This window comes from Lolium rigidum, chromosome 6 (genome assembly GCF_022539505.1).
Source record: "Lolium rigidum isolate FL_2022 chromosome 6, APGP_CSIRO_Lrig_0.1, whole genome shotgun sequence".
Taxonomy (NCBI): Eukaryota; Viridiplantae; Streptophyta; class Magnoliopsida; order Poales; family Poaceae; genus Lolium; species Lolium rigidum.
Genome location: NC_061513.1, coordinates 26,770,191 through 26,842,279, shown reverse-complemented (window position 1 = coordinate 26,842,279; position 72,089 = coordinate 26,770,191). Strand labels below are relative to the sequence as shown.

At 44.0% G+C, this 72,089-nt stretch overlaps 3 protein-coding genes across 3 annotated transcripts; all 3 read left to right on the top strand.

The window, feature by feature from the left end:
- The first annotated feature begins 31,604 nt into the window (after positions 1 to 31,604).
- LOC124662340 (glutathione S-transferase U8-like) lies at positions 31,605 to 32,390 on the top strand. Its single transcript, XM_047200190.1, has 2 exons — positions 31,605 to 31,922; positions 32,016 to 32,390. Exons 1-2 carry the CDS (start codon positions 31,605 to 31,607, stop codon positions 32,388 to 32,390), a joined length of 693 nt encoding a protein of 230 aa, XP_047056146.1.
- Positions 32,391 to 41,997: 9,607 nt separating this feature from the next.
- On the top strand, positions 41,998 to 42,779 carry LOC124662339 (glutathione transferase GST 23-like). The gene is made up of 2 exons (XM_047200188.1): positions 41,998 to 42,312; positions 42,402 to 42,779. The coding sequence occupies exons 1-2, from the start codon at positions 41,998 to 42,000 to the stop codon at positions 42,777 to 42,779; spliced, it is 693 nt and encodes a 230-aa protein (XP_047056144.1).
- A 3,742-nt stretch (positions 42,780 to 46,521) lies between these two features.
- Positions 46,522 to 47,384, top strand: LOC124667203 (probable glutathione S-transferase). Its single transcript, XM_047204517.1, has one exon. The coding sequence runs from the start codon at positions 46,542 to 46,544 to the stop codon at positions 47,238 to 47,240; it is 699 nt and encodes a 232-aa protein (XP_047060473.1). The 5' UTR covers positions 46,522 to 46,541; the 3' UTR covers positions 47,241 to 47,384.
- Positions 47,385 to 72,089: the final 24,705 nt, after the last annotated feature.

The window sequence follows — 72,089 nt, the reverse complement described above, 5'->3', positions numbered from 1 at the left end:
AAATTGAAATTATTTCCTTTCTCCTTAAGAGGAAGAGCTAAAGATTGGTTGCTATCTTTGCCTAAGAATAGTATTGATTCATGGACTAAATGTAAAGATGCTTTCATTGGTAGATATTATCCTCCTGCTAAAATTATATCTTTGAGAAGTAGCATAATGAATTTTAAGCAATTTGATAATGAACATGTTGCCCAAGCATGGGAAAGAATGAAATCTTTGGTAAAGAATTGCCCTACCCATGGACTAACTACTTGGATGATCATCCAAACCTTTTATGCAGGACTGAATTTTTCTTCGCGGAACCTATTGGATTCAGCTGCTGGAGGTACTTTTATGTCCATTACTTTGGGGGCGGCAACAAAGCTTATTGATGATATGATGATTAATTACTCTGAATGGCACACGGAAAGGGCTCCACAAGGTAAGAAGGTAAATTCTATTGAAGAAACCTCCTCCTTGAGTGATAAGATTGATGCTATTATGTCTATGCTTGTGAATGGTAGATCGAATGTTGATCATAATAATGTTCCTTTAGCTTCATTGGTTGCTCAAGAAGAGAATGTTGATGTGAACTTCATTAAAAGTAATAATTTCAACAACAATGCTTATAGGAATAATTCTGGTAACAACTATAGGCCATATCCTTCTAATAATGGTAATGGTTATGGTAATTCTTATGGTAATTCTTATGGTAATTCTTACAACAATAATAGGAGTACACCCTCTGGTCTTGAAGCCATGCTTAAAGAATTTATTAGTACACAAACTGCTTTTAACAAATCTGTTGAAGAAAAGCTTGGTAAAATTGATATTCTTGCTTCTAAGGTTGATAGTCTTGCTGCTGATGTTGATCTTTTAAAATTGAAAGTTATGCCTAATGAAGGTAAAGATATTAAGTCATTTGCTACAGCAAACGCCATCCAAGTTCGAATTAATGAAAATATTAGATTAATGGCTGAATTGCATGCTAGGTGGGAAAGAGAAGAAAAAGAAGAAAAACTAGCTAAAGAGAATAATGTAGCTAAAGTTCGGACTATTACCACCACTAGTAATGATGATGATTCACATGTTGCTAAACCTCCTACTATCAATGGTAAAATAATTGGTGTTGGTAATATTTCTACTCCTAGTGCAAAGCGTGCAAAGCTGCTCGAAACTGACTAAAACTACTTGAAACTGCTTGTGATAAAACTGCTGAAATTTTTCAAAATATTGGGGACAATGATCCCATTGCTGTAGATCATAATGGTTTAGATTTTGATGATTGTCATATCTCTGAAGTTATAAATTTCTTACAAAAACTTGCTAGAAGTCCTAATGCTAGTGCTATAAATTTAGCCTTTACAAAACATATTACACATGCTCTCATTAAAGCTAGAGAGGAGAAATTAAAACTTGAAACTTCTATTCCTTGGAAGTTGGAAGATGGTTGGGAGCCCATCATTAAGATGAAGGTCAATTATTTTGATTGTAATGCTTTATGTGATCTTGGTGCAAGTATTTCTGTTATGCCTAAGAAAATCTATAATATGCTTGACTTGCCACCATTGAAAAATTCTTATTTGGATGTTAATCTTGCTGATAATTCTACAAGGAAACCTTTGGGGAGGATTGATAATGTTCGCATTACGGTTAACAATAACCTTGTCCCCGTTGATTTTGTTGTTTTGGATATTGAATGCAATGCATCTTGTCCCATTATTTTGGGAAGACCTTTTCTTCGAACTGTTGGTGCTATTATTGATATGAAGGAAGGGAATATTAAGTATCAATTTACTCTTAAGAAAGGTATGGAACACTTCCCTAGAAAGAGAATGAAGTTACCTTTTGATTCTATTATTAGAACAAATTATGATGTTGATGCTTCATCTCTCGATAATACTTGATTCACACTTTCCGCGCCTAGCTGAAAGGCGTTAAAGAAAAGCGCTTATGGGAGACAACCCATTATTTTACTTCTGCACTTTTGTTTTATATTTGAGTCTTGGAAGTTGTTACTACTGTAGCAACATCTCCTTATCTTTATTTTATTGCATTGTTGTGCCAAGTAAAGTTTTTGATAGTAGGGTTGATACTAGATTTGGATTACTGCGCAGAAATAGATTTCTTACTGTCACGAAATTGAGCAGCCCCGTCTGTACGTAACTCATAAAAATCTGCCAATTTACGTGCGTGATCCTCAGATATGTACGCAACTTTCATTCAATTTGAGATTTTTCATCTGAGCAAGTTAAGTGCCCCAGAAAAATTCGTCTTTACGGACTGTTCTGTTTTGATAGATTCTGCCTTTTATTTCGCATTGCCTGTTTTGCTATGTTTAATGGATTTCTTTGTTCCATTAACTTTCAGTAGCTTTGTGCAATGTCCAGAAGTGTTAAGAATGATTATGTCACCTCTGAACATGTGAATTTTTGATTATGCACTAACCCTCTAATGAGTTTGTTCTGAGTTTAGTGTGGAGGAAGTTTTCAAGGATCAAGAGAGGAGGATGATACAATATGATCAAGAAGAGTGAAAAGTCTAAGCTTGGGGATGCCCCCGTGGTTCATCCCTGCATATTTCAAGAAGACTCAAGCATCTAAGCTTGGGGATGCCCAAGGCATCCCCTTCTTCATCGACAACTTATCAGGTCACCTCTAGTGAAACTATATTTTTATTCAGTCACATCTTATGTGCTTTACTTGGAGCGTCTGTTTGCTTTTATTTTTGTTTTTGTTTGAATAAATTCGGATCCCAACAATCCTTGTATTGGAGAGAGACATGCTCTGCTGTTTCATATGAACACTGTTGTTCTTAGCATTATTTTTAATGTTCATGGCGAAGGTTGAAACTGCTTCGTTCATTGTTATTTGGTTGGAAACAGAAAATGCTTCATGTGGTAATTGGTATATTGTCTTGAATAATTTGGTACTTGGCAATTGTTGTGCTCAAATAGATCATGTTTAAGCTCTTGCATCATGTACTTTGCACCTATTAATTAAGAACTACCATAGAGCTTGTTGAAGTTTGGTTTGCATGATTGGTCTCTCTAGAGTCTAGATATTTTATGGTGAAGTGTTTGAACAACAAGGAAGACAGTGTAGAGTCTTATAATACTTGCAATATGTTCTTATGTAAGTTTTGCTGTACCGGTTCATACTTGTGTTTGCTTCAAACAACCTTGCTAGCCAAAGCCTTGTACTGAGAGGAAATACTTCTCGTGCATCCAAATCCTTGAGCCAAAACCTATGCCATTTGTGTCCACCATACCTACCTACTATGTGGTATTTCTCTGCCATTCCAAAGTAAATTACTTGAGTGCTACCTTTAAAATTTCATTCCTTGTCTTTGCAATACATAGCTCATGGGAAAATAGCCTTAAAAACTATTGTGGTATTGAATATGTTGCTATGTATCTTATTTCTTAAAAGTTGCTTGTTGAGCGGTAACCATGTTTCTGGGGACGCCATCAAGTATTACACCTTTGTTGAATATCATGTGAGTTGCTATGCATGTTCGTCTTGTCTGAAGTAAGGGTGATTTATCATGATCAAATGGTTTGAGTATGCATATTGTTAGAGAAGAACATTGGGCCGCTAACTAAAGCCATGAATCATGGTGGAAGTTTCTGTTTGGACACTAATCCTCAATCTCTTATGAGAATATTATCTGTTGTTGAATGCTTATGCATTAAAGAGGAGTCCATTATCTGTTTTCTATGTTGTCCCGGTATGGATGTCTAAGTTGAGAATAATCAAAAGCGAGAAATCCAATGCGAACTTTCTCCTTAGACCTTTGTACAGGCGGCATAGAGGTACCCCTTTGTGACACTTGGTTGAAACATATGTTATGCAATGATAATCCATGTAAATCCAAGCTAATTAGGACAAGGTGCGAGCACTATTGGTATTCTATGCATGAGGCTTGCAACTTATAAGATGTCTTATACATAACGCATATGAATTATTACTACCGTTGACAAAATTGTTTCTATGTTTTCAAAATAAAAGCTCTAGCACAAAAATAGTAATCCATGCTTCCTCTGCGAAGGGCCATTCTTTTACTTTATGTTGAGTCGGTTTACCTACTTCTTTCTATCTAGAAGCAAACACTTGTGTCAATCGTGTGCATTGATTCCTACATACTTGCTTATTTGCATTCATCATATTACTTTGTGTTGACAATTATCCATGAGATATACATGTTGAAGTTGAAAGCAACTGCTGAAACTTATATCTTCCTTTGTGTTGCTTCAAAACTTTCTACTAAGAATCTATTGCTTTATGAGTTAACTCCTATGCAAGTCTTATTGATGCTTGTCTTGAAAGGGTACTATTCATGAAAAGTCTTTGTTATATATATGATTCAGTTGTTTAATCATTGTCTTTACCATTGCTTCGAATCACTTCATTCATCTCATATGCTTTACAATAGTATTGATCAAGATTATGATAGCATGTCACTTCAGAAATTATCATTGTTATCGTTTACCTACTCGAGGGCGAGTAGGAACTAAGCTTGGGGATGCTTGATATGTCTCAAACGTATCTATAATTTCTTATGTTCCATGCTACTTTTATGACAATACTCACATGTTTTATACATACTTTACATCATTATTATGCATTTTTCGGCACTAACCTATTAACGATATGCCGAAGAGCTAGTTGTTGTTTTCTGCTGTTTTTGGTTTCAGAAATCCTACAAAGGAAATATTCTCGGAATTGGACGAATTCAACGCCCAGGGTCTTATTTTTCCACGGAGCTTCCAGAAGACCGAAGAGCATACGAGGTGGGGCGACGAGGCGCCCAAACCATAGGGCGGCGCGGCTGCAGGTGGGGCCCGCGCCGCCCTATGGTGTGGGGCCCTCGTGCCTCCACCGACTCTGCCCTTCCGCCTACTTAAACTCTCCGTCGCGAAAACCCTATTACCGAGAGCCACGATACGAAAATACTTCCGAGAGACGCGCCGCCGCCAATCCCATCTCGGGGGATTCGGGAGATCGCCTTCGGCACCTGCCGGAGAGGGAATCATCATCGGAGGGCTCTACATCACCATGCCCGCCTCCGGATTGATGCGTGAGTAGTTCATCCTTGGACTATGGGTCCATAGCAGTAGCTAGATGGTTGTCTTCTCCTCTTGTGCTATCATATTAGATCTTGTGAGCTGCCTATCATGATCAAGATCATCTATTTGTAATGCTACATGTTGTGTTTGTTGGGATCCGATGTATATTGAATACTATGTCAAGTTGATTATCAATCTATCATATATATGTTGTTTATGTTCTTGCATGCTCTCCGTTGCTAGTAGAGGCTCTGGCCAAGTTGATACTTGTGACTCCAAGAGGGGGTATTTATGCTCGATAGTGGGTTCATGCCTCCATTGAATGCGGGACGAGTGACGGAAGGTTCTAAGGTTGTGGATGTCGTTGTTGCCACTAGGGATAAAACATCAATGCTTTGTCTAAGGATATTTGTGTTGATTACATTACGCACCATACTTAATGTAATTGTCGTTGTTTGAAACTTAATGCTTGGAAGGGTGCGGATGCTAACCCGAAGGTGGACTTTTAGGCATACATGCATGCTTGGATAGCGATCTATGTACTTTGTCGTAATGCCACTGATTCAATCTCATAGTAATCATCATGATATGTATGCATCTCTATTTGTCAATTGCCCAACTGTAATTTGTTCACCCAACATGCTATTTATCTTATGGGAGAGACACCACTAGTGAGCTGTGGACCCGGTCCATTCTTTTACATCTGAATACAATCTACGCAATCATTGTTCTCTATCGTTCTTCGCAAACAAACATCATCTTCCACACTATACATTTAATCCTTTGTTTACAGCAAGCCGGTGAGATTGACAACCTCACTGTTACGTTGGGGCAAAGTATTTTGATTCTGTTGTGCAGGTTCCACGTTGGCGCCGGAATCCCTAGTGTTGCGCCGCACTACACTCCGTCACCAACGACCTTCATGTGGCCCTTGACTCCTACTGGTTCGATAAACCTTGGTTTCTTACTGAGGAAAACTTGCTGCTGTACGCATCACACCTTCCACTTGGGGTTCCCAACGGGCGTGTGCTTTACGCGTCATCAGAACCCCAAGAGGAAGGTGTGATGCGTACAACAGCAAGTTTTCCGTCAGTAAGAAACCAAGGTTATCGAACCAGTAGGAGATGAAGGCCACGTGAAGGTTGTTGGTAAAGGAGTGTAGTGCGGCGCAACAACAGGGATTCCGGCGCCAACGTGGAACCTGCACAACACAATCAAAATACTTTGCCCCAACTTAACGAGTGAGGTTGTCAATCTCACCGGCTTGCTGTAAACAAAGGATTAAACGTATGGTGTGGAGAATGATGTTTGCTTGTAGAAAACAACAGAGAACGAGATTGCAGTAGATTGTATTTCAGTATGTAAAAGAATGGACCGGGGTCCACAGTTCACTAGTGGTGTCTCTCCAATAAGAAATCGCATGTTGGGTGAACAAATTACAGTTGGGCAATTTACAAATAGAGAGGGCATAACAATGCACATACATATCATGATGACTACTATGAGATTTAATCAGGGCATTACGACAAAGTACATAGACCGCTATCCAGCATGCATCTATGCCTAAAAAGTCCACCTTCGGGCTAGCATCCGCACCCCTTCCAGTATTAAGTTACAAACAACAGACAATTGCATTAAGTATGGTGCGTAATGTAATCAACACAAATATCCTTAGACAAAGCATTGATGTTTTATCCCTAGTGGCAACAGCACATCCACAACCATAGAACCTTCTGTCATTGTCCCAGATTCAATGGAGGCATGAACCCACTATCGAGCATAAATACTCCCTCTTGGAGTCACAAGTATCAACTCCTCTACTAGCAACGGAGAGCATGCAAGAACATAAACAACACATGTATGATAGATTGATAATCAACTTGACATAGTATTCAATATTCATCGGATCCCAACAAACACAACATGTAGCATTACAAATAGATGATCTTGATCATGATAGGCAGCTCACAAGATCTAACATGATAGCACAATGAGGAGAAGACAACCATCTAGCTACTGCTATGGACCCATAGTCCAAGGATGAACTACTCACGCATCAATCCGGAGGCGGGCATGGTGATGTAGAGCCCTCCGGTGATGATTCCCCTCTCCGGCAGGGTGCCGGAGGCGATCTCCTGAATCCCCCGAGATGGGATTGGCGGTGGCGGCGTCTCTGGAACTTTTTCCGTATCGTGTCTCTCCGTAATAGGGTTTTCGCGACGGAGAGTTTAAGTAGGCGGAAGGGCAGAGTCGGTGGAGGCACGGGGGCCCCACACCATAGGGCGGCGCGGGCCCCTCCTTGGCCGCGCCGCCTTGTGGTGTCGCCACCTCGTGGCCCCACTTCGTATCTCCTTCGGTATTCTGGAAGCTCCGTGGAAAAATAAGACCCTGGGCGTTCGTTTCGTCCAATTCCGAGAATATTTCCTGTGTAGGATTTCTGAAACCAAAAACAGCACAAAACAGGAACTGGCGCTTCGGCATCTCGTTAATAGGTTAGTGCCGGAAAATGCATATAAATGATGTAAAGTGTGTATAAAACATGTGAGTATTGCCATAAAACTAGCATGGAACATAGGAAATTATAGATACGTTTGAGACGTATCAAGCATCCCCAAGCTTAGTTCCTACTCGCCCTCAAGTAGGTAAACGATAACAAGGATAATTTCTGAAGTGACATGCTGCTATCATAATCTTGATCAATACTATTGTAAAGCATATGAGATGAATGAAGTGATTCGAAGCAATGGTAAAGACAATGACTAAACAACTGATCATATAGCAAAGACTTTTCATGAATAGTACTTTCAAGACAAGCATCAATAAAACTTGCATAGGAGTTAACTCATAAAGCAATAAATTCTTAGTAGAAAGTTTTGAAGCAACACAAAGGAAGATATAAGTTTCAGCGGTTGCTTTCAACTTCAACATGTATATCTCATGGATAATTGTCAACACAAAGTAATATGATGAATGCAAATAAGCAAGTATGTAGGAATCAATGCACACGATTGACACAAGTGTTTGCTTCTAAGATAGAAAGAAGTAGGTAAACCGACTCAACATAAAGTAAAAGAATGGGCCCTTCGCGAGGGAAGCATGGATTACTATTTTTGTGCTAGAGCTTTTATTTTGAAAACATAGAAACAATTTTGTCAATGGTAGTAATAATTCATATGTGTTATGCATAAGACATCCTATAAGTTGCAAGCCTCATGCATAGAATACCAATAGTGCTCGCACCTTGTCCTAATTAGCTTGGATTTACATGGATTATCATTGCATAACATATGTTTCAACCAAGTGATGGCGTGTAATACACACGTTCGTTGGGAACCCCAAGAGGAAGGTATGATGCGCACAGCAGCAAGTTTTCCCTCAGTAAGAAACCAAGGTTTATCAAACCAGTAGGAGTCAAGAAGCACGTCGAAGGTTGATGGCGGCGGGATGTAGTGTGGCGCAACACCAGGGATTCCGGCGCCAACGTGGAACCTGCACAACACAACCAAAGTACTTTGCCCCAACGAAACAGTGAGGTTGTCAATCTCACCGGTTTGCTGTAACAAAGGATTAGATGTATAGTGTGGATGATGATTGTTTGCGAAGAACAGTAAAGAACAAGTATTGCAGTAGATTGTATTTCAGATGTAAAGAATAGGACTGGGGTCCACAGTTCACTAGTGGTGTCTCTCCCATAAGATAAATAGCATGTTGGGTGAACAAATTACAGTTGGGCAATTGACAAATAGAGAGGGCATGACCATGCACATACATGATATGATAAGTATAGTGAGATTTAGTTGGGCATTACGACAAAGTACATAGACCGCTATCCAAAGATGCATCTATGCCTAAAAAGTCCACCTTCAGTGTTATCATCCGAACCCCTTCCAGCATTAAGTTGTAAACAACAGACAATTGCATTAAGTATGGTGCGTAATGTAATCAATAACTACATCCTCGGACATAGCATCAATGTTTTATCCCTAGTGGCAACAAGACATCCACAACCTTAGAACTTTCCGTCACTCGTCCCGCATTTAATGGAGGCATGAACCCACTATCGAGCATAAATACTCCCTCTTGGAGTTAAGAGTAAAAACTTGGCCAAAGCCTCTACTAATAACGGAGAGCATGCAAGATCATAAACAACACATAGGTAATAGATTGATAATCAACATAACATAGTATTCTCTATCCATCGGATCCCGACAAACACAACATATAGCATTACGTATAGATGATCTTGATCATGTTAGGCAGCTCACAAGATCCGACAATGAAGCACATAAGGAGAAGACGACCATCTAGCTACTGCTATGGACCCATAGTCCAGGGGTGAACTACTCACTCATCACTCCGGAGGCGACCATGGCGGTGAAGAGTCCTCCGGGAGATGATTCCCCTCTCCGGCAGGGTGCCGGAGGCGATCTCCTGAATCCCCCGAGATGGGATTGGCGGCGGCGGCGTCTCAGTAAGGTTTTCCGTATCGTGGCTCTCGGTACTGGGGTTTCGTGATGAAAGCTATTTGTAGGCGGAAGGGCAGGTAAAGGGGCGTCACGAGGGGCCCACACACCAGGCCGGCGCGGCCAGGGCCTGGGCCGCGCCGTCCTGGCGTCTGGCCACCTCGTGGCCCCACTTCGTCTATCCCTCGGTCTTCTGGAAGCTTCGTGCAAAAATAGGACCCTGGGCGTTGATTTCGTCCAATTCCGAGAATATTTCCTTACTAGGATTTCTAAACCAAAAACAGCAGAAAACAAGAATCGGCTCTTCGGCATCTCGTTAATAGGTTAGTGCCGGAAAATGCATAAATACGACATATAATGTGTATAAAACATGTAGATATCATCAATAATGTGGCATGGAACATAAGAAATTATCGATACGTCGGAGATGTATCAGCATCCCCAAGCTTAGTTCTCGCTCGTCCCGAGCAGGTAAACGATAACAAAGATAATTTCTGGAGTGACATGCCATCATAACCTTGATCATACTATTGTAAGCATATGTAATGAATGCAGCGATCAAAACAATGGTAATGACATGAGTAAACAAATGAATCATAAAGCAAAGACTTTTCATGAATAGTACTTCAAGACAAGCATCAATAAGTCTTGCATAAGAGTTAACTCATAAAGCAATAAATCAAAGTAAAGGTATTGAAGCAACACAAAAGAAGATTAAGTTTCAGCGGTTGCTTTCAACTTATAACATGTATATCTCATGGATAGTGTCAATGTAAAGTAATATAACAAGTGCAATATGCAAGTATGTAGGAATCAATGCACAGTTCACACAAGTGTTTGCTTCTTGAGGTGGAGAGAGATAGGTGAACTGACTCAACATAAAAGTAAAAGAATGGTCCTTCAAAGAGGAAAGCATCGATTGCTATATTTGTGCTAGAGCTTTGGTTTTGAAAACATGAAACAATTTTGTCAACGGTAGTAATAAAGCATATGTATCATGTAAATTATATCTTACAAGTTGCAAGCCTCATGCATAGTATACTAATAGTGCCCGCACCTTGTCCTAATTAGCTTGGATCACCAGGATTATCATTGCAATACACATGTTTTAACCAAGTGTCACAAAGGGGTACCTCTATGCCGCATGTACAAAGGTCTAAGGAGAAAGCTCGCATTTGGATTTCTCGCTTTTGATTATTCTCAACTTTGACATCCATACCAGGACAACATAGACAACAGATAATGGACTCCTCTTTTATGCATAAGCATGTAGCAACAATTAATGTTCTCATATGAGATTGAGGATATATGTCCAAAACTGAAACTTCCACCATGATTCATGGCTTTAGTTAGCGGCCCAATGTTCTTCTCTAACAATATGCATGCTCTAACCATTAAATGAGTAGTAAATCTCCCTTACTTCAGACAAGACGGACATGCATAGCAACTCACATGATATTCAACAAAGAGTTGATGGCGTCCCCAGAAACATGGTTATCGCACAACAAGCAACTTAATAAGAGATAAAGTGCATAAGTACATATTCAATACCACAATAGTTTTTAAGGCTATTTTGTCCCATGAGCTATATATTGCAAAGGCGGATGATGGAAATTTTAAAGATAGCACTCAAGCAATTTACTTTGGAATGGCGGAGAAATACCATGTAGTAGGTATGTATGGTGGACACAAATGGCATAGTGGTTGGCTCAAGGATTTTGGATGCATGAGAAGTATTCCCTCTCGATACAAGGTTTAGGCTAGCAAGGTTATTTGAAAGAAACACAAGGATGAACGGTGCAGCAAAACTCACATAAAAGACATATTATAAACATTATAAGACTCTACACCGTCTTCCTTGTTGTTCAAAACTCAATACTAGAAATTATCTAGACTTTAGAGAGACCAAATATGCAAACCAAATTTTAGCAAGCTCTATGTATTTCTTCATTAATGGGTGCAAAGTATATGATGCAAGAGCTTAAACATGAGCACAACAATTGCGAAGTATCAAATTATTCAAGACATTTTAGAATTACTACATGTAGCATTTCCCGATTCCAACCATATAACAATTTAACGAAGAAGATTCAACCTTCGCCATGAATACTATGAGTAAAGCCTAAGGACATATTTGTCCATATGCAACAGCGGAGCGTGTCTCTCTCCCGCACAATGAACGCTAGGATCCATTTTATTCAAACAAAAACAAAAACAAAAACAAACCGACGCTCCAAGCAAAGTACATAAGATGTGATGGAATAAAAATATAGTTTCAGGGGAGGAACCTGATAATGTTGTCGATGAAGAAGGGGATGCCTTGGGCATCCCCAAGCTTAGACGCTTGAGTCTTCTTAAAATATGCAGGGGTGAACCACCGGGGCATCCCCAAGCTTAGAGCTTTCACTCTCCTTGATCATATTGCATCATTTCCCTCTCTTGATCCTTGAAAACTTCCTCCACACCAAACTCGAAACAACTCATTAGAGGGTTAGTGCACAATAAAAATTTATATGTTGAGAGGTGACATAATCATTCTTAACACTTCTGGACATTTCATAAAGCTACTGGACATTAATGGATCAAAGAAATTCATCCAACATAGCAAAAGAGGCAATGCGAAATAAAAGGTAGAATCTGTCAAAACAGAACAGTTCGTAAAGACGAATTTTAAAGTGGCACCAGACTTGCTCAAATGAAAATGCCCAAATTGAATGAAAGTTGCGTACATATCTGAGGATCACGCACGTAAATTGGCATATTTTTCTGAGCTACCTACAGAGAGGCAGGTCGAAATTCGTGACAGCAAAGAAATCTATTACTGCGCAGTAATCCAAATCTAGTATGAACCTTACTATCAAAGACTTTACTTGGCACAAGAATGCACAAAACTAAGATAAGGAGAGGTTGCTACAGTAGTAAACAACTTCCAAGACTCAAATATAAAATAAATTACTGTAGTAAAAACATGGGTTGTCTCCCATAAGCGCTTTCTTAACGCCTTTCAGCTAGGCGCAGAAAGTGTGTATCAAGTATTATCAAAAGATGAAACATCAACATCATAACCAGGGGTGTTGGGAGTTTTCTCAACTATGCATTGTATCTTATCTATGTAAGTTTCAGAGGCTCCCTTTTCATTAGTCTTAGGCTTGCTATTCTCATCAAACAAATTTTCAGGAACAAGCCAAGCATAATTATTTTCTAGTGCCTCGCACATTCCTAAGAGTTTGCACGGTATTGAGGTTTTAATATCCCCCTCATAATTAACTTGATTAGTATACTTTTGTCTATCTTTTTCCATTTTTTCAAGGGTACTGGCAAAATTGGTATAAGAGCCTAGCATATTATATTTAGTGAAGACTTTTCTAGCTTCTCTTGCTACTCCCCCAAATTCTTTAAGAAGGGTTTCTAATACAAAATCTTTCCTTTCCCCTTCTTCCATATCACCAAGTGTGAGAAACATGTGTTGGATTATAGGATTAAGATTAACAAATTTAGTTTCCAACATGTGAACTAAAGAAGCAACAGCAATTTCATAAGTAGGAGCAAGTTCTACCAAGTGTCTATCTTCAAAATCTTCAGTGGTACTAACATGAGTGAAAAAATCTTCTATATTATTTTTCCCAATTATAGACCCACGTCCTACCGGTATGTCTTTTAGAGTGTACTTAAGAGGAAACATGATGAAATAAACAGAAAGTAAATAAAGTAAATGCAAGTAACTAATTTTTTTGTGTGTTTTTGATATAGAGTGGAAGACAGTAAATAAAGTAAAGCTAGCAACTAATTTTTTTGTGTTTTGATATAATGCAGCAAACAAAGTAGTAAATAGAATAAAGCAAGACAAAAACAAAGTAAAGAGATTGGATTGTGGAGACTCCCCTTGCAGTGTGTCTTGATCTCCCCGGCAACGGCGCCAGAAAAAGAGCTTGATGGCGTTTAATACACACGTTCGTTGGGAACCCCAAGAGGAAGGTATGATGCGCACAGCAGCAAGTTTTCCCTCAGTAAGAAACCAAGGTTTATCGAACCAGTAGGAGTCAAGAAGCACGTCGAAGGTTGATGGCGGCGGGATGTAGTGCGGCGCAACACCAGGGATTCCGGCGCCAACGTGGAACCCGCACAACACAACCAAAGTACTTTGCCCCAACGAAATAGTGAGGTTGTCAATCTCACCGGCTTGCTGTAACAAAGGATTAGATGTATAGTGTGGATGATGATTGTTTGCGAAGAACAGTAAAGAACAAGTATTGCAGTAGATTGTATTTCAGATGTAAAGAATAGAACCGGGGTCCACAGTTCACTAGTGGTGTCTCTCCCATAAGATAAATAGCATGTTGGGTGAACAAATTACAGTTGGGCAATTGACAAATAGAGAGGGCATGACCATGCACATACATGATATGATAAGTATAGTGAGATTTAGTTGGGCATTACGACAAAGTACATAGACCGCTATCCAGCATGCATCTATGCCTAAAAAGTCCACCTTCAGGTTATCATCCGAACCCCTTCCAGTATTAAGTTGTAAACAACGTACAATTGCATTAAGTATGGTGCGTAATGTAATCAATAACTACATCCTCGGACATAGCATCAATGTTTTATCCCTAGTGGCAACAACACATCCACAACCTTAGAACTTTCCGTCACCGTCCCGCATTTAATGGAGGCATGAACCCACTATCGAGCATAAATACTCCCTCTTGGAGTTAAGAGTAAAAACTTGGCCAAAGCCTCTACTAATAACGGAGAGCATGAAAGATCATAAACAACACATAGGTAATAGATTGATAATCAACATAACATAGTATTCTCTATCCATCGGATCCCGACAAACACAACATATAGCATTACATATAGATGATCTTGATCATGTTAGGCAGCTCACAAGATCCGACAATGAAGCACATAAGGAGAAGACGACCATCTAGCTACTGCTATGGACCCATAGTCCAGGGGTGAACTACTCACTCATCACTCCGGAGGCGACCATGGCGGTGAAGAGTCCTCCGGAGATGATTCCCCTCTCCGGCAGGGTGCCGGAGGCGATCTCCTGAATCCCCCGAGATGGGATTGGCGGCGGCGTCTCAGTAAGGTTTTCCGTATCGTGGCTCTCGGTACTGGGGGTTTCGCGACGAAGGCTATTTGTAGGCGGAAGGGCAGGTAAAGGGGCGTCACGAGGGGCCCACACACCAGGCCGGCGCGGCCAGGGCCTCGGGCCGCGCCGCCCGGCGTCTGGCCACCTCGTGGCCCCACTTCGTCTATCCCTCGGTCTTCTGGAAGCTTCGTGCAAAAATAGGACCCCGGGCGTTGATTTCGTCCAATTCCGAGAATATTTTCTTACTAGGATTTCTGAAACCAAAAATAGCGTGAAAACAAGCAATCGGCTCTTCGGCATCTCGTTAATAGGTTTGTGCCGGAAAATGCATAAATACGACATATAATGTGTATAAAACATGTAGATATCATCAATAATGTGGCATGGAACATAAGAAATTATCGATACGTCGGAGACGTATCACCAAGTGTCACAAAGGGGTACCTCTATGCCGCCTGTACAAAGGTCCAAGGAGATAAATCGCATTTGATTTCTCGTTTTTGATAGATCTAAACTAAGGACATCCATACCGGGACAACATAGAAAACAGATAATGGAATCCTCTTTAATGCATAAGCATTCAACAACAAATAATATTCTCATAAGAGATTGAGGATTAGTGTCCAAACTGAAACTTCCACCATGATTCATGGCTTTAGTTAGCGGCCCAATGTTCTTCTCTAACAATATGCATACTCAAACCATTTAATCATGGTAAATCGCCCTTACTTCAGACAAGACAAACATGCATAGCAACTCACATGATATTCAACAAAGATGTAATAGTTGATGGCGTCCACAGAAACATGGTTACCGCTGAACAAGCAACTTATAAGAAATAAGATACATAAGCTACATATTCTTTAGCACAATAGTTTTTAAGGCTATTTTCCCATGAGCTATATATTGCAAAGACAAAGAATGAAATTTTAAAGGTAGCACTCAAGTAATTTACTTTGGAATGGCAGAGAAATACCACATAGTAGGTAGGTATGGTGGACACAAATGGCATGGGTTTTGGCTCAAGGTTTTGGATGCACGAGAAGTATTCCCTCTCAGTACAAGGCTTTGGCTAGCAAGGTTATTTGAAGCAAACACAAGTATGAACCGGTACAAGCAAAACTTACATAAGAACATATTGCAAGCATTATAAGACTCTACACTCGTCTTCCTTGTTGTTCAAACACTTCACCAGAAAATATCTAGACTTTAGAGAAACCAATCATGCAAACCAAATTTCAACAAGCTCTATGGTAGTTCTTCATTAATAGGTGCAAAGTACATGATGCAAGAGCTTAAACATGATCTATTTGAGCACAACAATTGCCAAGTATCAAATTATTCAAGACAATATACCAATTACCACATGAAGCATTTTCTGTTTCCAACCAAATAGCAATCAACGAAGCAGTTTCAACCTTCGCCATGAACATTAAAAGTAAAGCTAAGAACACCAGTGTTCATATGAAACAGCGGAGCGTGTCTTTCTCCAATACAAGGAATGCTAGGATCTGAATTTATTCAAACAAAAACAAAAATAAAAGAAAACAGACGCTCCAAGTAAAGCACATAAGATGTGACTGAATAAAAATATAGTTTCACTAGAGGTGACCTGATAAGTTGTCGATGAAGAAGGGGATGCCTTGGGCATCCCCAAGCTTAGATGCTTGAGTCTTCTTGAAATATGCAGGGATGAACCACGGGGGCATCCCCAAGCTTAGATTTTTCACTCTTCTTGATCATATTGTATCATCCTCCTCTCTTGATCCTTGAAAACTTCCTCCACACCAAACTCAAAACAAACTCATTAGAGGGTTAGTGCATAATCAAAAATTCACATATTCAAAGGTGACATAATCATTCTTAACACTTCTGGACATTGCCCAAAGCTATTGAAAGTTAATGGAACAAAGAAATCCATTCAACATAGCAAAAGAGGCAATGCGAAATAAAAGGCAGAATCTGTCAAAACAGAACAGTCCGCAAAGACGAATTTTTTAGAGGCACGTAACAGGCTCAGATCAAAAAGCTCAAAACTAATGAAAGTTGCGTACATATCTGAGGATCAGGCATGTAAATTGGCAGATTTTTTTGATTCTTCTACAGAGATATCTACTCAAATTCGTAACAGGTAGAAATCTGTTTCTGCGCAGCAATCCAAATCTAGTATCAACTTTACTATTAGAGACTTTACTTGGCACAACAATGCAATAAAGTAAAGATAAGGAGAGGTTGCTACAGTAGTAACAACTTCCAAGACTCAAATATAAAACAAAAGTGCAGAAGTAAAAAAATGGGTTGTCTCCCATAAGCGCTTTTCTTTAACGCCTTTCAGCTAGGCGCAGAAAGTGTGAATCAAGTATTATCAAGAGATGAAGCATCAATATTATTACCAGGGGAGTTGGGAGTTTTCTCAACAATGCATTGTATCTTGTCTATGTAAGTAACTCCTCTTTCGTTGCTCTTAGGCTTACTGTCATCATCAAACAAATTTTCAGGAACAAACCAAGCATAGTTATTTTCTAGAGCTTCATGCATCCCTAGGAGCTTACTAGGTATCGGTACTTTAATCTCCCCCTCATAATTGGTTTTATTAGTATATCTTAGCCTATCTTTTTCCCTCTTTTCAAGGATATTTCCAAAATTGGTACAAAAGCCTAGCATGTTATGTCGAATAAAAACTTTCCTAGCTTCTCTAGCTACATCACCAAATTCTCTAAGAAGGGTTTCTAAAACAAAATTTTCTTCTCTCCTTCTTCCATATCACCGAGTGTAAGAAATATACGTTGCATTATTGGATTAAGATTAACAAATCTAGCTTCCAACATGTGTACTAAAGAGGCAGTAGCAATTTTATAATTAGGAGCAAGTTCTACCAAGGATCTATCTTCAAAATCTTCAACCATACTAACATGAGTGAAAAATTCTTCTATATTATCTCTTCCAATGATAGACCCTTGCCCTACCGGTATATCTTTCAGAGTGAACTTAGGATGAAGCATGATGAAATAAACAAAAGGTAATAAAGTAAATGCAAGTAACTAATTTTTTTGGTGTTTTTAATATAGAGAACGCAAACAAGACAGTAAATAAAGTAATGCAAGTAACTAATTTTTGTATTTTTGATATAAAGAAAGCAAACAAAGCAGTAAAATAAAATAAAGTAAAGCAAGACAAAAACAAAGTAAAGAGATTGGATGTGAGAGACTCCCCTTGCAGCGTGTCTTGATCTCCCCGGCAACGGCGCCAGAAAAAGAGCTTGATAACGCGTGAAGCACACGTCCGTTGGGAACCCCAAGAGGAAGGTGTGATGCGTACATCAGCAAGGTTTCCCTTAGTAAGAAACCAAGGTTATCGAACTAGTAGGAGATGAAGGCCACGTGAAGGTTGTTGGTGAAGGAGTGTAGTACGGCGCAACACCAGGGATTCCGGCGCCAACGTGGAACCTGCACAACACAATCAAAATACTTTGCCCCAACTTAACAAGTGAGGTTGTCAATCTCACCGGCTTGCTGTAAACAAAGGATTAAACGTATGGTGTGGAGAATGATGTTTGCTTGTAGAAAACAACGAGAGAACAGAGATTGCGATAGATTGTATTTCAGATGTAAAAGAATGGACCGGGGTCCACAGTTCACTAGTGGTGTCTCTCCAATAAGAAATAGCATGTTGGGTGAACAAATTACAGTTGGGCAATTGACAAATAGAGAGGGCATAACAATGCACATACATATCATGATGGCTACTATGAGATTTAATCAGGGCATTACGACAAAGTACATAGACCGCTATCCAGCATGCATCTATGCCTAAAAAGTCCACCTTCAGGTTATCATCCGAACCCCTTCCAGTATTAAGTTGTAAACAATAGACAATTGCATTAAGTATGGTGCGTAATGTAATCAATAACTACATCCTCGGACATAGCATCAATGTTTTATCCCTAGTGGCAACAACACATCCACAACCTTAGAACTTTCTGATCACTCGTCCTGCATTCAATGGAGGCATGAACCCACTATCGAGCATAAATACTCCCTCTTGGAGTCACAAGTATCAACTTAGTCAGAGCCTCTACTAGCAACGGAGAGCATGCAAGAACATAAACAACACATATATGATAAATTGATAATCAACTTGACATAGTATTCAATATTCATCGGATCCCAACAAACACAACATGTAGCATTACAAATAGATGATCTTGATCATGATAGGCAGCTCACAAGATCTAACATGATAGCACAATGAGGAGAAGACAACCATCTAGCTACTGCTATGGACCCATAGTCCAAGGATGAACTACTCACGCATCAATCCGGAGGCGGGCATGGTGATGTAGAGCCCTCCGGTGATGATTCCCCTCTCCGGCGAGGTGCCGGAGGCGATCTCCCGAATCCCCCGAGATGGGATTGGCGGCGGCGGCGTCTCTGGAACTTTTTCCGTATCGTGGCTCTCCGTAATAGGGTTTTCGCGACGGAGAGTTTAAGTAGGCGGAAGGGCAGAGTCGGTGGAGGCACGGGGGCCCCACACCATAGGGCGGCGCGGGCCCTCCTTGGCCGCGCCGCCTTGTGGTGTCGCCACCTCGTGGCCCCACTTCGTATCTCCTTCGGTCTTCTGGAAGCTCCGTGGAAAAATAAGACCCTGGGCGTTCGTTTCGTCCAATTCCGAGAATATTTCCTGTGTAGGATTTCCGAAACCAAAAACAGACACAAAACAGAACCGGCGCTTCGGCATCTCGTTAATAGGTTAGTGCCGGAAAATGCATATAAATGATGTAAAGTGTGTATAAAACATGTGAGTATTGTCATAAAACTAGCATGGAACATAAGAAATTATAGGTACGTTTGAGACGTATCAAGCATCCCCAAGCTTAGTTCCTACTCGCCCTCAAGTAGGTAAACGATAACAAGGATAATTTCTGAAGTGACATGCTGCTATCATAATCTTGATCAATACTATTGTAAAGCATATGAGATGAATGAAGTGATTCGAAGCAATGGTAAAGACAATGACTAAACAACTGATCATATAGCAAAGACTTTTCATGAATAGTACTTTCAAGACAAGCATCAATAAAACTTGCATAGGAGTTAACTCATAAAGCAATAAATTCTTAGTAGAAAGTTTTGAAGCAACACAAAGGAAGATATAAGTTTCAGCGGTTGCTTTCAACTTCAACATGTATATCTCATGGATAATTGTCAACACAAAGTAATATGATGAATGCAAATAAGCAAGTATGTAGGAATCAAGGCACACAGTTGACACAAGTGTTTGCTTCTAAGATAGAAAGAAGTAGGTAAACTTACTCAACATAAAGTAAAAGAATGGGCCCTTCGCAGAGGGAAGCATGGATTACTATTTTTGTGCTAGAGCTTTTATTTTGAAAACATAGAAACAATTTTGTCAACGGTAGTAATAATTCATATGTGTTATGCATAAGACATCCTATAAGTTGCAAGCCTCATGCATAGAATACCAATAGTGCTCGCACCTTGTCCTAATTAGCTTGGATTTACATGGATTATCATTGCATAACATATGTTTCAACCAAGTGTCACAAAGGGGTACCTCTATGCCGCCTCGTACAAAGGTCCAAGGAGATAAATCGCATTTGATTTCTCGTTTTTGATAGATCTCAACTAAGGACATCCATACCGGGACAACATAGAAAACAGATAATGGACTCCTCTTTAATGCATAAGCATTCAACAACAAATAATATTCTCATAAGAGATTGAGGATTAGTGTCCAAACTGAAACTTCCACCATGATTCATGGCTTTAGTTAGCGGCCCAATGTTCTTCTCTAACAATATGCATACTCAAACCATTTAATCATGATAAATCGCCCTTACTTCAGACAAGACGAACATGCATAGCAACTCACATGATATTCAACAAAGATGTAATAGTTGATGGTGTCCCCAGAAACATGGTTACCGCTCAACAAGCAACTTATAAGAAATAAGATACATAAGCTACATATTCTTTACCACAATAGTTTTTAAGGCTATTTTCCCATGAGCTATATATTGCAAAGACAAAGAATGAAATTTTAAAGGTAGCACTCAAGTAATTTACTTTGGAATGGCAGAGAAATACCACATAGTAGGTAGGTATGGTGGACACAAATGGCATGGGTTTTGGCTCAAGGTTTTGGATGCACGAGAAGTATTCCCTCTCAGTACAAGGCTTTGGCTAGCAAGGTTGTTTGAAGCAAACACAAGTATGAACCGGTACAGACAAAACTTACATAAGAACATATTGCAAGCATTATAAGACTCTACACTGTCTTCCTTGTTGTTCAAACACTTCACCAGAAAATATCTAGACTTTAGAGAGACCAATCATGCAAACCAAATTTCAACAAGCTGGTAGTTCTTCATTAATAGGAGCAAAGTACATGATGCAAGAGCTTAAACATGATCTATTTGAGCACAACAATTGCCAAGTATCAAATTATTCTAGACAATATACCAATTACCACATGAAGCACTTTCTGTTTCCAACCAAATAGCAATCAACGAAGCAGTTTCAACCTTCGCCATGAACATTAAAAGTAAAGCTAAGAACACCAGTGTTCATATGAAACAACGGAGCGTGTCTTTCTCCAATACAAGGAATGCTAGGATCCGAGTTTATTCAAACAAAAACAAAAACAAAAGCAAACAGTCGCTCCAAGTAAAGCACATAAGATGTGACTGAATAAAAATATAGTTTCACTAGAGGTGACCTGATAAGTTGTCGTTGAAGAAGGGGATGCCTTGGGCATCCCCAAGCTTAGATGCTTGAGTCTTCTTGAAATATGCAGGGATGACCCACGGGGGCATCCCCAAGCTTAGACTTTTCACTCTTCTTGATCATATTGTATCATCCTCCTCTCTTGATCCTTGAAAACTTCCTCCACGCCAAAATCAAAACAAACTCATTAGAGGGTTAGTGCATATTCAAAAATTCACATATTCAGAGGTGACATAATCATTCTTAACACTTCTGGACATTTCCCAAAGCTATTGAAAGTTAATGGAACAAATAAATCCATTCAACATAGCAAAAGAGGCAATGCGAAATAAAAGGCAGAATCTGTCAAAACAGAATAGTCCGTAAAGATGAATTTTTTAGAGGCACTTAACAGGCTCAGATGAAAAAGCTCAAAACTAATGAAAGTTGCGTACATATCTGAGGATCACGCATGTAAATTGGAAGATTTGTTTGATTCTTCTACAGAGAGATCTACTCAAATTCGTGACAGGTAGAAATCTGTTTCTGCGCAGCAATCCAAATCTAGTATCAACTTTACTATTAGAGACTTTACTTGGCACAACAATGCAATAAAGTAAAGATAAGGAGAGGTTGCTACAGTAGTAACAACTTCCAAGACTCAAATATAAAACAAAAGTGCAGAAGTAAAATAATGGGTTGTCTCCCATAAGCGCTTTTCTTAACGCCTTCACCTAGGCGCAGAAAGTGTGAATCAAGTATTATCAAGAGATGAAGCATCAATATTATTACCAGGGGAGTTGGGAGTTTTCTCAACAATGCATTGTATCTTGTGTATGTAAGTAACTCCTCTTTCGTTTCTCTTAGGCTTACTATCCTCATCAAACAAATTTTCAGGAACAAGCCAAGCATAGTTATTTTCTAGAGCTTCATGCATCCCTAGGAGCTTACTAGGTATCGGTACTTTAATCTCCCCCTCATAATTGGTTTTATTAGTATATCTTAGCCTATCTTTTTCCCTCTTTTCAAGGATATTTGCAAAATTGGTACAAAAGCCTAGCATCTTATGTCGAATAAAAACTTTCCTAGCTTCTCTAGCTACATCACCAAATTCTCTAAGAAGGGTTTCTAAAACAAAAAAATTCTTCTCTCCTTCTTCCATATCACCGAGTGTAAGAAACATATGTTGCATTATTGGATTAAGATTAACAAATCTAGCTTCCAACATGTGTACTAAAGAGGCAGTAGCAATTTTATAATTAGGAGCAAGTTCTACCAAGGATCTATCTTCAAAATCTTCAACCATACTAACATGAGTGAAAAATTCTTCTATATTATCTCTTCCAATGATAGACCCTTGCCCTACCAGTATATATTTCAGAGTGAACTTAGGATGAAGCATGATGAAATAAACAAAAGGTAATAAAGTAAATGCAAGTAACTAATTTTTTTGGTGTTTTTAATATAGAGAACGCAAACAAGACAGTAAATAAAGTAATGCAAGTAACTAATTTTTTTATTTTTGATATAGAGAAAGCAAACAAAGCAGAAAATAAAATAAAGTAAAGCAAGACAATAACAAAGTAAAGAGATTGGATGTGAGAGACTCCCTTTGCAGCGTGTCTGGATCTCCCCGGCAACGGCGCCAGAAAAAGAGCTTGATAACGCATGAAGCACACGTCCGTTGGGAACCCCAAGAGGAAGGTGTGATGCGTACAGCAGCAAGATTTCCCTCAGTAAGAAACCAAGGTTATCGAACCAGTAGGAGATGAAGGCATGTGAAGGTTGTTGGTGAAGGAGTGTAGTGCGGCGCAACACCAGGGATTCCGGCGCCAACGTGGAACCTGCACAACACAATCAAAATACTTTGCCCCAACTTAACAGTGAGGTTGTCAATCTCACCGGCTTGCTGTAAACAAAGGATTAAACGTATGGTGTGGAGAATGATGTTTGCTTGTAGAAAACAACAGAGAACAGAGATTGCAGTAGATTGTATTTCAGATGTAAAAGAATGGACCGGGGTCCACAGTTCACTAGTGGTGTCTCTCCAATAAGAAATAACATGTTGGGTGAACAAATTACAGTTGGGCAATTGACAAATAGAGAGGGCATAACAATGCACATACATATCATGATGACTACTATGAGATTTAATCAGGGCATTACGACAAAGTACATAGACCGCTATCCAGCATGTATCTATGCCTAAAAAGTCCACCTTCGGGTTAGCATCCGCACCCCTTCCAGTATTAAGTTACAAACAACAGACAATTGCATTAAGTATGGTGCGTAATGTAATCAACACAAATATCCTAAGACAAAGCATTGATGTTTTATCCCTAGTGGCAACATCACATCCACAACCTTAGAACTTTCTCATCACTCGTCCCGCATTCAATGGAGGCATGAACCCACTATCGAGCATAAATACTCCCTCTTGGAGTCACAAGTATCAACTTGGCCAGAGCCTCTACTAGCAACGGAGAGCATGCAAGAACATAAACAACACATATATGATAGATTGGTAATCAACTTGACATAGTATTCAATATTCATCGGATCCCAACAAACACAACATGTATCATTACAAATAGATGATCTTGATCAAGATAGGCAGCTCACAAGATCTAACATGATAGCACAATGAGGAGAAGACAACCATCTAGCTACTGCTATAGACCCATAGTCCAAGGATGAACTACTCACGCATCAATCCGGAGGCGGGCATGGTGATGTAGAGCCCTCCGGTGATGATTCCCCTCTCCGGCAGGGTGCCGGAGGCGATCTCCTGAATCCCCCGAGATGGGATTGGCGGCGGCGGCATCTCTGGAACTTTTTCCGTATCGTGGCTCTCCGTAATAGGGTTTTCGCGATGGAGATTTTAAGTAGGCGGAAGGGCAGAGTCGGTGGAGGCACGGGGGCCCCACACCATAGGGCGGCGAGGGCCCCTCCTTGGCCGCGCCGCCTTGTGGTGTCGCCACCTCGTGGCCCCACTTCGTATCTCCTTCGGTCTTCTGGAAGCTCCGTGGAAAAATAAGACCCTGGGCGTTCGTTTCGTCCAATTCCGAGAATATTTCCTGTGTAGGATTTCTGAAACCAAAAACAGCACAAAACAGGAACTGGCGTTTCGGCATCTCGTTAATAGGTTAGTGCCGGAAAATGCATATAAATGATGTAAAGTGTGTATAAAACATGTGAGTATTGTAATAAAACTAGCATGGAACATAAGAAATTATTGATACGTTTGAGACGTATCAGTGGTGCAAATTACATGCTTACTATCATAGATGATTACTCCATAAAAGTGTGGTCTTTCTTTCTGAAACATAAATCTGATGTGTTTGATGCTTTTTAGAGAGTGGAAAGTTATGGCAGAGAAGTAAATAGAAAAGAAAGTTAAATTGTTTCGTACTGACAATGGCATGGAGTTTTGTTCTACTATTTTCAATGATTATTGCAGCGACGAGGGCATTGTCAGGCACCACACCATCCCATATACTCCTCAGCATAATGGTGTGGCGGAGAGGATGAACAGAACTATCATCTCCAAGGCTCGTTTGATGTTGTCTAATGCTGGTATGCATAAACTTTTTTGCGCTGAAGCAGCCGCCACCGCTTGTTACTTGATAAACAGGTCACCTTGCATTCCGCTTGATAAGAAAACTCCTATTGAGGTATGGCCTGGTTCACCTGCTGATTATTCATAGTTGAGAGTTTTCGGTTGCATTGCTTATGCTCATGTTGATAATGGAAAGCTGGAGCCTAGAGCTGTTAAGTCTGTATTTTTTGTTATGGTTTAGGTGTTATGGCATATAAGTTATGGAATCCTGAAACTAACAAAGTTTTGCATAGCAGAAATGTTGTTGTTAATGAGGCTGTCATGTTTTATAAGAGTTCATCTACAGATGTTTCTGATGCTATTGATTTTTCTGATGTTTCTGATGATGAGCAACAGAGGATTAGCGTGCAGGTGGAGCGCGTGGAGGAGAAATAACTTGATGTTTCTGAGAATGAGAACATTTTTGTTCAACACTCACCACCTGTTTTGCAGCAATAAAATAGTCCATTCCTGCCGATAGAACGAGACGTAACAAAGGTCCACGTGCTCGTTTAATTGAAGAGTGTAATCTTGTTCATCATGCTTTGAGTTGTGCTGAACAGGTGGAGCATGATACTGAACCTGCTACATATGTTGAGGCCATTGCATCCGTTGACCGCGTGAAGTGGATTTCTACTATGCAAGAGGAGATGCAATCACTTGACAAGAATGACACATGGGATGTTGTGCACTTGCCTAAACAAAAGAGGGTTGTCCACTGTAAGTGGATATTTAAAAGAAAGGAAGATTTGTCTCCTAATGAGCCTCCGAGGTTTAAGGCAAGGTTAGTAGCAGAAGGATTCAGCCAAATTCCATGTATTGAGTATAATGATGTATTCTCTCCGATTGTGAACCATAGTTCCATTCGTTGATTCTTTGGTATTGTGGCTATGCATGATCTTGAGCTTGAGCAGCTAGATGTAAAGACTGTTTTTCTGCATGGTGAGTTTGAGGAGGAGATATACATGGACCAGCCTGAAGGTTTTGTTTTGCCTGGTAAGGAGGATCTTGTTTGCAAGTTGAAGAGGTCCCTTTATGGTTTGAAATAGTCTCCAAGAGAGTGGTATAAAAGGTTTGATTTATTTATGATTGCACATAAGTTTAAGAGATCTCAGTATGATAGTTGTGTTTATATCAAGTTTTTTAATGGATCACCAATATAATTGTTGTTATATGTTGATGATATGTTGATTGCTGCCAAGAGCAAGAAAGAGATCACTACTTTAAAGTCACAATTAAGTAGTGAGTTTGAGATGAAGGATCTTGGTGTTGCTAAGAAAATAGTAGGTATGAAAATTACAAGAGACAGAAAATCTAGTGTGTTATTTCTTAGTCAGCAAAATTACATTCAGAAAGTTCTTCATAATTTTAATATGCATGATGCAAAGTCTGTTAGTACACCAATTGCTCCTCACTTCAAATTATCAGCATTGCAATGTCCTAGTACTGATGAAGATATTGAGTACATGTCTCGAGTTCCATATTCTAGTGTTGTTGGTTCCTTGAGGTATGCCATGGTTTGTTCTCGCCCTGATTTGTAATACGCTATGAGTTTGGTCATTCGATACATGGCTAATCCTGGTAAAGAACATTAGAAAGCTGTTCAGTGCATTTTTAGGTACCTTCGTGGAACATCCAAAGCTTGCTTGAAGTTTGGCAAGACCGGTGGGGGACTCGTAGGCTATGTGGATTCAGATTTTGCTGCCGATTTGGATAAGAGAAGATCCCTCACATGTTATGTGTTCACTGTTGGTGGATGTGTTGTGAGTTGGAAGCCAACGTTACAACCTGTTGTTGCCCAATCTATGACCGAAGCAGAATGTATGTCAATTGTTGAAGCTTGCAAAGAGTCTGTTTGGTTGAAAGGTTTGTATGCTGAGCTTTGTGGAGATGATTCTTGCATTAACTTAATTTCTGACAGTCAAAGTGCAATATACCTTACTAAAGATCAAATGTTCCATGAGAGGACACATCACATTGATATCAAGTACCATTATGTCCGCGACATTGTTGCTCAAGGTAAACTGAAGGTATGCAAGATAAGTACTCATGATAATCCTACTGATATGATGACAAAGCCAGTTCATGTTTCCAAGTTTGAGCTTTGCTCGAGGTTGGTTGGTATAACGGTTTAGCCTAAGTGGGTGTTGGCGCCAGCAAGTGTTTTTCTTTGTTGTTCAGGAGATTGTTGAAGTTCATGCTACAAGATGGAATTTGTCTCAGGGTGGAGTTTGTTATATTATGATCCAAATTCATATACTAAAGGGAGGTTAACTTCTGACAAGCGGAGCGAGAACCGTCGTCGGTAGGCTTTGGCCGAAGCCTAGCAGAGTCTGAAGTTAGGCCATACGTCGTGCCCTGCAGGGACGCCTGCGAAGGGGGGGAGCGGCAGCCCCCCACGGTACGGATCGTTGCCACCGCCTATATATACATCTTGTAAGCCGCCGTCTAGGGATCATCAGATTATAAGATAACTCACGGCTTTTGTAAACACTCCCTGATATAGTGAAGTTTTGCAGGCTAGCGCCCGTGATTCCCCCCCCCCCCCTCTGTTGGAAGGGGTTTTCCACGTTAAAAATCTTGTGTTTCCGCTGCGTTTTCTTTTATCGTTCTTCTAAAGAATTAAAGTTCAAGACATGACTCTATTGAGTTGAACAGTGGTTCTTTCCCTTCCGCTTGGTCAAATTTTCTTCCGCTTCCGCCTCTTCCCTTGCACGACGAGCCCTATATATCTTTTTTTCTCCAGGTCCACTTCACAAATATCCTTCTCTTCTTGCTCCTTCTTCTCTTTCTTCAAACGTTTGTTTGTCGCCTAATCTTCATCTTTCTCTCTTGCTGCTCCTCACGAAACAACTAGAACGTGCAGTTCCACTTCCTTTCCTCCTCATATGCGACCTCTTCCTTGTGATATCTATCTTGCTCCAAATCTATCCACTTCAATTGACAAGGAGGTTGAGGAGATTGCAAATACACAATATTATTAATGGAAAGCACTTGAGAAATAGTCATTACATGTGGAGACAAATACCAGTGGGTAGTCAGATGGGTTTCTTGGCTAGGCCTTTGTCATGTGCATAGTTAGGATACATCCATAACCTCCTTATGTGTTTGTCATCTCAATCATCACATTGCTTGGATACAGAAAGGTCTCACACCAACAACGAGCCCGTTTCGTCCCTTCGGGAATATTAGATGGCCAAAGGTCAGTGGTTGCTTCCACTTCCTTGGGTTCTCCTTCGGATTGAACGATGCCATACGTAAAACCGTTTTAAAATAAAGTTGCTATGAACGATATTTACAACCAAATGCATCAACGATAAATATACCAAGTGTTACTAGATCTATAAATATATTTAACTACATCTACAACAAGTTTATATAGACCCACAATTACCTAGATCAATAAATATATTATGCATTTGAAAATGACAAGACCATGATCTATCTACACATGTCAATATGGACACTAAATCATAGTCACATACCATAACTCTAACTAGCAACATAACACAGAGCCAACAAGGCCATACAAATTTTGAAATTTGGGATGAACTAGGGTTTCACCAATACTAGAAAAAATATGGCTAATGAGATAATATTTGTGGACTAGTTTCATGAGATCGAAGGAGAGAGTACCTAAGGGGTGATATGGAGACCGAAATCCACCAAAGAAAGCTTCATATCTGGGGGATTTTGGGGAAGGATTTGTGAGGGAAGAGAGAGATGGGCGCGCCCTGCTTCGTTCTTGGTCAGATCTGAGCGGTAAGTGGTAGGTCGAAGGGTCGGGGGCAGCCCACGAGACTTAACATATTTTAAGAGGGTAGAGCCCTTGAGAAGGGAGTTGAACTTTAAAAGGGCTGCGTCGTTGCCAAGGGAGTTGAGGTCGTGAATCACGCCCCCCTTGCCACATTTGCAGAAGTTTAGCGCCTCTGAGGGCACTGCCATGAGGAGGGTAGCTCCCGTGGGAAAGGTGATACTAAAAAGGGTCAGATTTTGAATATTTTTAAAAATATGGTCAAATGATGCTGAACTTTCGAGTAAGGGTTAAATTTGTCGTAATCGACCTCTAGATTGCTTTGCATAGACTGATTTTGGCAACTCACGGTTTTCTGGTTATGTTTTATACTTTTTACATTCATTACATAATCTAAATTTGTATATCCCCTTATTTATGATGTTAGTGTTGCCTCTCTATTCTGGCCAATTTGATTATGCAAGAACTACTCTGTTTTTGATGTAAACAATGTTTATTTTGTGATGTAGGTCATATACTTGCATACCAAACTAATCGAGATCAATATCTTTTCTATATAGTTGCAACATAGAAAAGAGGGTTTAAGTTGGGTCCGACTGGTTGAAATGGCTGCATCAAGGCATTTTGATTATCCCAAAGCACATACCCATATTTTGCCTACTCAAATCAAGCATGGATAGATGCAGTGGCGGCTTTAGGATTTTGCCAATGGGTAGGCAGGGGATAACGTAGGTCAAGAAGGTCGTCAATGCCAGGGCTCCCCGGCTTCGTTACACCACCAACACCCCACTTCCCCTATACAATGCAAAAATGTTAACATTTAACAACTACCCATGCAATGGTAGGATATAAAAATGACCTCTCATACCCACCGGGGGCATGAACCATTCGGGTCGTCCATTCTAAGCGACATGACAAGTGGGACGAATGTTGGAGAGTGGCCAGGAACGTCCTTCTGACTTTCTCGCGGACTAGAGGGGCCCATCAACATAGAGCTTAGCCTATTCTAGGGCCCTTTAAACACCCTAACCTCATTTTCAGTCCCGTTCCTGCATAATAAAGGGAATCTTTGTCCTAGTTCCAGCTCCCTACTCCTTTCGTCGCACTCTCCACTTCTCCCTTTATCAGGTCCTACTCGAAGGCAAACTCTAGATCTCACCAACTTTCACCGCTTGCTAGTTACTCCTAACCGGTCCACACTTCTCCCTCCAAATCCTAAAGAGATGGTACGTGAGCTCAAGACCTGCATGCTTTCCACGATGGGCTGTGTATTCCCCCACTAGTCCGAGTCACTGAAGCCATGCCAGAGGTATGTTTTTTTTATCTCATCAATAAGCCCTTTTTTCCTAGTTCTTTCTTTATTCAATATGATCTGATGTCGTATTCAGATATGGGTAGAGTTTGCCACCTCAAGGCGCTTTGACAGAATCCTGGTAAGTGTGCTTGCATTGGGCAAGAAGTCAAGAGGATGATCTATGGGGTGGCAAAGCCAGCTTGCAAGGACTCCGGATACGACACCGTGCACGGTCGTGCCGAATAGAGAGGTTCAATAAATAAAAAGATGAAGCTCAAGAAATAAAGTTTCAATCTTTGTAATTAGGCAGCAAGCCATTCCAGTGTAATATCAATGTAATAAATATGGATTTTATATCCTATTGAAATCGAAATTTCTATAGAAATGAAGAACTATATATATCGGTTGATTATGATTAATTCAGTTTCCGTAAAAGATCTACTAAAGATGGCATTTTTATGCACCACACATATCTGTATCATGGTATTTACTGTTGCTTAGTGTATTAATGTACCAATGCATTTTAATATTGGTGCCGGGCACGAGAGCACGCGGAGGATCGCAATCACTATACGCCGCTAGAAAAAGGCGTTGGTTCTATGGAATCTCGACACACTTATCTTTGGTGGCTTTCTTTTGCCGGACGACCGCGAGGGAGACGTTTAAACTTGCATGGCCTGCCTACTATGTTGTAGTTATATGATCAAAGATGTTTTATATTTAACTATTTAATCCTATATTACATCAAGAAAGATAGATGAATGATATATTTGATTTAATGTTGTATGGTAATATATATAAATCTACAACTTAAAAGATCAGACTACACAAATGAGTACTCCCTCTTTGTCAAAATGTAGTGTGTATTAGATTTTCTAAAAGTTAAAGTAGTGTAGTTTAACTTTTATGAAAAACTAATACACACTATTATGAGAAGGAGGGAGTACCTCTTATCCTGCGTGCGGAGGTGGCATTGTTAAAATGCGGAGGACAAGGCATATTAGAATTCGAAAATGCTAAACCTACGGATGAATTTCTACGGAAAGAGACTTACAGGATTATGTGTAGGTTGTCAATTGGTGCTAATTCTCTTGCTTCTTCCGGGTTGTAGTCCAACTGAATTTCTCAACATCCCTCGGTAGATGGATTCCGTAAAGTGTAGTCCGTAAGTGTAGCATTACTGACTAAAATTTGTGTTAAAACGGAACAAACTGTGAAGCTAGATTCGCACTCTTTTATGAGATTAATTTTCTACACTATATGTAACCAGAAGTCTCACTGCTTCCGAGCTTCTCCACTAAAAGAAATATCGATCTGTGTATCGAATCAAACACGTATATCAGGCTGAAGTCAAGATAAGGTTGTTTAACCTCTGAACTAGACAGTTTTGAGGGCCTGCATTAAGTGACTACTTTCTTCCATACAGATAAGACGATTCGACTCTCTGATCGAAGGAAAAAATAAATTTGAAAGCTCAATCTTCCACGAGAAGCATTAGAAACGAAACATTTACCACCGTCCACCTACTTAAATTGCGATCGAGAGCAAATACACTCAGACTCGCCAATCGCCATACACTAGTGAAGAGTGAAGACTGAAGAGACCGTTCAGACGCAATCAGGATGAGTGAGGCGCCGGTGAAGCTCATCAGCTCGTTCGGCAGCACGTTCAGCCACCGCGCGGAGGTGGCCCTACGGCTAAAGCGAGTGCCGTACGAGCTCGTCCTCGAAGACCTTCCAAACAAGAGTGAGCTGCTGCTGAAGCACAACCCCGTCCACAAGAAGGTCCCTGTGCTCCTCCACGGTGACCGGCCGGCCATCTGCGAGTCGCTCGTCATCGTTGAGTACATTGATGAATGTTTTGCCGGGCCGCCACTACTTCCCGCCGACCCCCATGGCCGCGCCACCGCCCGTTTCTGGGCTCAGTTCATCGATGAAAAGGTACCTAGCTAGACGATAACTCGGAATACTGATCGATCTGAGCGAGCAACTTGCGATAGTAAGTTGTGACTTGACTTGAGAGCACTTTTGCAGTGCATGAAGTCTCTGTGGGCGGCGCTGTGGATGGAACCCGGCGAGGGCCAGAGGAAGTCCATGGTGGAGGCGAAGGGGAGCCTGGCGTTGTTGCAGGAGCACCTCGGGGACACGAGGTTCTTCGGAGGCGACTCCGTTGGCCTCGTCGACATAGCCGCCAGTGGGCTGGCGCACTGGCTCGGGGTCATGGAGGAGATCTCCGGGGTGACCGTGGTCACCGACGAGGAGTTTCCAGCCCTTCGCCGCTGGGCTACACGGTATGCAGACCATGAGGACGTGAAGGGGTGCCTTCCAAAGAGGGACGAGCTCGTCGCCATGTTCTCTGCGTTCAAGGACATGTTCCGAGCAATGGCAATGGCGACTCCGCAACATTGAAGTGATCCGGTGATCTTATCTGCTTTTGTAGTACTAGTTCAGACGCTTGTGAGATTGAAGGAATCAAATGGAATAAAAATAATTTTTATTTACGCAGATGTCTTGCTAACCATTTGACATCAAATGAGAATCTTGGGTAGTTGGGTGTTGTACTGTTGTGTGAATCGCTAATATTTTTTTGAAAGGAATGCCTAGTGGCCTTTATTCATTTAACAACTATTACATCCCTTATTACATCAGGTAGGATGAATCCCGGAGGATCACTATCCCAAAACAAAAAATTCTTTCGATGATTCGATCTATAAGGCTGGTCATAGTGGGGAGTAACTTAGACTAGTAACATATGCCATGTTACTAGTCTAGGTTACTATCTTCATAATGGGTAGTAACTTGTATGTGGTGTCATGCATTATGTCATTTATTATGTTGTAGACTCATTTTGCCTTGGGGTGTGTGATGTTATGGTAACATAGCTAGTTACCACCTCACTCTCTTTCTTCATTTATTGACATGCCATGTCACCAAAATGCCTTAAAATGTGTGATGTTACTAGCTATGTTACTCCCACTATGAGCAGTCTAAGCATTCCTTGCTAGATTATGAGACACCCTATTTGTATCCCTAGGATAATATTGAAAAGAGACATTGCTGATCGTACTCGCTTTTGAAAAAAACACTCTAATTAGTTGTGTATCTGTTGCGGTCAGAAACCCACCGGCGGGCAGCGACGGGCAACACCGTAGAGCCGGGAATCTCCCAGGACTGCGGCTGGCCCTGGTCCCTCCGAGCGACGGCCCGCAAAGCCTTCTGCACACACGTCCGATGCTGTCGCAAGGGCGTGCCACCTGACCTATACCTGGTCAGGAAGGTGTTGGATGATGCCTCGCTTAGTTTCCTGCATGGCATACACGTAAACGTTAAATACGAGCCTCCATCGGCTCTCAGGTTGTCCTGCGAATCGGCTCAAAGAGCCGATCCACCCATGATACGTACGAGGTGTACGATCAGATGGTGGTCCTGCTTGATCAAGATAAAGCTAAAGCGACCTACTACGATTTGGGGTTTTCACCGCACAATCGGAACATCCTACTCGTGATTGGGCCTCGCGCTCGCGCACGGTGATCGTAAGCCGATCCTAGACAGGGCCTAAAAACCAACACGAGGTTGATCCGGAACGTCCTGTCTAGGGCTAGCAAACGACACCCTACGCGCCGCTGGATCCTCCAACCCTTTGTAAGGCCTAACAATGCAGATATTAAACTAATCCTTGAAGAACAAGGAGCAATCATAACGGATCGGATCTACTAAATAATGATCAAGCGGGGTGCCGCCCTTACACCCGTGACAGGCGTAAGGGCGGCTAGATGCCTAAGGGTTGCACGACGATAGCATATGATACGAAGAACAATGCTAACCCTAAAAACACCTATGATAACTACGTTGCTCGCCATCAAAAAGGCTTCAGTACGAGCAACGCATGGGAGACGAATAAACGCGTGTGCTGCCTAGATCGCAAGATACGATCTAGGTAGCATGGTGCTTACCCGGAAGAAACCCTCGAGACGGGGGAGTTGGCGATGCGCCGAGATTGGTTTGTGTTGAACGTTGGTTGTTGTTTATTTCATAAACCCTAGATACATATTTATAGTCCGGGGGACTTTCTAATTCAGGCGTGCACCTAACCGTGCACGGGTAAAACTCTAACTTCCAAATTAAGATGCGATCTACTATAATATAGATACACGGGCAATTTAGCCCAACTTCTTCGTATCAGGCCGCTTCAGAGATCCTCTACGCGTATATCCTTCAAGCCCATCTCACTTACGGCCCACCTCCTGATTTGGCCAAAATCTGGTGATAACACATGCCCCCTGGTTTTGGTAATGATAATTTCAAAACCACTCTGTTTTTCCTCCGAGGGGTCATGTCGTGGCAGAGCAGAACCGTCGCAGTATTTTTCATCATGACGACTTGCCTTCCCAACTTCTCTGCACGATTTGACAGTTTTTTGGCACCACCTCCTCGAAAACTGTTCGAACATTAAACCCCCACTTCTTTTATTTAACCGCACCGAACAGTTCTCCTCCTCATCCTCTCCGCATTAGCACTCCAAAAGCCCTCCTGCGCACCATGTCTTCTTCTTCCTCCGCCTCATCGGGACTTTCCCTCGAGTCCTCTTCCTCCCACGAGCCGACGCCAGAACGGGACCCACGGGAGGTCCATGCGGCCAACATCCGCCGCGCCATAGAAGCCGGGGAGGAGCCTGGCCATGACTTCTCCGTCCGGTCCGAGGACGACAAGTCCTCGACGGAGGGGAGAGCGACCTCCGCTTCCTTGCCGACGGGGAATCGGAGGAGGAGAGCGATGACGATCGCTTCTCCTGGGACGACTTCACCTCCTCCGAGGAGGCGAAGGAGGAGGAGGAGGAGGACGACGACAGCTCCTCCGACGAGCCGCCGGCCAAGCGCCACTGCCCCAGGCCGGGAATCTCGGTGATTTCGACAGCGACGACGACGACGACGACGAGGAGGATGAGGACAACGAAGGTCCTGCCGGCGGCCGCTGCAGCAGCGACGATGAGCCCGCCGGGAGTAGCGCCGACAGCGGCGACGATGGTGACGACGAGGGCAGCGACGGCCCGTAGATAGGACCCTTAGCATAGGATCAGTAGTAGTAGATGGGGCAATGTATCCCCTTAGTACTTCCTTTTGAGAGCAATCAGCTCTTCTATGTAAGAAATCTCGTTTATCAATGAAGAAATTCCCCAATTTGATTTTGCCGATTTCCTTTATGCCAATTTAGCCGATTTCCCCTCATACTGATTCCGCCAATCATCACTTAGCCAATGCTCAATGAGCCGACGGCAACGCATCGGTCTCTCATAATCCGTTCTTCATCTCTTTGACGTCGGAGTGATCGTGAACTTGGTCAATGCTCAAACGCCGATGTTAACGTATCAATCCTTCACGATCTATCCTTCACCTTTTCGACCGATGACTTTGAGCTCTGGTGGACAATGAGGCAGACCAACGCCTTTAAGAGAGCCCCAGAACCGCTGCTGAAACGACTTGACGCTGAAGCCGATACCTCTGGATATTCAGATATTCAGTGATACTCTTCAAACCTGCCCAATCCCCTTGAAGAAGATTATGATGGAGGGCCAGCCGATGAAATCTCAATCGGCTTCTTAAGAACAGAATATCTACGCGAGTCGGTTGCCCCCGAGCCTCCATCAAGGCGAGAACAGCGATGGGCCAACCAAATGTGCCACCATCGGCTTCCAAGTCGTGATGCAGAGCCAGCCGATTTCAACAAAATCAGCTCCCCAGAGCAGAGAACCTTCAGGGTGAGCTGCCCCCCGAGCTTCTTCAGTCCATTTCTTGCGCCTTGCTGGTCAGATCGGCTCCTTTCCTTTGGCGGATTTGATGCAACCCATCCTTAACCTGATCTGCACGTCCATGCTGCTCTCGGCATTGGTCAGGGTCACTTGCAAAAAGAATCTGGAGGTTCTTGAAGAGAGGATCTGAGCCACCAAACCATTCCATTTAGGAGTTCTTCCAGTAGAGTCTCCCTTCGTGACCCACTTCCTGCTCCATTGAGCCTCTGCTCATAATAGTTGTACCTCTTGAGTCGATGGACATGCATCGGCTTTCTATCCTTAAGTCGATGTCTGCGCATCGGCTGTGCTTAAAAAAATTTTGAATTTTTTTTACGGCCGATTTATGTATCGGCCCCCATACTTCAATACCCATCATCAAAGAATATCTTGGGCTGTTGGGCATTTGAAAGACACTTCTACTTCATATCCTCGTGTTTTATCCACCTAGGTGCCCCCCGAGCCGATTCTTTCAAGGGATTTGATGGTATCGGCTCTTCAGGTATTCCCTGTTGGATCAAATGCTGAACCCAGGCAGAATGTATGGTGAGGATAATTTTGGCCGATTGCTGGAATCGGCCTCCATGTTGTTTGCTCGATGAAGATTTTGTAACGTTCCTCCATAGATCCTTGGGGCCGATCTCCTGGATCGGCATCGCCACGTTCGTTCATCGATGTTGCTTTTGTTACACGGTTAGGCCGGTGGATAAAACCAGTCTAACCCCGTCCTTTGTCACGTCGATGCTTTCTCGTGGCTTCTCGAAGATGACCGGCCGTGGGCCGCAGTCAACTTGTGCCACAGATGCTTCGTCTAATCCTGGAGCACTAAACTCCGTTTGAAGGATGAAGACCATGTTTGCGCCAGCCGATGTCTCATCATCGGCTTTCTTTTGCCTGGGGCGCCACTCTTTTCTTTGTGGCCGACCTTCTTCGTCCAGGGTTCGCTGAATTTTGGCGGCCAGATCAGGCCGCGCCTTCCTCAACGTGTGCGGGTATAACCTTTCAGCTTCCTACAACCCACGTAGACGCTGAACCCTTCGTTTCTGGGAACGGCTGAGCCCATCGGGGCACCACCTTGGCCGATGATACTTGTCTTCTTCTTCATCATCGTCCTCTAGTTCCTCGAGATCTTCCACCCGAGCGGACTCAGCATGCTTGTTCCGAGGCGGGAGAGGCCCTAGACGCTTGAACACGGACACGTTAGCTGCATCCTTCTTCTTTTGTTTACATTCTGGGCAGTTGTCGATTGTTGGCAATCGGCTCATTCCTGAATCCCAGCAGTGTACGAAGAAGGGGCAGTCCCGAGTGCCTATCCACGTCGTCTTGCTCTCTCGACTTTTCCTTGGCGTGGCGCTCATATCGCTCCTCGTCGCGATCATGCCGGCGACGTCTCCTGTCGTCCCTAGCCAGACGATCTTTTTCATCATCGTCGTTGTATCGCCGGCGTTGGTCGTATTGACCCACATACTTGTTGAGGAGGTGATCAGAGAGAGGTCGCTGATATCTTACGTTCCTCACTTCTCCCTCTGTGATGTAGCGCTTGCCGTCGTGGCGGAGCCGATCGCGTGGAGCGGCTTCCTCTGTGTCTTTTCTATGAGAGCAGCTGCCCTCATCTCCGTCCTTACCAGAGTGGTGCCCAGGTCCCACCATGTTGATATTGCACGAGAAATCTGGCTGGCACCCTCCATGGTAAGTATACTCCACCATGTTAACGGCGGGGAAGGGGTGTGTGTCGACCTTCATGGCGTACTTGGTTGAAAATTAGCCGCCCTTGTTCTATCGCAATTTGGACCTGCTGACGCCACACCACTGCGGTCGTTAGTGGCGTGGGTGAACGTGTTATGCCACTTGCGGTATGGCTTTCCGTTCAGCTCCTGCACCGTGGGGATCTTGTGGCCTTCGGGTACCTTTAGCTGCTTCTCCTTGAGTAAGAGGTCGAAAATCTGCTCAGCTTTGGTCACGTCGAAGTCGAACCCTTTTGGAGGGCCTTGTGGCCTAACCCACTTACAGGACACGGGGCTTGCCGCCCGAGTCCATTCGGCCACTGCTACCTCTTGATCTCCCGCAGCACCTTCATCCTCGTCTACCTCAACCAGGGCCACCGCACGCTTGAATTTGTCTCGGTAAACATCCGGGTGGCGCTGTTCATATGCGGCGGCTTACGCACCATGTGCGCCAATGAAGGGTAGTACGCTTGGGAGGCCACGTCCTTGATCGATGATGAGAGACCCACCACCGCCAACTCGGTCGCTTCTTTTTCACTTACGTGAACCGAATAGCATCGGTTCCTAACGGTCCTGAAGCGCTGGATGTATTCGACACTGTTTCCCGCGCTTCGTCGTACTTGTGCTAGATCGGCAATACCAGCCTCGGAAGCCTCCGAGTGATGCCGTATGTGGAGCTGCTCTTCCAAGCTGCTTCCAAGTCCGGATTGAGTTCGGTGGCAGCGATGTGTACCACCCGAAAGCCGATCCTGTGAGGAGCTTGTGCGAAGAACCTCACAAGCAGCTCGTCCGATGCTGAGATCGTGCCCAGCTGTGCCAAATATCGGCTCACATGCTCGATGGAGGCTGGAACCATCGATCCACTAAACTTTGTGAAGTCGGGGAGCCGATATTTGGGTGGTAGCGGGATCAATTTGTACTCGTTGGGGTACGGCTTGGTATAGCCGATTGTCCTCCTTTTGGCATCATGCCGAAGCTGGTCTTTCGAGAATTGTACAAATCTGATCCGCGGTGATGGCTGAAGGTGTCGAACCACGAAGATTCGCCGGGGTGGCATACTTAGCCGGCCACGCTTGCTTTTCCGGTTCGAGCCAAGCTGCGGGAGCTGAGCTCCGGAGGTTTGTTGGAGTGGCGTACTTAGCTAGCCACGTACGCTTCTCAAGATCTGCTCCCGACGTTCCTCCTGCTTGTTCCGGAGGTCCCTGCTGTTGCAGCTCTGGTTCGAGAGTGCCCGATTCTTGCGATCGCGCACGTATGCGCACGTGTATCCGTGCGGGATCTCCTTGGGCGCCTCATGTAGGAATTGGTAGTCACTAGGGTCACCACCAATCTTGTAGATGACGTATGCCGATGAGTTCGGCACTTCGGGTGCTGCCAACGCGAACGGCGGCGGTGAACGGGACCGGAGTGGCATCTCTCCTTGGTAAGTCCCCGAGCCGGTCTCGACGGAGAGTACGATGGCTCATGATTTCCTGGATCACGCGAAGAGCGACACGCTCCAAAGTGTTCACCGAGGCTCTCGAGTGGCGGTGCGGCGAATGAGCCACCATGAAGTTGATCTCCTGACGCGGCGACTCGGTGCGTTCTTCGACGGGGAGGACAGGTCCACTCCATCGAGCGCGCCTTCAGGTGAGAACCCTTTCCACCCGATGCCATGTGAGCGGGTTACGTGGAAAGAGCCGATGAGGTCGGCTTCGAGGACTGCCTTGATCTCGTCATGCTTCTTCTTGAGCTCGTCAGTCAGATCCTCGTACTTGACCGGAGTGCCTTCCGCCATCTCAGATGTAGATGGCGCTGCGGTGGATGTCGAAGATCGTCCCACCGGGCGTGCCAGAATGTGTTGCGGTCAGAAACCCACCGGCGGGCAGCGACGGGCAACACCGTAGAGCCGGGAATCTCCCGGGACTGCGGCTGGCCCTGGTCCCTCCGTGCGACGGCCCGCAAAGCCTCCGGACACACGTCCGATGCTGTCGCAAGGGCGTGCCACCTGACCTATACCTGGTCGGGAAGGTGTTGGATGATGCCTCGCTTAGTTTCTGCATGGCATACACGTAAACGTTAAATAAGAGCCTCGATCGGCTCTCGGGTTGTCTGTGAATCGGCTCAAAGAGCCGATCCACCCATGATACGTACGAGGTGTACGATCGGATGGTGGTCCTGCTTGATCAAGATAAAGCTAAAGCGACCTACTACGATTTGGGGTTTTCACCGCACAATCGGAACATCCTACTCGTGATTGGGCCTCGCGCTCGCGCACGGTGATCGTAAGCCGATCCTAGACGAGGGCCTAAAAACCAACACGAGGTTGATCCCGGAACGTCCTGTCTAGGGCTAGCAAACGACACCCTACGCGCCGCTGGATCCTCCAACCCTTTGTAAGGCCTAACAATGCGAGATATTAAACTAATCCTTGAAGAACAAGGAGCAATCATAACGGATCGGATCTACTAAATAATGATCAAGCGGGGTGCCGCCCTTACACCCGTGACGGGCGTAAGGGCGGCTAGATGCCTAAGGGTTGCACGACGATAGCATATGATACGAAGAACAATGCTAACCCTAAAAACACCTATGATAACTACGTTGCTCGCCATCAAAAAGGCTTCGATACGAGCAACGCATGGGAGACGAATAAACGCGTGTGCTGCCTAGATCGCAAGATGCGATCTAGGCAGCATGGTGCTACCCGGAAGAAACCCTCGAGACGGGGAGTTGGCGATGCGCCGAGATTGGTTTGTGTTGAACGTTGGTTGTTGTTTATTTCATAAACCCTAGATACATATTTATAGTCCGGGGGTCTTTCTAATTCAGGCGTGCACCTAACCGTGCACGGGTAAAACTCTAACTTCCAAATTAAGATGCGATCTACTATAATACAGATACACGGGCAATTTGGCCCAACTTCTTCGTATCAGGCCGCTTCAGAGATCCTCTACGCGTATATCCTTCAAGCCCATCTCACTTACGGCCCACCTCCTGATTTGGCCAAAATCTGGTGATAACAGTATCTTTGCCCACAAAATTGTGATAAATTTTCATGTGATCGTGATCTCTTGGAGGCATTACCGTGGGGCAAGATGACTTGCCTGCTGGACTTCCTTGCGCCTCGTCAGCCTCCTGACCCACTTCTTCTGACTGCTGGGTTTTTTTCATAAAAAAAATTCATCAAATATTTCTAGTGATGCTTTAAATAGAGTGGTGTGAGTGTCATTGGTGACTTGGTGTGCCTTCCTAGTATCCTTAAGGTCCTCACCACCGCCGGAACCGCAAGATCTTTGCCCGACGGCCCTCTCCGGCGGCGGCGGTGGTGAGAGCAGGGGAAGGAGGACCTCTGGCTAGGGTTGGTGAGTCGCCCCGCGCGTCGCCGGCGGGGGATAGTGGGACGAAGCGAAGCATTTTTTTTCCCCAAGAAATTAATTACCACAATAAAGCCATTGCAAAGCTCCACTCCATTGCAAAGATGACAGCTTCTTGGGGAAGGATTGAGTTATCCGAACCAAAATCTACAAATTAATCAACAACTCTTGTGGAGATCATGCCAACGGGATCTTATACCCTCAAAACACGAAAAACCCAAGTCAACTAGAAACAGGGAGCTGGGAGTGTGATATCCTGTTTTTTTCTTAAAAAAAAGATGAATTAAATTCAAGAACCTTATAAGCATATTTATACCAGTCGTAATGAATTCAGAAGCAATCTGAAAATACGAAGCCAGGGCCACGGTCTAACCTTGCTTATCAGAATGCCAATAAAAAACTTTGTATTCGGATGGCATTGCTAGCTTGCAAAGTCAGAATTATACACGAATAAATCATTAACCGATAGAGAACCAACCTGAGGTTGGGTGGTTAGGAGGGTGGTTGTACCCTGACCCACTGGGAGTTCAAACCCCGGGTTTGACATCCGTGTGTCTCGTAAAGGCCGAATATTCTTTCGGTGGGAGCGACGTTCCCGTCGACAGCGAGACGCCTGTGGTGACTTCGTCAATTTCAAGATCCAATCCGCCGGCTCGGTCTTCCGGAGGTGCTCATAGGGGTAGGGTGTGCGTGTGTGCGTTCATAGGGGTGAGTGTATGCGCGTGTATATGAGCGCCTGCGTTTGTACTGTGTTTATCAAAAAAAAATCATTAACCGATAGACATGTCAAACAAAGTCACCATCGTTTCGCTAGATTACATTATCTCCCCTCGTTTTTTGCCACAAGGTCTATTGTTTGTTTGATCTGCTCACCGCATTCTATACTACTCCAGTACAGTATATCGTTTGACCGGCAGCTGCATCAATCCTAGTGAGCACGACCGTATTATATTGCCTCTCGATCGTGACAAGATTCTGTTTAATGTCCCCATTTGACTGGAGCAACTGATTGACTAAACAAAACTAGTACAGGAAAAAAAATGATGCAAGCTGAGATGAACATGAAGCAGCATCACCGTTTGGTTCAAGTGTGGGGCATGAGCTCGTGTTCATCTCTATAAGTATCGACATCCTAGCTACTCGCCGAGTTCATGGCGAAAGCGGTGAAACTGATAGGCGCCTTCGGCAGCCCATTCGTCCACCGCGCCGAGGTGGCACTGCGCCTGAAGGGCGTCCCCTACGAGCTCATCCTTGAGGACCTGACCAACAAGAGCGAGCTGCTGCTCCGTCACAACCCCATCCACAAGACGGTGCCGGTGCTCCTCCATGGCGACCGGCCGGCCATCTGTGAGTCCCTGCTCATCGTCGAGTATGTCGACGAGGCTTTCGACGGCCCGCCACTCCTCCCCGTCGACCCCTACGACCGCGCCATGGCACGGTTCTGGGCCCAGTTCGTCGAGCAGAAGGTACGATCTTCTGCTTGTGAAATCCTTCACTTTACTTCAGGTATTATTTGGCCATAGATTAATGGCCGGTTGACCTTGTGCACATGCAGTGCTCGATGCCGTTTTGGATGGCGGTGTGGCTGGATGACGGCGAGGCGCGGGAGGGATTTGTGAGGGAGACGAGGGCGAACCTTTCTCTGCTGGAAGCGCGGCTCCAGGGGAAGCGGTTCTTCGCCGGCGACGCCGTGGGTTACCTCGACTTCGCCGCGTGCGGCCTGGCGCACCTGCTGGGACCGATAGAGGAGGTGGCCGGGGCGAGCCTGGTTGGCGCCGCCGAGTTCCCGGCGCTGAGGCGTTGGGCGGAGGCGTACACCTCCGACGAGACCGTCAGCGCGTGCCTGCCGCCGAGGGAGCAGCTCGTCGCCAACTTCGCCGGGAAGAAGGATAGGATCAAAATGGCGGTCAACGCGATGGTGCAGCCATTATAACTTGGCGCATCGCGGCAGGCAAATTGAAGTTCAAAAATTAAAGCGAAAGAAAACTCACACATCTGTTTTGCTGTATGGACAATTGGACATACATGCATCGGTATGACTGTATTGCTCCGCGTTGTATGTTCACTTGTTCAGACTTTCCATGTGTCACTGTCAGTAGGGTGTCAAGGTGGGATCCCGGTGGGATGTCATTTTGTACTATGTAGTTCAAATTTTGATGTCAAAATTTGTACTAAAAAAATCAAATTATACTACAAGTGGGACAAAAGTGGGATCCCACTTGACACCCTTAACTGTCAGTATGATAACACTGTCCTACGCAGTGAAGTAAAATTCGTAGTAACTTATGTTGTTTTAGTTTTTTCTCGAAACGAAGGATGAATGGGACCCGTCTCTGCATCGAAAAAATGAATATATATGACGTTCTAGTGCGTTACCATAATTAAGCATAAGCATACATGAATCATACTACCTCCATACCGGATTAATGGGCAATTACGCATTTCGAGAAACAAGTTTAACAATAAATTAGGTCAACAAAATATGAGATATTTATTGTTAAACTTGTTTCTCGAAGTGCGTAATTGCCCATTAATCCGGTATGGAGGTAGTACAGCAAAATCAGAAAGGTATATGTGATTTGAACATGAACCCATTTTGTTTTTTCACAGCTAGCTGTGCTATACTGCTATGAACACACAGTTCAAGGGTTTTCTCTCTAATAAATCTGTTTGGGATAAGGACAGTTGTTTTCCGCTGCACACAGTCCACGACGGAAGTTCAACCAGATGGGCTATGAAGCCCACCAGACAATCGGTCGTTCTGCTCCCAACGCAACCGAGTTGTAACTGGAGTTTGCTGGAGCGGCAATCCAATTTGAGAGCATACAACCCAAAACTATTTGCCTGGAGCGGACACGACTAGAACGCAATGTTCATGTCTTTGTAAATCTGATTCGCAAAAAAAAAAAAAAAAAAGTCTTTGTAAATCTTTTTGAACCATTGTTAAAAAAATATAATGATCATACTACCATACTCTTATACAAGTGCACTTCATCACTTTGACCATCCAAACAGGATTAACCATTCAATCTTCATATAAAGTGTGGGTTTCAAATACATAACCATTCAAATAGAAATTATTGGTATTTAGTGTCAATGTAGATATCGTGTGATACTGGCATTGGATCCAATGCAATACCAAGCCTATGAATTTCCATCAAAAAAAAGTTTATGCAATCAACATAGTAAAGACAAATGTGGAGAGCAAGAATCGAGTTTTTTTTATATCTTTTCAGAACCATTTTAAAAATACTTTCCCCTGTAATCCAAAATAGTCCTTATCCCTGCAGAATTCAAAACACTCGCATTTCCAACATTATCTACTTAAATGATCTTCGGTAAGAGCTATGTTCTTCACATCCGGAAAAGAATTTTGAAGAACGATAAGGTAAGAGGAAAGCGACTTACCAGATAACTCTTCATACTTTTTTTTGTTTGAGAAACACAGTACAACGCAGATGCTCACATACACGCGTATACACTCACCCCTATGAACGCACACACGCACACCCTACCCCTATGAGCACCTCCGAAAGACTGAGCTGGCGGGGATCTTGAAATTGACGAAGTCACCACTGGCGCCTCGCTGTTGACGGGAACGTCGCCTCCCACTGAATGAATATTCCGCCTTAATGAGACACACAGATGTCAAACCTAGGATTTGAACTCTGGTGGGCTGGGGGTACAACCACCCTCCTAACCACCCAACCTCAGGTTGGTTCTCCTCTTCGTACTTTTATGACAATCGATCTAATTTAATTTGTTAGGCTTGTCGAACTAAATTAATCTGACTTAACTATATGGTCATAGTTTTCATCATTTAAGCTACAAATTTAGTTTTGATTGTGTGGGTCTGACCGTCTATAGTTTTATCATGTTCAAGTGCCATGAAAAATATTTACTTCGAAGCATCTCGATGAAACTTGAGTTTTACAAAAAAATATCTGACCTATAGGTATTCGTGTCAGCATGGTCGATGTATTTACTAGTATTCTCAGTTATTAAGTTGCCGGTTGTTCTAAAAAAATCATGTGACTATGTAACATGTTTGCTTTTGATTGCAACAACATCCCAAAGCGCCACTAAGGTATGCTACTACAGTGAAAGGTGTCCGTGCGACACCATATGCACTCAATCAGATTACTCGTTCCACCATCCAGAAGACTGAATTAGACCAGCAATAAACACCCTCGACGTGACACTAAACCGATGCCACGGTCAGGTCAACTTATTCTCACCGCATCAAGCCATCAACCAAACAAACTTGATGGAGGTTTAAGACATTATCATGTTGGGGCTACTCTTTCTATTTGCTCGATCATATATATCCCTCCTCCACCTATAGCGACTATCCGGTCATGCTGGGGTGCCGCCGCATGTTGAACAAGCTTCTCTAGGCCTACATGTTAAGCGACCCACCTCCCCTCATATTATGTTGTAATATTACTATGTACGGAAAAATAGCTTAGTTGATTCTAAGTTACTTACTAATCACGCATACCAAGATATTATCATCCTTTTTTGCACTTGCACGGATCTTGATGTCCGGTTAGATGATTCTCATCTTTGATATAGGAATTCAAGTGGTAGATAAACAGCAAAAGGGTAGATTCATTTTTAGGTGTAGAATTGTCTCGTCACACAAAAACTTCCATTTATACTGAATAAGGATAGATTCAACTTATCACACTATTCGCTTGAAAACAATGGAAAAGGAAACATATTTGGTGCACATGGACATCTGTAATTTCGTTTTAAAAAAAATCAAAAATCATATTTTTGAGTTTCAAAAAATTCTGAAAATAAATCCGCATGTAGTCAATGATGTATCCCACAAACATGTAAATATGAATTTCAAATACTATATATTGTAAGCTATACAAAAATGATTAAAAAAAAGTAGATCTGATTAGTTATTTTCAAATCTCCACAACATATTTCTGATTTTTTTATTTTTGTCTAGCACAAAATGAAAAGAAACTGATATTTTGCATGATTGTGAGAGATATCACTGACAAACTCTAGAATCATTTTTAGATTTCTTGATAACTTGTAAAATACCTTTTAATTAGTTTAAAACAATGAAAGACAAAAAACACTTTCTGAAAAACGATGGCCAAGTTTGTCAAAGAGATAGAAAAGCACCTTGCCCCATACTCCTATCATCACCAGCAGGCAGCACTATACAATTTGTTGGGCTGCCAATGCTGACCGGTCAACCGAATCTTACCCAAATCTCCAACACATCTACTACCTCCAATTCAAGGAACAAGGCGTCCTTGTTTTACGTGCTTTTCGTTTGACTAAAAATTACTTCAAATATATAAAGATTATTTGTATGAAATTAACATCATTAGAAAGTGTTTTTCAATACGAATCCAACGATACTAATTACATATAATATAACTAAGATTTAGTTGCTCAATTTTTATGGTCAAAGTTCACTTTGGAATACGTGTGCGCCTTGTAGTACAAGCAAATTTGGACCAATGAAATCCGACATGTCATGTCTGCTCACTCACTCAGTCTGTTGACCAAATTTGGACTACCTCCTCCCAAAGAGTCCTGTCTATAACTACAAATTATTCCATTCCGATCCCAATCTCAATGAGAAGAACGCACAAGCACCTGCCAATTCCATCCCCGCGGCGTGCTCCCAGCAGAAACGAGAGACAGAGAGAGGAATTCAGCAACGATGAGCTCCGGCGAGCCGGTGCAGCTGCTGGGCTCGTTCGGGAGCCCGTTCACGCACCGGGCCGAGGCGGCGCTCCGGCTGAAGGGAGTCCCCTACGAGTTCGTCCAGGAGGACCTCGACAACAAGAGTAACCAGCTGCTCGCCCACAACCCGGTCCACAAGAAGGTGCCCCTGCTCCTCCACGGCGGCCGTGCCGTCGCAGAGTCGCTCGTCATCGTCGAATACGTCGACGAGGCCTTCTCCGGGCCACCGCTGCTGCCCGCCGACCCGCTCGCCCGCTCCGCCGCGCGCTTCTGGGCCCAGTTCGTCGCCGACAGGCTCTCCAGGACGATGTTCAAGGCGCTGTGGGCGGAGGACGGGGAGGCGCGGGACAGGTTCGTGGCGGAGACCAAGGAGAACCTGGCGCTGCTGGAGGCGCGGCTGCAGGGGAGGAGATTCTTCGGGGGTGACGCCGTCGGGTACCTCGATATCGCCGCCAGCGCGCTCGCCGCCTGGTTGCCGGTGATGGAGGAGATGGCCGGAGCGGAGAGGAGCACGCTGATGGGCGAGGAGGAGTTCCCCACACTGTGCCGGTGGCGCAGGGAGTACATCTCCGACGAGGCCGTGAGCGCGTGCCTGCCGAGTAAGGAGCAGCTCGTCGCCTACTACGCGCCCAAGAAGGACGGCTTCGCCGGCAGAGGCAAGTCGCTGCAGAAGTAACAAGGCAAAGAGAAGTTGTGGTAGCTACTAGGCTTGGCTTGTACTGCACTTATGTTCCCGTGCTCTTCCCCTGAATCTTTTTTGGCATCAAACGTCAATAATGGTCGAGATTTTTCCATAGTTGGGGTACGATTGTAATTTCACTGTAGGTCCATCGTTCGTACAACCTGTATAGGCCTGTATGACCCGCGTTGTGTTGTACCTCGTTTTTGTACATATCTACGGTCACGTGCGTGTGCTAAAATAGAAAGATCCTATAAAGATCTTGCTCACGTTTTTCGATAAAGGAGCAACAGCTCCAGCCTCTCCATCAATTGATGCACACGGCCTTTTATTAAACATATAAAGTATCAAGTATCAAGTAACAAGTACGAAAGAAAGAAAAACAATCATGGGTCTGTCATGGTTGCCACATAAACCAACCAACAGAACAACAAACATCTAAATAGGCTAGCCATACTCTATCCTATTAATGTGTCGCCACCCAGTAGCTCGGTAATAGAATTCCTGAGTAAGCACCAGCAGTCTGTTGCAACCAGTATCCATATCCTTGCGCTGCTCCTCCGGTAGCAGGAAAGCCCATAGCTGTATCCAATGCACAACTCGAAGAATTACCTGCAAAAAGTTAGTACCCTTTTGATTATTAAAAATCATATCATTTCTAGTGTTCCATATTGCCCAACATATAGCAGATATACCAATCCTAATTTTTTGCTTATCTTTCTTCGGAACTCCATACAACCAGTTCCCAAACATATTATTAATACTAGTAGGTGGCGGAATATTATAAGCAAAGTAAATCATCCGCCAAATAATAGTAGCAAAGGGGCATGCAAGAAACAAATGATGGACCGTTTCATTAGTACTACAAAAACAACACTGTTGAGATCCTGTCCACCTACGTTTTGCCAAATTGTCCTTAGTAAGTAAGACCTTGTTGTTAAGAAACCACATGAAGATTTTTATTTTTAAAGGGATTTTGAGTTTCCACAAATATTTGCGTAAGAATCTAGTATGACCATTCATATAATCAAGATACATAGACTTAACAGTGAATATTCCGGAATCTGTAAGCTTCCATACAAACTTATCAGATTCATCTGTGAGATTAATGGTAATAAGTCGTTGACACAAATGCAACCATTCCATATATTTATGATCATTAAGGTCTCTCCTAAAAGTAATGTTCAACGGATTTTGGGTCAACACTGTGGAAACCAGAACATCTCTATGTTCTGCAATATTGTAAAGAGAGGGATACTGTTGTGATAAAGGAACATCCCCTAGCCAGACATCCTCCCAAAAGCGCACCGAACTACCATCTCCAACCTTGAAAAATCCTTTACTGAAAAAATCAGATTTTACTTTCATAAGACCTTTCAAAAAAGGCGAATCCGTAGGTTTCGCCTCAACTTGCGGTAAAGTTTTAGAGTGTAAATACTTGTTGTGCAAAATTTGTTGCCACATACCCTCTTCAGTTAAAAGTTTGTAAAGCCATTTACTCAGTAAGCATTTGTTCTTTAATTCCAGAACTTCGATACCCGAACCTCCTTGATCTTTCGGTCTACATATTATATTCCATTTAGATAGTCTATATCTTTTCTTTTTCTCATCAGATTGCCAGAAGAAATTAGATCTATAAAAATCTAGTCTTTTTCGAACCCCCACAGGAATCTCCATGAAGGATAACATAAACATTGATAGACTTGTTAAGACCGAATTAATGAGAACTAACCTATCCCCATAAGAAAGCATTTTACTACGCCAGCATCCTAATTTTGAAGCAAAACGACTTTCAACCGGATTCCATTCAGCATTCCTCAAAATTCGGTGATGAATAGGTATACCCAAATATTTAAAAGGTAAAGCGCCCGCTTCACAACCAAAAATCTGCATATATTGTTGTTCAATATCCTTTGCTTTACCAAAACAGAATATCTCACTTTTATGAAAATTAATTTTTAGACCAGAGAGCTGCTCAAAAATACATAGAATTAATTTCATATTTAGTGCTTTAACAATATCATGTTCCATGAATAAAATTGTGTCATCAGCAAATTGTAGGATAGAAATTCCCCCCTCGACTAAATGAGGTAAAAGACCCCCAATCTGACCCGCTTCCTTAGCCCTTGCATTAATAATGGCTAGCATATCCGCCACAATGTTAAAAAGAATCGGAGATAAAGGATCACCTTGTCTCAAACCTTTCCTAGTTTGGAAATTATGACCTGTTGGAGATATGCCCAAGAGGCAATAATAAAAGTGGTTATTATATATCTTTATGTTTATGATAAATGTTTATATACCATGCTATAATTGTATTAACCGAAACATTGATACATGTGTGTTATGTAAACAACAATGAGTCCCTAGTAAGCCTCTTAACTAGCTTGTTGATTAATAGATGATTAGTTTTGTAATCATGAACATTGGATGTTATTAATAACAAGATTATATAATTATATGAATGATGTAATGGACACACCCAATTAAACGTAGCATAAGATCACGTCATTAAGTTATTTGCTATAAGCTTTCGATACATAGTTACCTAGTCTTCATGACCATGAGATCATGTAAATCACTTATGCTGGAAAGGTACTTTGATTACATCAAACGCCACTGCGTAAATGGGTGGTTATAAAGGTGGGATTAAGTATCCGGAAAGTATGAGTTGAGGCATATGGATTAACGAGTGGGATTTGTCCATCCCGATGACGGATAGATATACTCCGGGCCCTCTCGGTGGAATGTCGTCTAATTTCTTGCAAGCATATGAATAAGTTCATAAGAGACCACATACCACGATACTGAGTAAAGAGTACTTGTCAGGAGACGAGGTTGAACAAGGTATAGAGTGATACCGATGATCAAACCTCGGACAAGTAAAATATCGCGTGACAAAGGGAATTGGTATCGTATGTGAATGGTTCAATCGATCACTAAGTCATCATTGAATATGTGGGAGCCATTATGGATCTCCAGATCCCGCTATTGGTTATTGGTCGGAGAGAGATCTCAACCATGTCTACATAGTTCGCGAACCGTAGGGTGACACACTTAAGGTTTGATGTTGTAATAGTAGAACTTGAATATGGAATGGAGTTCGAAGTATTGTTCGAAGTCCTGGATGGGATCCCGGACATCACGAGGAGTTCCGGAATGGTCCGGAGAATAAGATTCATATATAGGAAGTCATTTTATGTGTTTGAAAATGATCCGGTGCATTTATGGAAGGTTCTAGAAGGTTCTAGAAAAGTCCGGAAGAAATCACTTTGGAAGGCGGAGTCCCGGAGGGACTCCACCACCATGGCCGGCCAACCCTAGAGGGTGGAGTCCAAGGTGGACTCCACCAAAGGTGGCCGGCCACCCCCTCCCAAGGAAAGGTGGGAATCCCACCTCAAGTGGGAATCCCACCTCAAGTGGGAATCCCACCTTGGGTAGGTTTCATGTCATATGGAAGGTTTTGGTTTGGGGTCTTATTCGAAGACTTGTAGACCAACTCTTGGGTGTTCCACCTATATAATGAGGGACAAGGGGAGGGGGCCGGCTACCCCAACACCACAAGGTGGCCGCACCCCATAGTGGCCGGTGCCCCCCTCTCCCAAACCCTAGCCGCCCCACCTCCTCCACCTCTCCTGCAACGCTTAGCGAAGCTCCGACGGAGTTCTCCATCGCCACCGCCACCACGCCGTCGTGCTGCCGGATTCAAGGAGGAGCTACTACTTCTGCTGCCCGCTGGAACGGGGAGAAGGACGTCGTCTTCATCAACACCGAACGTGTGACCAGAGTACGGAGGTGCTGCCCGTTCGTGGCGCCGTGATCAAGATCTTCTACGCGCTTTTGCAAGCGGCAAGTGATCGTCTACCGCAGCAACAAGAGCCTCATCTTGTAGGCTTTGGAAATCTTCAAGGGTGAGTCTCGATGATCTCCTCGTTGATCCCGTCTTCTAGATTGCATCTTGGCTTGGATTGCGTTCTCGCGGTAGGAAATTTTTTTTTTCTATGCAACGTTATCCTACAGTGGTATCAGAGCCAGGTTTATGCATAGATGGTTGCACGAGTAGAACACAATGGTTTTGTGGGCGTTGATGCTTATGTTGTCTTTAGTTTGAGTACTTTGCATCTTTGTGGCATAGTGGGATGAAGTGGCTCGGGCTAACTTTACATGACCGCGTTCATGAGATTTGCTCCACGCTCGACATGCAACTTGTATTGCATAAGTGGCTTTGCGGGTGTCTGTCTCTCCTACTATAGTGAAGATTCAATTTACTCTTCTATTGACAACACTAGTATCACCGTTGTGGTTCATGTTCGTAGATAGATTGGATCTCACTCGAAAACCCTAAACCACGTAAAATATGCAAACCAAATTAGAGAACGTCTAACTTGTTTTTGCAGGGTTTGGTGATGTGATATGGCCATAATGTGATGATGACTATGTATGAGATGATCATTATTGTATTGTGGCAACCGGCGAGAGCCTTATGGTTGTCTTTAAATTTCATGTTGAGTAGTATTTCAAAGTAGTTGTAATAGTTGCTACATGGAGGACAATCATGAAGACGACGCCATTGACCTTGGTGCTTCGCCGATGATGATGGAGATCATGCCCGTTGATGATGGAGATCATGTCCGTGCTTTGGAGATGAAGATCAAAGGCGCAAAGACAAAAGGGCCATATCATATCACATATGAACTGTATGTGATGTTAATCCTTTATGCATCTTATTTTGCTTAGATCGCGACGGTAGCATTATAAGATGATCCCTCTCACTAAAATATCAAGATAATAAAGTGTTCATCCTTAGTAGCACCGTTGCCAAGACTTGTCGTTTCGAAGCATCTCGTGATGATCGGGTGTGATAGACTCAACAAGTGCATACAACGGGTGCAAGACGGTTTTGCACATGCGGATACTAAGGTGGCCTTGACGAGCCTAGCATGTACAGACATGGTCTCGGAACACGTGATACCGAAAGGTAGAGCATGAATCATATGATTGATATGATGAACACTTTGAGTGTTCGCCATTGAAGTTACATCTTGTCTCGTGATGATCGGACTTGGTGTGATGGATTTGGTTCGTGTGATCACTAAGACAATTCGAGGGATATTGTTTTGAGTGGGAGTTCACCTAGTTTTTAATTATGTTGAATTAAAATTTGAACTCAATTTGTCATAAACTTAGTCTAAACTATTGCAAATATGTTGTAGATATGGTGTCCCCAATCAATTTTAACCAGTTCCTAGAGAAAGAAAAGCTTAAAAGCAACGGTAGCAACTTCACCGACTGGTTCCGTCATGTGAGGATCTTCCTCAATGGCGGAAATCTGCAATATGTGCTTGATGCACCGCTAGGTGACCCTCCTGCAGAAACTGAAACCGATGAAGTAAAGAATGTTTACGCTACTCGGAAAACTCGGTACTCTCAAGTTCAGTGTGCCATCTTGTGCAGTCTGGAAACCGATCTTCAAAAACGTTTTGAGCACCACGATCCACATGAGTTAGTCAATGATTTGAAAACTATCTTTGAAACTCATGCGGCCGTGGAATGCTATGAAGCATCGAAACACTTCTTCAGTTGCATGATGGAAGGAGGCAGCTCCGTTAGTGAGCACATGCTCGCCATGACCGGGCATGCGAAGAAACTCAGTGATTTGGGAATAGTGATTCCTAACCGACTGGGGATTAATCATGTCCTTCAATCACTGCCACCTAGTTACAAGAACTTTGTGATGAACTACAATATGCAGAACATGAACAAAGAGTTACCTGAACTCTTCTCCATGCTGAAATCTGCTGAGATTGAGATCAAGAAAGAGCACCAAGTGTTGATGGTCAACAAGACCACCGGTTTCAAGAAACGAGGGCAAGTCTAAGGGAAAATTCAAGAAGGGTGGCAAGAAAGCTGCCACACCTCCTGTGAAACCTAAGGCGGCCCTAAGCCCGATCTTCGAGTGTTATTACTTCAAGGAGAAGGGACACCTGGAAGCGTAATTGCTCCAAGTATTTGGCGGATCTGAAGAGCGGCCTTGTCAAGAAAAAGAAAGAAGGTATATCTGATATACATGTTATAGATGTTTATCTTACTGGTTCTCGCACTAGTACCTGGGTATTTGATACTGGTTCGGTTGCTCATATTTGTAACTCAAAACAGGAACTAAAGAATAAACGAAGACTACTAAAGGATGAAGTGACGATGCGCGTTGGAAATGGATCCAAAGTCGATGTGATCGTTGTCGGCACACTTCCTCTACATCTACCTTCGGGATTAGTTTTAAGCCTTAATAATTGTTATTTTGTACCCGCGTTGAGCATGAACATTATATCTGGATCTTGTTTTATGCAAGACGGTTATTCATTCAAGTACGAGAATAATGGTTGTTCTATTTTTATGAATAATATCTTTTATGGTCGAGCACACGAAAAGAATGGCTTATTTCTATTAGATCTCGATAGTAGTGATACACATATACATAACATTGATGCTAAGCGAATTAAATTGAATGATAATTCTACTTATATGTGGCACTTGTCGTCTTGGTCATATTGGAGTGAAACACATGAAGAAACTCCATACCGATGGATTACTTGAATCACTTGACTTTGAGTCACTTGATAGATGCGAAGCATGTCTAATGGGAAAAATGACTAAGACTCCATTCTCTGGTATTAGGGAGCGAGCTACGACTTATTGGAAATCATACATACCGATGTGTGCGGACCAATGAGTGTAGCATCGCGCGGTGGTTATCGTTATGTTCTAACCTTCACGAGATGATCCGAGTAGATATGGGTATATCTATTTCATGAAACATAAATCCGAAACTTTTGAGAAGTTTAAGGAATTCCAAAGTGAAGTAGAAAATCAACGTAACAAGAAGATTAAATTTCTACGATCTGATCGCGGAGGTGAATATCTGAGTTATGAGTTTGGCATGCATTTAAAGAAATGTGGAATACTTTCACAATTGACACCGCCGGGAACACCACAACGAAACGGTGTGTCCGAACGTCGTAATCGAACTCTCTTAGATATGGTTCGTTCTATGATGTCTCTTACTGATTTGCCGTTATCATTTTGGAGTTATGCATTAGAGACAGCCGCATTCACTTTAAATATAGCACCATCAAAATCCGTTGAAACGACACCATATGAATTATGGTTTAATAAGAAACCTAAGCCGTCGTTCCTAAAAGTTTGGGGTTGCGAAGCCTATGTAAAAAAGTTACAACCGGACAAGCTAGAACCCAAAGCGGAGAAATGCGTCTTCATAGGATACCCTAAGGGAACTATAGGGTACACTTTCTATCACGAGATCCGAAGGCAAGATCTTTGTTGCTAAGAACGGAACCTTTCTTGAGAAAGAATTTCTCACTAAAGAAGTGACTTGGAAGAAAAGTAGAACTCGATGAGATTGAAGAATCTTTGCTCGTTGATCGAGTAGCGCGAGTACGGGAAGATGTTCTTGTGCCGCCTACACCGGCAACGAGAGGAAGCTAATGATAATGATCATGAAACTTCAAATGAGACAACTACGAACCTCGCGGATCGACAAGGGAACGTGCCACTCCTGATTGGTATGATCCTTGTCTAAATGTCATGATTGTGGACAACAATGATGAAGACCCTGCGACGTATGAAGAAGCGATGATGAGCCCAGATTCCAACAAATGGCAAGAAGCCATGAAATCCGAAATGGGATCCATGTATGATAACAAAGTATGGACTTTAGTAGACTTACACGATAGCCGCAAGGTCTGTCGAGAATAAATGGATCTTCAAAAGAAAAACAGATGCTGATGGTAATATTACTGTCTATAAAGCTCGACTTGTCGCAAAGGGTTTCCGACAAATTCAAGGTGTTGACTACGATGAGACTTTCTCACATGTAGCGAAGCTAAAATCTGTGAGGATTTTGTTAGCAATAGCTGCATTTTTCGATTATGAGATTTGGCGAGATGGATGTCAAAACGGCGTTCCTTAATGGAGACATTGAGGAAGAGTTGTATATGGTACAACCCAAATGTTTTGTCGATCCTAAAAATGCCGACAAAGTATGCAAACTTCAGCGTTCAATTTATGGACTGAAGCAAGCATCAAGAAGTTGGAACCGACGCTTTGATAAGGTGATCAAAGACTTCGGGTTTATACAGTGTCATGGAGAGGCCTGTATTTACAAGAAAGTGAGTGGGAGTTACGTAGCGTTCTCGATATTATATGTAGATGACATATTATTGATTGGGAATGATATAGAACTATTAAGCGATGTAAAAGGTTATTTGAATAATAGTTTTTCAATGAAAGACCTTGGTGAAGCATCGTATATATTAGGCATCAAGATTTATAGAGATAGATCAAGACGTCTAATAGGGCTATCACGAGTACATACCTGGACAAGATTCTAAAGAAGTTTAGAATGGACGAAAGTAAGAAAGGTTTCTTACCTATGTTACCAAGCAAGGTCTTGAGTAAGACTCAAGGTCCGGCTACGGCAGAAGAAAGAGAAAGGATGAGTCAGATCCCCTATGCCTCGGCAGTAGGCTCTATCATGTATGCCATGCTATGTACAAGACCGGATATAGCACATGCTGTTAGTTTGACTAGCAGATATCAAAGTGATCCAGGAATTTTGCAAGCGGCAAGTGATCGTCTACCGCAGCAACAAGAGCCTCATCTTGTAGGCTTTGGAAATCTTCAAGGGTGAGTCTCGATGATCTCCTCGTTGCTCCCGTCTTCTAGATTGCATCTTGGCTTGGATTTCGTTCTCGCGGTAGGAAATTTTTTATTTTCTATGCAACGTTATCCTACATGACCAATATCATCATTCAACCTAATCCCCACACTCCCACCTTGCACATATTGTTTAATTCAATCACACCAGATTTCATCAAACCCTTTCATACGCAAGACTTGTTGTAAAAACGGCCATTTAACTTTATCATACGCCTTCTCAAAATCAATTTTGAAAAGAACACCATCTAGCTTTTTCTTATGCAGTTCATGAATGGATTCATGAAGCACAACCACTCCCTCCAAAATATGTCTCCCCGGCATGAATGCAGTCTGGGTAGGTTTGATCACATTATGAGCAACCTCCGAAATACGAATAGTAGCCACTTTAGTAAAGATCTTAAAAATCACATTAAGTAAACAAATGGGACGGTACTGTTGTATTTGTGTCGCATTATCTTTTTTTGGAAGCAGAGTAATAACCCCAAAATTAAGCCTATGTAACAGTAACTCTCCTCTCTGGAAAGACATAAAAAGCGCCATTAAATCCAATTTTATTACTTCCCAAAAGGTTTGATAAAACTCCGCCGGAAACCCATCAGGCCTCGGCGCTTTATTATGTTTCATATGTGAGATCGCCTCATAAACTTCCTCGACAGAGTAGTCTTTGATCAGAAGTTCATTTTCAGCCGCAGAAACTTGAGGAATATCATCAACTCTATCCTCCACCATTAGTATGGAATTGTGTTGCGGCTCACCAAAAAGTTTTTTGTAGTATTCAGTAATGTAAGTTTTTAGGTTATCGTCCCCAACAATTGTACCCTCCTCCTGTTCTAATTGAAAAATCTTCTTCTTCCTATGCTTCCCATTAGAAATTAAGTGAAAATATTTTGTATTATCACCCCCTTCCTGTACATACTTAACCTTGGCTCGTTGTGCCCATTTTGTTTCCTCCGACCTTCTAAGTTTGTTCAACTTATCATTAGCCAATTTCAGCTCATCCCTTTCAACATTAGATAGCGGACAAGGTTCCGCCTTAATATCCAGGAAATCAATAATTTGAAGTAGCCTCTCCTTTTCTAGTTTATATTTTCCACTAAGATTTTTCGCCCATCCCCTTAAGAATCTTCGTAGGTGTCTAATCTTTTTTTGCCAAGTGTCTATTGGTGATACCCCCATTGGAGCTGCAACCCACTCAGCTGCCACCAAATTATAGAACCCGTCTTGTTGCAACCAAGACAACTCAAAAGAGAAACGAGCTTTGTTTCCTAAATGTGCATGGTTTCCTGAATCGATAAGAAGAGGTGTGTGATCAGACCCCGACCGAGATAACTCCCTAACCGACACCAATGGAAATTTTTGTTCCCACTCCACACTAGCGAGCACACGATCCAACTTTTCATAAGTAGGGGTCACTCGACGACTAGGGATGGACATTGGCCTTTCTTGTTCAATGCTGTCATTGATAGCCTTGATTTAAGAGAGGTGTTTATGTCTGGTCGACAGTTTACTTGGGCCAACACACTACAAGAAAAGTTTTGATAGACAACGTCTCAAAATCGTCCGCTAGGGGGTATTTTTCGTCGCCTATGGGCCTAACCCGACGATATGGGTTCTGTTGTGGAAACTGCGTCAGGCAAAGTCCAACGACGTTTTTTTCGGTCCGGCGCGCTTGGGCGCCCTTCCGCCACGGAAAATCGGACCGTTGCGCAAGTGTTTCCGGGAGCCCGTTGACTCGCCGACGTCATGCAAGCCGACACGTGGCAGACGCCGTTAGCGGCAGTTAACGGCGTTAACCGGCTGAAACCCCGTGGTAGATGGTAGGCCCACACGAGGCCTGCCACGTCTTAAGCGGGCCGGGCCAGCTGACATAGTTTGACCGGTCAACTATATAGCTGGGCTGGTCCATTAGTTACATGGGCCGGGCCTAACCTCTAAGGTTGACTGGTCAAAACTTAAATGGGCCGGCCCATTTAACATGTGGGGTCCACCTTACGGCTCTTCGGGCCGGCCCAAGAGGCAAGTGGGCCGGGCCGAAACACGAGTGGGTCCCACTTTCCTGTTAAAGGGCCGGCCCATTTAGTGTGTGGGGTCCACCGTGTAGCAAGTGGGCCGGGCCAAAAACACAGGTGGGTCCCACTTTCCAGTTAAAGGGTCGACCCATTTAGTATGTGGGGTCCATGATGGCGTGTATTTCACACGTTCGTTGGGCAACCCCAAGAGGAAGGTATGATGCGCACAGCAGCAAGTTTTCCCTCAGAAAGAAACCAAGGTTTATCGAACCAGGAGGAGCCAAGAAGCACGTTGAAGGTTGATGGCGGCGGGATGTAGTGCGGCGCAACACCAGAGATTCCGGCGCCAACGTGGAACCTGCACAACACAACCAAAGTACTTTGCCCCAACGAAATAGTGAGGTTGTCAATCTCACTGGCTTGCTGTAACAAAGGATTAACCGTATTGTGTGGAAGATGATTGTTTGCGAGAGAAAATAGTAAAACAAGTATTGCGACAGATTTGTATTTTAGTATTAAAGAATGGACCGGGGTCCACGGTTCACTAGAGGTGTCTCTCCCATAAGATAAAAGCATGTTGGGTGAACAAATTACAGTCGGGCAATTGACAAATAGAGAGGGCATAACAATGCACATACATGACATGATAAGTATAGTGAGATTTAATTGGGCATTACGACAAAGTACATAGACCGCCATCCAATCGCATCTATGCCTAAAAAGTCCACCTTCGAGGTTATCATCCGAACCCCCTCCGGTATTAAGTTGCTAACAACGGACAATTGCATTAAGTATGGTGCGTAATGTAATCAACAACTACATCCTCGGACATAGCGCCAATGTTTTATCCCTAGTGGCAACGAGCACAACACAACCTTAGAACTTTACATCACTTGTCCCGGTGTCAATGCGAGGCATGAACCCACTATCGAGCATAAATACTCCCTCTTGGAGTTAAAAGTAAAAACTTGGCCAGAGCCTCTACTAGTAACGGAGAGCATGCAAGATCATAAACAACACATATGTAATAACTTGATAATTAACATGACATGGTATTCTCTATCCATCGGATCCCGACAAACACAACATATAGAATTACGGATAGATGATCTTGATCATGTTAGGCAGCTCACAAGATCCAACAATGAAGCACAATGAGGAGAAGACAACCATCTAGCTACTGCTATGGACCCATAGTCCAGGGGTGAACTACTCACTCATCACTCCGGAGGCGACCATGGCGGTGTAGAGTCCTCCGGGAGATGAATCCCCTCTCCGGCGGGGTGCCGGAGGAGATCTCCGGAATCCCCCGAGATGGGATCGGCGGTGGCGGCGTCTCGGTAAGGTTTTCCGTATCGTGGTTTTTCGCATCGGGGGTTTCGCGACGGAGGTTTTAAGTAGGCGGAAGGGCGAGTCGGGGGCCGGACGAGGGGGCCACACCATAGGGCGGCGCGGGCCCCCCGGGCCGCGCCGCCACGTGGTGTCGCCACCTCGTGGCCCCACTTCGTATGTTCTTCGGTCTTCCGGAAGCTCCGTGGAAAAATAGGCCCCCGGGTCTTTGTTTCGTCCAATTCCGAGAATATTTCGTTACTAGGATTTACGAAACCAAAAACAGCAGAAAAATGGAACTGGCACTTCGGCATCTTGTTAATAGGTTAGTTCCAGAAAATGCACGAATATGACATAAAGTGTGCATAAAACATGTAGGTATCATCAATAATATAGCATAGAACATAAGAAATTATCGATACGTCGGAGACGTATCAAGCATCCCCAAGCTTAGTTACGCTCGTCCCGAGCGAGGTAAAACGATAACAAAGATAATTTCTGAAGTGATATGCCATCATAACCTTGATCATACTATTTGTAAACATATGTAGTGGATGCAGCGATCAAAACAATGGTAATGACATGAGTAAACAGGTGAATCATATAGCAAAGACTTTTCATGAATAGTACTTCAAGACAAGTATTAATAAGTCTTGCATAAGAGTTAACTCATAAAGCAATAAATCAAAGTAAAGGTATTGAAGCAACACAAAGGAAGATTAAGTTTCAGCGGTTGCTTTCAACTTGTAACATGTATATCTCATGGATAATTGTCAACATAGAGTAATATAACAAGTAAAATATGCAAGTATGTAGGAATCAATGCACGGTTCACGCAAGTGTTTGCTTCTTGAGGTGGAGAGAAATAGGTGAACTGACTCAACATAAAAGTAAAGAGAATGGTCCTTCAAAGAGGAAAGCATCGATTGCTATATTTGTGCTAGAGCTTTTATTTTGAAAACATGAAACAATTTTGTCAACGGTAGTAATAAAGCATATGAGTTATGTACATTATATCTTACAAGGTGCAAGTCTCATGCATAGTATACTAATAGTGCCCGCACCTTGTCCTAATTAACTTGGACTACCGGATCTTTGCAATGCACATGTTTTGACCAAGTGTCACAATGGGGTACCTCCATGCCGCCTGTACAAAGGTCTAAGGAGAAAGCTCGCATTTTGGATTTCTCGCTTTTGATTATTCTCAACTTAGACATCCATACTTGGGACAACATGGACAACGAGATAATGGACTCCTCTTTAATGCATAAGCATGTGGCAACAATTATTATTCTCATATGAGATTGAGGATATATGTCCAAAACTGAAACTTCCACCATGAATCATGGCTTTAGTTAGCGGCCCAATGTTCTTCTCTAACAATATGCATGCTCCAACCATGAAGGTGGTAGATCTCTCTTGCTTCAGACAAGACGTACATGCATAGCAACTCACATGATATCCAACAAAGAATAGTTGATGGCGTCCCCGAAACATGGTTATCGCACAACAAGCAACTTAATAAGAGATAAAGTGCATAAGTACATATTCAATACTACAATAGTTTTTAAGCTATTTGTCCCATGAGCTATATATTGCAAAGGTGAATGATGGAATTTTAAAGGTAGCACTCAAGCAATTTACTTTGGAATGGCGGATAAATACCATGTAGTAGGTAGGTATGGTGGACACAAATGGCATAGTGGTTGGCTCAAGTATTTTGGATGCATGAGAAGTATTCCCTCTCGATACAAGGTTTAGGCTAGCAAGGTTATTTGAAACAAACACAAGGATGAACGGTACATCAAAACTCACATAAAAGACATATGGTAAACATTATAAGACTCCATACCGTCTTCCTTGTTGTTCAAAACTCAATACTAGATGTTATCTAGACTCTAGAGAAACCAAATATGCAAACCAAATTAGCAAGCTCTAAGTATTTCTTCATTAATGGGTGCAAAGTATATGATGCAAGAGCTTAAACATGAGCACAACAATTGCCAAGTATCAAATTATCCAAGACATTATAGCAATTTACTACATGTATCATTTTCCAATTCCAACCATATAACAATTTAACGAAGATGAAACTTCGCCATGAATACTATGAGTAGAGCCTAAGGACATATTTGTCCATATGCAACAGCGGAGCGTGTCTCTCTCCCATAAAGTGAATGCTAGGATCCATTTTATTCAAACAAAACAAAAAACAAAAACAAACCGACGCTCCAAGCAAAGTACATAAGATGTGATGGAATAAAAATATAGTTTCAGGGGAGGAACCTCGATAATGTTGTCTATGAAGAAGGGGATGCCTTGGGCATCCCCAAGCTTAGACGCTTGAGTCTTCTTAGAATATGCAGGGGTGAACCACCGGGGCATCCCCAAGCTTAGAGCTTTCACTCTCCTTGATCATATTGCATCATACTCCTCTCTTGATCCTTGAAAACTTCCTCCACACCAAACTCGAAACAACTCATTAGAGGGTTAGTGCATAATAAAAATTCACATGTTCAGAGGTGACACAATCATTCTTAACACTTCTGGACATTGCATAAAGCTACTTGGACATTAGTGGATCAAAGAAATTCATCCAACATAGCAAAAGAGGCAATGCGAAATAAAAGACAGAATCTGTCAAAACAGAACAGATCCGTAAAGATGGATTTTATTAGGCCACCAGACTTGCTCAAACGAAAATGCTCAAATTGAATGAAAGTTGCGTACATATCTGAGGATCATGCTCGTAAATGTGCGTAATTTTCTGAGCTACCTACGAGGAGATAGACCCAGATTCGTGACAGCAAAGAAATCTGGAACTGCGCGAGTAATCCAAATCTAGTACTTACTTTTCTATCAAAGACTTTACTTGGCACAACAAAACTCAAAACTAAGATAAGGAGAGGTTGCTACAGTAGTAAACAACTTCCAAGACACAAATATAAAATAAAAATACTGTAGTAAAAACATGGGTTGTCTCCCATAAGCGCTTTTCTTTAACGCCTTTCAGCTAGGCGCAGAAAGTGTAACTCAAGTGTTATCAAAGGGTGGTGCGTCAACCTTACCTTGGGCTTTACCCTTACCTTTCTTATTGTTTTTCCTTCCCTTTGGTTTAGGGAATATATGATTTCCCCCTGGTATAGAGGTGAATTTCGAGTGCCTTTTCCCACATCAATGACTTGCTCCCAATAGTTTCAACAGGGATCTCCCGAGTATGATTTTTCCTGTTTCAATAACAAGATAATCAATGGATATTGTTCTTCCAAGAATGGTTGTATGCACACTGCGGCTATTCCCTTAGGAATTATAATAGAGTTATCAATGAGAGTTATTTCTTCTCCTCCTTCATCGACTCCCCAAAGTTTCAAAGATTTATAAATGCTTTCGGGCATAAGGAAAAATTCATACATAATATCACGAGTAGGCATGAAGAGTTCGATCACCGATAACAATTTTAACGAGCAGGATCCCACAATGAAAGTTCAGAGTTCACTAAAACTTGATCAAGACGGTTACGAATGTATCCATAATTTTCATTTAAGCGAGATGCACTTGTCTCAAGAGTATTTAATCTATTATGAATGCTGATAAGGGCTGAATCAAAATTATTAGGCTGAATCATGTGATGCAACCAACTTCTTTATGGCATTAAAAGCTTGATCCCCATTGCAATGGAGGAAATCTCCTCCCACTAAAGTATCCAAAGCATATCTATAGCGAACCATAAGACCAAAATAAAAATTACTAAGGAGCAAACTTAGAGTCATTTGAGGTTCGGTTTCACGATAAGAAGTAAAAATTCTAGACCAAGCATCCTTAAAACTCTCCTCATCCCCTTGTTTAAAAGTGAAAACTAATTCTTCGAGCGAAGAAGTAACAGGTTCAGAGCTAGACATGGTAACAAGAGTAACTAAATATTTTTTTGTATTTTTAATATAGAGTGCAAGACAGTAAATAAAGCAAACTAGATAAAGTAAATGCAAGTAAACTAATTTTTTTGTGTTTTTGATATAGCAAACAAGATAGTAAATAAAGTAAAGCTAGCAACTAATTTTTTTGTGTTTTGATATAATGCAGCAAACAAAGTAGTAAATAAAATAAAGCAAGACAAAAACAAAGTAAAGAGATTGAGAAGTGGAGACTCCCCTTGCGGGGTGTCGTGATCTCCCCGGCAACGGCGCGAGAAAAAGAGCTTGATGGCGTGTATTTCACACGTTCGTTGGGCAACCCCAAGAGGAAGGTATGATGCGCACAGCAGCAAGTTTTCCCTCGAAAGAAACCAAGGTTTATCGAACCAGGAGGAGCCAAGAAGCACGTTGAAGGTTGATGGCGGCGGGATGTAGTGCGGCGCAACACCGGAGATTCCGGCGCCAACGTGGAACCTGCACAACACAACCAAAGTACTTTGCCCCAACGAAATAGTGAGGTTGTCAATCTCACCGGCTTGCTGTAACAAAGGATTAACCGTATTGTGTGGAAGATGATTGTTTGCGAGAGAAAATAGTAAAACAAGTATTGCGAGCAGATTTGTATTTCAGTATTAAAGAATGGACCGGGGTCCACAGTTCACTAGAGGTGTCTCTCCCATAAGATAAAAGCATGTTGGGTGAACAAATTACAGTCGGGCAATTGACAAATAGAGAGGGCATAACAATGCACATACATGACATGATAAGTATAGTGAGATTTAATTGGGCATTACGACAAAGTACATAGACCGCCATCCAACCGCATCTATGCCTAAAAAGTCCACCTTCGAGGTTATCATCCGAACCCCCTCCGGTATTAAGTTGCTAACAACGAGACAATTGCATTAAGTATGGTGCGTAATGTAATCAACAACTACATCCTCGGACATAGCGCCAATGTTTTATCCCTAGTGGCAACAAGCACAACACAACCTTAGAACTTTCGTCACTTGTCCCGAGTGTCAATGCGGGCATGAACCCACTATCGAGCATAAATACTCCCTCTTGGAGTTAAAAGTAAAAACTTGGCCGGAGCCTCTACTAGTAACGGAGAGCATGCAAGATCATAAACAACACATATGTAATAACTTGATAATTAACATGACATGGTATTCTCTATCCATCGGATCCCGACAAACACAACATATAGAATTACGGATAGATGATCTTGATCATGTTAGGCAGCTCACAAGATCCAACAATGAAGCACAATGAGGAGAAGACAACCATCTAGCTACTTGTTATCACCGAGATTTGACCGAGTCAGAGGTGGGCCGCAGTCAAGACGGGCTTAAGGAAATATACGTGGAGAATTATATGAATCGGCCTGTTGGGCTTAATTGCCCGTGTATCTGTAACATATTAGATCTATTTTAGTTTAGAGATAGAATCTTAGTCGTGCACGGTTTAGTGCACGCCCTCATTAGAAAGTCCCCTGGACTATAAAGATGTACCTAGGGTTTATGGAATAAACAACAACTCACGTTCAACCCCAAAAACAAACCAATCTCGGCGCATCGCCAACTCCTTCATCTCGAGGGTTTCTATCAGGTAGCGACATGCTGCCTAGATCGCATCTTGCGATCTAGGCAGCACAAGCCCACGTTGTTCATGCGTTGCTCGTCTTTGAAGCGTTTTTGATGGCGAGCAACGTAGTTATCATTAGATGTGTTAGGGTTAGCATTGTTCTTCGTTTAAGCATGCTTACGTAGTGCAACCCTTGCATATCTAGCCGTCCTCACGCCTATCTCAGGTGTGGGGGCGGCACCCGCTTGATCATTATTTAGTAGATCTGATCCGTTACGATTGCTCCTTGTTCTACAAGGATTAGTTTAATATCTGCAATAGTTTGGCCTTACAATGGGGGGAGGATCCGGTGGCACGTAGGGTGGCGTTCGCAAGTCCTAAACGGGATGTTCCTAGGATCAACTTCATGTTGGTTTTTTGGCCTTGTTTAGGATCGGCTTACGAGCACCGTGCGTGGCCGCAAGGCCCAACCTGGAGTAGGATGATCCGGTTATGCGGTGAAAGCCCTAAATCGTCGTAGATCTCATTAGCTTCATCTTGATCAAGCAGGACCACCAAGTATTCGTGCACCCCGTACGGATCATGGGTGGATCGGCTCTTTGAGCCGATTCACGGAGATAACCCGAGAGCCGATCGAGGCTCGTATTTAACGTTTACATGTATGCCCTGCAGGAAACTAAGCGAGGCAACCTCATCACCTTCCTGACCAGGTATAGGTCAGGTGGCACGCCCTTGCACTTCGCAACGCCGCGTGTGACCAGAAGAGCATTGCGGGCCGTCGCTCGGAGGGGTCTCGGCCAGCCGCAGCTCTAGGCTCCCCCGGCTCTACGGTGTTGACAAGGCCGCTGCCCGCCGGTGGGTTTTGGCGATCAACACATTCCGGCACGCCCGGTGGGACTATCGTCTACATCAACCACATCGCCATCTACATCCGAGATGGCGGACGGCACGCCGGTCACCTACGAGGATCTGCCCGATGACCTAAAAAGCAATACAACGAGATCAAGGCTACCCTCGAAGCCGACCTCATCGGCTCTTTTCGAAGAACCCGTTCGGTGGCATCGGATGGAAGGGGTTCTCACCGAAGGTGCACTCGATGGGATAGACCTCTCTACCTCGTCGGAGGAACGCACCGAGGGTCCGCGGCGGGAGATCAACTACCCGGTGGCTCACTCGCTACACCGCCACTGCGAGAACTTGGTCAACGTGCTTGGAGCGTGTCGCTCGCGCGTGATCCGAGAGATCGTGAGCCACCGGTACTCGCCGTCGGGACCAGCTCTCGGGACGCATCAAGGAGAGTTGCCATTCCGAGTCCCGTCCACCGCTGCCATTTGCGTTGGCAGCACCGGCTGAAGTGCCGACTACACCGGCATTCCTCGTCTACGAAGTGGTGGCGACCCCGGTGACTACCAGTTCTTAATGGAGGCGCCTAAGGAGATCCCTCATGGATACGCGTGCATGTATGTGCCGGATTGTGGTGACTGGGCACTCACAAACCAGGCCACGACATCGGGGACTCCGGCGAAGACTGGAGGAACGTCGGCGACAGAGCAGACGTGGCTAACTAAATACGCCACACCGACGAAACTACTGAGCCCAGCTCCTGCAGCTGGCTTAGAGCTGGAAAAGCAAATATGGCAGGCCAAGTACGCCACCCCGGCGAATCTTCAGAGTGCAACTCCTACGGCCAGCACAGCGGATCAGATCAGTACCATGCCGAGAGACCGGTTCGGCATGATGCCGAAAAGAAGGGCGGTCGGCTATTCCAAGCCGTACCACGACGATTACGAGATGATCCCGCTGCCACCAAAATATCGGCTCCCGACTTCTCCAAATTCGGTGGATCGGATGGCTCCAGCTCCATCGAGCACGTCGGCCGATATTTGGCTCAACTAGGACCGGCTTCGGTGTCGGATCAGCTACGCGTGAGGCTCTTTTCACGAGTCCCTCACGGGATCGGCTTTTGGGTGGTACACCTCTTTGCCGGCAAACTCCATCCGAGTCTTGGAAGCAATTGGAAGAACAGTTCCATATGCAATACCATTCAGAAGGCTTCCGAGTCCGGCATTACCGATCTAGCACAACTACGTCGAAGCGCGGGAAACGGTGGCGGAATACATCCGGCGCTTCAGGAATCTTAGGAACCGATGTTATTCGGTTCGTATAACCGAAAAGGAAGCGATCGAGTTGGCGTAGCGGGCCTTGCAACACAGCTCAAGGACATGGCCTCCCAAGCAGATTATCCCTCGGCGGCGCACATGGTTCGAAACTATCGGCATATGAACAGCGCTACCCCGACCTGTACCAAGACAAGTTCAAGCGTGCGATAGTCATGGTCGATACGGAGGAGGATGAAGTGCTCGCGGGAGGCCAAGAGATAGCAGTGGGCTGAGTGGACTCGGGGGGAACCCCGTGGCCCGCAAATGGGTAAAGCCACCGGGGCCGCCCGGGGATTTGATTTTGACGTGACCAAGACTGAACAAATCTTCGACCTCCTGCTCAAGGAGAAACGAGTTGACGATTCCCGAAGGTCTCAAGTTCCCCACGGCGAAAGAGCTAAACGGAAAGCCGTACTGCAAATTCCACAACTCGCTTTCCCATGCCACCAACGACTGCCGGGTGTGGCGTCGGCACATCCAAGCGGCGATAGAGAAGGGGCGGCTAATTTTCAACCAGTACGCCATGAAGGTCGACACCCAACCCTTCCCCGCCGTTAACATGGTAGAAATCACCTACCACGAAGGTTGCCGGCCCGGGTCCCTCGTTCGGCATCAACATGGTAGGACACGGAAACCACTCGGCAAAGATGGAGATGAGGGCAGCTGCTCTCATAGCAAGGACACCGAGGAGGCCGCTCCACGCGATCGGCTCCATCATGATGGCAAGCGCTATGTCACGGAGGGAGAGGTGAAGAATATAAGATATCGGCGACCCCTCTCGATCACCTCCTCAACAAATATGTGAGTCGAGTATGACCAATGCCGACAACCCAATTACGATGATAGAGAAGATCGTTTGGCTAGAGAAGCCGGAAGACATCGTCGGCAGAATCGCGATGAGGAGGAGCACGAGCGGCGTGCCACGGAAGCATCCAGGGAGCAAGATGACAACACCGGACACCGGGACTGCCCCTTCTTCGGACACTCGCTGGGATTCGGGAATGAGCCGATTGCCCACAATCGGCAATTGCCCAGAATGCAATCGAGAAAGAAGGAGGCAGCCAACGTGTCCGTGTTCGAGCGCTTAGGGCCTCTCCCGCCACAAAGCAAACGCGCTGAGTCACCTCGTTGGGCAGATCTTGAAGATTCAGAAGACGAGGGAGAAGTGGAAGAAGACAGGTACCATCGGCCAAGGTGGTGCCCCGACGGACTCAGCCGTTCCCGAAGCGCGGGGTTCAGCGATTGCGCGGCCTGGAGGAAGCCGAAAGGTTGTACCTGCATACGCTAAGAAAGGCACGGCCTGATCTGGCTGCAAAGGTTCAGCGGACCCTGGATGAAGAGGGTCGTCCACGGAAAATGGAGTGGCGCCCTAAACAGAGGAAAGCCGATGATGAGACATCGGCTGGCACAAACATGGTACTCGTCTTGCCGACAGAGCGTAGCGCTCCACGACTCTACGGAGCACTCAAGGTGGACGACGAGCAGGCGCATCAAGTCGGAGGTTGGGTTGGTTTCATCCGGCTCGACCAAGTAGCAAGATCAAACCAATGGGCAAACCGGGAGAGGCTGATCCTCGTGATCGGCCCCAAAAAATTTACGAAGGGAACTTACAAAACCTTCAACGAGCAAGCAACGTGGAGGCCGATTCCGAGCAATCGGCCAAAATTATCCTCACCTACCTTTCGCACTGGGTTCAACATGTTATCCAACGAGCCGATACCATCAATTTTCTTGACGAGAATCGGCTCGGGGCGCCCGAGTATATGAAAATACGAGGATATGCAACGAAGCATCTAATCTTTTGTTGATGGGTATTGAAATATGGGGGCCGATGCACGAGTCGGTCATGTAAAATAAAAAGTGAAAATTCGAAAATTTTCGAGCACAGCCGATGCCAGCAGACATCGACTTCAGAATCAAGAAACAGCCGATGTGTAGCCATCGACTCTAGTTGTGCGAGGATTATCAAGCCTTCACCAAATCCAGGATTTCCAATCTGTGGGGCTAGTGCAGCTGAAACGAAAGATTATCGGCTGTCAGAGGAAGAAAGAGGATCGGCTGTGGCACATTCTCGCCTCGAGTAAGAGCTTGGGGGCAGCTCACCTTGAAGGCTTTCCGCTCAGAGAAGCCGATTTGTGTTCAAATCGGCTGACGCTGCATAAGGAACTTCCCCACACACGATCAGGCCCAGGTCTGCACAGTTCATGCGCGTATCCTCGTCTCTGTTTTGCATTGGCTGAGACTCGGGGGGCAACAGGCCTGGTAGATTGCTCTGTTGAAGGACCGATGCGGTGCGATCGGCTCATTACGCATTGGCAAAGGGGACGAATCGGCAAGGTCAGTAGAAGAGAGAATCGGCTCAATTAAAAGGAATCGGCAAAATCAAGATTGGGGAAAAGTTCTTCTTTGATTAAGAGGAAATTTCTTACATAAGGAGCTAGTTGCTCTCAAAAGGGGGATACTAGGGGATCCACTGCCCCATCTACTACTACTGGCCCTATTCTAGAGATCCTATCTATGGGCCATCACTGCCCTCGTCGTCGCTGTCGTCGCCACTATCGGCGCTGCTCCCGGCGGGCTCGTCGTCGCTCCAATGGCCGCCGACCGGGCCCTCGTTGTCTTCATCTTCTTCGTCAGCGTCGTCCTCGTCGGCCGTCGAAGTCGCTCAGTTGCCCGGCCAAGGGCAGAACCGCTTGGCCGGCGGCTCGTCGGAGGAGCCCTCGTCGTCGTCCTCCTCCTCCTCTTCCTGCTCCTCCTCCTCCCCGGGAGAGGTGAAGTCGCAGGAGAAGCCGTCGTCGTCACTCCCCTCTTCCGTTTCCCCAATGGCGAGGAAGCGGAGGTCGCTCTCCCCGTCCGTCAAGGACTGGTCGTCCTCGGACCAGACGGAGAAGTCGTGGTCTGATTCCTCCCCCGCCGCAATGGCGCGGCGGGTGTTGGCCGCGTGGACCGCCGCCGCGTCGTACTCCGGCGTCGGCTCACGGGACGTGGAGGATTGGCTAGCAAGATCCGAGGGAGCGAGAGGAGGAGGAAGACATGGTGGCTGGGAGGGTTTTTTGGAGTGCTAATGCGGAGGAGATACAAAGGAGAACTGTTCAGAGCGGTTAAATCAAAGGATGATATAGTGGAAATTCAATGCCGCAGCAGTTTCCGAGGAAGTGGTGCCTAAAAGAAAAAAAAAACTGCCAGGTCACGCGGAGAAGTTGAGAAGGCGAGGCATCATCATGAGGGATACTGCGACGGTTACGCCACGACATGACCCGACGAAGGAAAACGAGTGATTTTGGAATTACCAATTCCAAAACCAGGGGGCATGTGTTATCACCGAGATTTGACCGAGTCGGAGGTGGGCCGCGATCAAGACGGGCTTAAGGAAATATACGTGGAGAATTATATGAATCGGCTCGTTGGGCTTAATTGCCCGTGTATCTGTAACATATTAGATCTATTTTAGTTTAGAGATAGAATCTTAGTCGTGCACGGTTTAGTGCACGCCCTCATTAGAAAGTCCCCTGGACTATAAATATGTACCTAGGGTTTATGGAATAAACAACAACTCACGTTCAACCCCAAAAACAAACCAATCTCGGCGCATCGCCAACTCCTTCATCTCGAGGGTTTCTATCAGGTAAGCGACATGCTGCCTAGATCGCATCTTGCGATCTAGGCAGCACAAGCCCCACGTTGTTCATGCGTTGCTCGTGCTGAAGCGTTTTTGATGGCGAGCAACGTAGTTATCATTAGATGTGTTAGGGTTAGCATTGTTCTTCGTTTAAGCATGCTTACGTAGTGCAACCCTTGCATATCTAGCCGTCCTCACGCCTATCTCAGGTGTGGGGGCGGCACCCCGCTTGATCATTATTTAGTAGATCTGATCCGTTACGATTGCTCCTTGTTCTACAAGGATTAGTTTAATATCTGCAATAGTTTGGCCTTACAATGGGGGGGAGGATCCAGTGGCACGTAGGGTGGCGTTCGCAAGTCCTAAACGGGATGTTCCTAGGATCAACTTCATGTTGGTTTTTGGCCTTGTTTAGGATCGGCTTACGAGCACCGTGCGTGGCCGCAAGGCCCAACCCGGAGTAGGACGATCCGGTTATGCGGTGAAAGCCCTAAATCGTCGTAGATCTCATTAGCTTCATCTTGATCAAGCGGGACCACCAAGTATTCGTGCACCCCGTACGGATCATGGGTGGATCGGCTCTTTGAGCCGATTCACGAGATAACCCGAGAGCCGATAGAGGCTCGTATTTAACGTTTACATGTATGCCCTGCAGGAAACTAAGCGAGGCAACCTCATCACCTTCCCGACCGGGTATAGGTCGGTGGCACGCCCTGCACTTCGCAACGCCGCGTGTGACCAGAAGAGCATTGCGGGCCGTCGCTCGGAGGGGTCTCAGCCAGCCGCAGCTCTAGGCTCCCCCCGGCTCTACAGTGTTGACAAGGCCGCTGCCCGCCGGTGGGTTTTGGCAGTCAACACTACTGCTATGGACCCATAGTCCAGGGGTGAACTACTCACTCATCACTCCGGAGGCGACCATGGCGGTGTAGAGTCCTCCGGGAGATGAATCCCCTCTCCGGCAGGGTGCCGGAGGAGATCTCCGGAATCCCCGAGATGGGATCGGCGGCGGCGGCGTCTCGGTAAGGTTTTCCGTATCGTGGTTTTTCGCATCGGGGGTTTCGCGACGGAGGCTTTAAGTAGGCGGAAGGGCGAGTCGGGGCCGGACGAGGGGGCCACACCATAGGGCGGCGCGGGCCCCCCGGGCCGCGCCGCCACGTGGTGTCGCCACCTCGTGGCCCCACTTCGTATGTTCTTCGGTCTTACGGAAGCTCCGTGGAAAAATAGGCCCCGGGGTCTTTGTTTCGTCCAATTCCGAGAATATTTCGTTACTAGGATTTCTGAAACCAAAAACAGCAGAAAACGAGAACCGGCACTTCGGCATCTTGTTAATAGGTTAGTTCCGTAAAATGCACGAATATGACATAAAGTGTGCATAAAACATGTAGGTATCATCAATAATATAGCATAGAACATAAGAAATTATCGATACGTCGGAGACGTATCGGTCCACCATATAGCAAGTGGGCCGGCCCAACAAGATAGTGGGCCGGGCCAAA

Coding starts and splice junctions, on each gene's coding strand:
- LOC124662340 (XM_047200190.1), top strand. CDS start 31,605: ATGAGTGAGGCGCCGGTGAAGCTCATCAGCTCGTTCGGCAGCACGTTC. Junction 31,923..32,015: donor CTCAGTTCATCGATGAAAAG/GTACCTAGCTAG, acceptor GCACTTTTGCAG/TGCATGAAGTCTCTGTGGGC.
- LOC124662339 (XM_047200188.1), top strand. CDS start 41,998: ATGGCGAAAGCGGTGAAACTGATAGGCGCCTTCGGCAGCCCATTCGTC. Junction 42,313..42,401: donor CCCAGTTCGTCGAGCAGAAG/GTACGATCTTCT, acceptor GTGCACATGCAG/TGCTCGATGCCGTTTTGGAT.
- LOC124667203 (XM_047204517.1), top strand. CDS start 46,542: ATGAGCTCCGGCGAGCCGGTGCAGCTGCTGGGCTCGTTCGGGAGCCCG.